Genomic DNA, 72,089 nt, shown 5'->3' with positions numbered 1-72,089 from the left:
TATTTACAATTTATTAAAACTATTTTTTGAATACAATATCAATCAAGTGCCCGGCCACCTTTATTAGCAATCACAAACTGCGATCATTTTTCTGCGTCTGTCATCACCTTGTCTAACATTTCGGGTTTTATAGCATCGATTTCGGCACGAATGTTTGCCTTAAGCTGCCAGTCTGCGCCTGGTGTAAACCTTACTTTTCAGACAACCCCACAAAAAGAAATCCGGGGGGTTAAGGCAGGTGATCTGGGGGGCCAGTCGATGTCGCCTCTTTTTGACACTAGACTTCCAGGGAGTTTTCGTTGCAGAAATTCAATTGTTGCATTTGCAGTGTGGCTTGGCGCACCGTCTTGTTGAAACCAGTAACCGACTAAACCTTTCTCACGCATTTGCGGGCAGACATAAAGAGCCAACATCCATCGATATCGGTTTGTATCGACCATTTCGTTTTCTCGGTAAAAATATGGCGCAATGATGGGTTTGTCGCAAATGCCGGCCCAAACGGTTACTTTCCGGTCATGAAATGGCGTTTCATGGATGTCGTATGGATTTTCAGTTCCCCGTATGCGGCAATTTTGTTTATTCACGCTGCCAGAGAGCTCAAATGTGCCTCGTCATTGAAAGACTTACGCTTCAACAACGTTAACAAATCGTACAAATGCATTACGAAAATCGACGCTCTGTGAAAAGTGGTGTTCAACGATGACGCCCATTTTTGGCTTAATGGCTACTTTAATAAGAAAAATTGCCGTATTTGGGCTAAGGAGTAACCCGAAGCCATTCAAGAATGCCCGTTATATCCATTGAAAACATTCGTTCCAACAAGACGGCGCTACTTGCCATGCAGGCCGTGGAGCAATGGATTTACTGCGTCCTCGTTTCGGTGACCAATTTACTTCTCGTCTCGGACTAGTGGATTGGCCATCAAGATCATGTGATATCATACCTTCGGACTATTATTTGTGAGGGCATGTAAAGTTATAATTCTTTGTGGATAAACCAGCTTCAATTGCGGCGTTGGAAGCCGACGTTACAAAAGTTATTCACGAGATGCCGACCAAAACCTCCTGAGTTATTCAAAATATCTTTAAAAAATAAATGTGATGAATGGTTCTACACAAAAATAGTAAAGCTACTGTATGTACTCTAAGCAAATAATTAAGAATTTTGAGATGGGGTTTTGAGGGTTTCAAATTTGGGGACTTTGTGTTTGAGGACTATAATTTTGGGGATTATTTTTTAGATGGGGATTCTGTGTTTGGAATTTTATTTTCCAGGAATTTCGATGCTCTCCCATTTCATAGAGAATTTTATATATATTTAAATAATTGATTTATTCAATTCCTTGTAAGGTGAAACTATAACAAATTTTTTTAAATATGTTTTTTTTTTCTTATGCAACATATGTACCTATATATTGGGGATTTCGTTTAATTCACCCCCTTTTTCCTGTTATGGCTGACTTTTTAACTACGCCTCTGGCAAGAAGGTGTTAATATATTCAGGTTTAGCGTCTACATTTGTATACAACAACAATAATATTGACACATTAATCCCATTTAAATGTTGAGGTGTGGTAGCGGCTTATTTGGTCTTGTTGCATTTACATATGGGTATTACCTCGAAAATGCACCTACCCACATACGACAGCGTATATGAGCAACACAACAAACAAAGCCCGTTTGGAAAAATTAACATAATTGGAGGCTTCTAATGATCGAACTATTTTCGGAAAATTAGTTTAAAACTAAATAAGTAGTTTTATCTATACAAAGTCAAAATTTGATTTTAAAAGCCTAAACCTGCTGAGCTGTCGACATCTGAATTCGGGATTATCAGCGGAGGATATTTGTACCGAGTGGAATTTTCTCAACAGCACAACCCTAAATATGAAAGTTATAATGCATTGTTGTCGTTACTGGTTTAGATAAGCTATTCAGTGTTTATTTTCTCTTTGATAATAAAAAAATCTTTCAAACTCTATATCAGGAATGCACAGATTCAATTTTATTTCTAAATGACTAAATAGAAAATTCATAATATAGGGGTTTTTTCTAAGAGGTGTTATTTTGATATTCAAAGAAAAATGCTATTTTTTAATATAAATAATCGGATGTTTATTTCATTATAAAGACAATATTAGGCAAATAACCACCACGACCACGCTTACAGGACAGTATCCTTTTCATGAAATTTTCCATAACCTCGATAGCCTCACGAATTCCATCTTTGAGATCTTGAATCGACCCTGGGCTGTTGGCGTAGACCTTCTCATTCACGTGGCCCCAAACAAAAAAGTCACAAGGTGTTAAATCACAAGATCTTAGTGGCCAATTGTGATCACCTCTTCGAGAGATAACACGGTCCGGAAACTATTCCCGTAAAAGATCAATGGTAACATAGCGCCTTCTTATTGAAAATAAACGCTGTCCAGATCAATTTCATCAAATTCCGGCCATAAAAAATTGTTAATCATCTCTCCTGTTTAACACCTAGTACCTGTTATTTGGAAACCCAATACTTTTGAGATTTCATTAAAATCAGTCAGAGCCCTGTATATTAGTGCTTAACTATCATACAATAATTAGCTTGACCACAATAGACCACCCTGATCGAAAAGTTCTCGGAACAACCGCCAGGTGACGCTCTAAGTCAACTGATTTGACTTCTGTTGCTTTACATGTTAGGTTGCCACATCTGTCATTATCATTTCTGCCTACATTTTATTGCCATTGTCTGACATTTGTAAAAGCTACGCCGTCTTGAGTAAATCTACTTCCGCACATTTTTTTACAGATCTAAAAATGAATTTGAGTTTGGAATAACGAGTTTCTATAAAATGTTGCGTTAAAACTGAATTCAATAGGGCGAAAGCCATAGAAATGTCGGAAAGCTGTTTCGGTTATGATACTCTAAAAATATGCCATTTACAAGTCGCATGCGCGCTTCAGACGAGATCGTTAGTCTATAGGACATGACGAACGGCCTGCGTAGTGGCTGGGCGTCGACAACGAAAACTGATGAAAAAATCAGTAAGGTGAAGGAAAAGTTGTTCAAAAATTGCGAATTAACCATCAGAGAGCTGGCAGAGGACTTGGCCATTGCTTATGGATCCTTTCAGAGCATTGTAGTTAATGATTTGTATTTGCGCCGTGTTGCTGCAAAGTTGGTAACAAAGGACCTGAATTTCATTCCAACAAAGAACCGGAGTGCTATCGTCGGAGACATGATTTCCAAGGCTGAATCTGACTCAACATTCATCAAACGCATCATTACTGGACACAAGGTGTGGTGAGTTATAGATATTTGTTACTTACACACACATGCATATATCGGTCTATAGAAACTATTTAAAATATTAGATTATTTATATAATTTTATATTAGAAATTAGGCTACAGCCCTTTTCAAAATTGTTAAAAAGTTTAGTAAGTAAAAAAATAAATTTTTATTCAGACCCTTACGCGCTCCATTGCTTCTCTGCAACTGTCTAGTTCACAAGTGTCAAATATGATTGACATACGATGCCATTTGCCAAAATTATAAATCTTCTACCGATGGGGTGATTAATTTTGCGCCACCGGTAACAATTAACCCACATTCTGCATACTTATATACAAGTCGTAGGTGCTATACAAATATATATGACAAATGCAAAATGAAAGGTCCAAAAGCATTTGTAGGTCAAAACAGGTTTTAACATTTACTAGGGAATTTTAATGATCACACATTCATTGTCACTTGCCACTGAAAACCAATATTTGCAAATGCAATTCGTATGAGGGTTTTTCTATTCTCCCATTACTTAGAAACGTGTGCTAGTGAATAATTTACCAATAAAAAACTTATTTTTATGTTTGAGTATTTCTTTCTTATAACTAATTTGCAGTGTTCGATTCCCTACTAGTTACATTTTTCCATAGTCTCTTAGTCGTGCTGTTTGACAAGCAATCAGTGTTGCCAATTTAGCGACTTTGTCGCTAGAACTGAGTCTTTGCGACAAAAAAAAAGTTTTGACGACAAAAATGATTTAGCGACTTATCTGGCGACTTTTGGCAATATATAATTTTTTTAAGCAATAGATACTTTTCTGTCAACTTGGTTACCCGTGAATGTCCTTTACCTTCCATACTCTAGAGTAACAATTTACTGACTATAGATAAAATAAAGCACTACCTATTGGTGTGTTATCGTTGATAAATTATCGATCTATAATTGATATTTTAAATTTATTTTTACCTTAAAACTTTTTATGAAATTAGCAAAAATCATACGTTGTATTAAGAAATAATAAAATATATTCCAATTGAATTACACCTTGTTTCACACAATTGTAATGAGTAACCAAATTATTTTTACCACTGATCACATAAGAGCAATGCGGTCGGGGAATTATTATGTTCTGTACGTGAAACAATTGAATTGATATCGGCTCAGTTGATTGTTTACTATCCTCTAGCTTACTTACTTTTTAAATCATTTTAAGTAAATATAAAATATTTAAATCTATCTCGAGGTTGCTTAAATAATGGATTTACCTCTGAAAAAAAGCAGTATTTTAGGAGATTGAAACTAACTTCCGTTGATCTCAAAATTTCAGTAGAGTTGGTATTACTGGTTTAATTATAATTCATCTAAAAATTGTAAGTCCGCAGCTGGCCTCTTGTGCATCTCTTAGAATGAAATTTAGGATCCGCCCCTGAGTGAGTTAGCGACTTTCTAGCGACTTTTGATATTGGCTCTAGCGACTCAGATTTATTGGCGTTGGCAACACTGCAAGCAATCGCTGCGCATTGATCTCTGAAGCAAAAAACCAAAAACAAAAAGCAACAAAAACAGTTTGCTTCAGTTTTCAATTATAGCCGTGATTGACAATTGTTGTGATAATTCAATAATAATAAGCCATTCGGTGCAAATGATATCATTGAGCTACTACTTCTGGCTGGAAGTTTTTGTTGTTCTTCAAGGCTTAAATCCAATAAAATATTTATTTTCATCCATTAAATGCTAAATTGTTATCTGATGAAACTTTGAGCATTTATTTAATGAAAGTATTATATTCTTATCGGAGAAGAATACCAAGAGTCTAAACATTACAGAAACAAATAGAAAAGTACTCCCCTTCATTTTCATTTGCCTAGGAGTTTAATCTCTTCGCTATTGCCTTCAATGCTGAGTAGCAGATAAACTGCTGCTGTGGTATCACAATGGATTTGCAAAGGTGTAAGTTTTTTTATTCATTTATTATTTGCCATCTATCTCAGAGACAATAAGCAAATTTGCTAAAATTAACTTTAACAAGAATAGCTTGTGAACTCAAATTAATAGATTTAAACTTTATCCCAGAATTCTAAAATATGTATGATATCTTTTCAGTCTTCTATTAGTCAAACTATTGTCTATGTAACAAATTTAAAGCTGAGTTATTAGGGTGGCCGCCGTAGCCGATTGATGGGGGACTTCCATTCGGAATTCGGAGTACGTAGCTTTGAATCTCCGTGTAACACGGAACTTTTTTCTAATAGTGGTCACCCCCCCTCGGCCAGCAATGACAAGCCTCCGAGTGTATCTCTGTCATGAAAAAGCTCCTCATAAAAATATATCTGCTGTTTGGAGTTCAATATTTCATTTTCGTAGTTAACGAGATGTGCTCAAAAAGTATCGCGAATTTTGAATTTTCGCAGGTTATCTTTATTCGAATTTAGATTTTTTTATGGCGATATGTTTGTACTCATAGCTCTCACTCATGCCAACGAGTTCGGCCATTTTGAATGTTCAGTTAATTGTTGACAGCTGCTTTGCTTGCATTTGTGACGGCTCGTCTTCGATTTTTTCCTATTCAAAAAGATGGATCGAAGACCCAGTATCAAATTTTTTGTGGAAAACGAAATTAAGTTCGCGAATGCATTCCGAATGTTGACTTTGTCATATGGAGAAGCTACTTTAGACCCAAGCAACGTTTAGCGGCGGTACAAAATGTTCTCAGAAGGCCGAGAAGATGGGAACGACGAACAGCGTGCCGGACGCCCGAGCACTTCAACAACAGACGAAAAAATTGATGAAATGAAGAAAATGGTATTGGCCAATCGTCGAATCACCGTTATAGAAGATGCTGGGGACTTAAACATATGGATTGGTTCGGGTCATTCTATTTTTTTCAATAACTTGGGCATGAGACGGGTCGTCGTGTAATTCGTACCAAAACTGCTCAATTTCGACCAAAAGCAGCAACGCATGAACATTGCTAATAAGATGTTGGACTCTGTCCGCGACGACCCAAATTTGCTCCAGAGGGTCATAACTGGTGATGAATCGTGGGTATGGTTATGACGTAGAAACCAAAGCTCAATCATCTTAATGGAAGCTACCGCACGAACCAAGACCGAAAAAAGCGCGCCAAGTTCGGTCGAATGTAAAAGTTTTGCTTACCGTTTTCTTTGATTGTAGGGTCGTTGTGCATCATGAGTTCTTGAGACAGGGTAAAACTGTTAATAAGGAATATTACTTGCAAGTTATGAGCAATTTGCGCGAAGCAATCTTCCAGAAACGCCCGGATTTCTGGAAGAACAAAAATTGGCTCTTGCGTCACGATAACGCCCCTGCTCACACATCGTTGCTTGTGCGTGACTTTTTGGTCAAAAACTACACACTAACGATGCCACAGCCACCGTATTCCCCAGATCTGGCCCACTGTGACTTTTTCTTGTTCGCGAAACTGAAGAGGCTCATGAAAGGACGACGCTACGCTACGATTGACGAGATAAATACAGCATCAAAGGAAGAGCTGAACAAGATAAAAAAATGATTTTTTGAAGTGCTTCGAAGATTGGAAAAAACGTTGGCACAAGTGCACAATATCTCATGGGGATTACTTTGAAGGCGGCAAAATAGATATTAATGAATAAATAAATAGTTTTTGAAAAAACTCAAATTTCGGTATTAGTAATGAACCAAGGCACGCATACAATAGAGTGAAGAGCTTTCGATTGATATCTTTGTAAAATTTCTACATTTCAGTGACTTGCTGTACCTCAAAGTTGAATAGCATAAGCCCAGACAGGCTTTAATATAGTCTTGTATGGGCACACTGTGTTTTCAAGACTGACTTGGGAACTTCGACCCAAATGCCAATACATTTTTTTTGTATTAATTTTAAGTGGTTTCAGTTCTTCTTTGATGTGGACTTTTCAGGTTAGTCTTCGATCAAGGTAAACTTGAAGATATTTAACAGTATCGCTTTGGGCAATTCCGGAACCATTAAGTGCAACTTTTAATATAATTTAGGGCACCAGCCCCAAAGCACTTGCTTGAGAAACTCCAGCATTAATAGTTTTTATTGAGGATGCTTCGTTTTCTTGTAGAACATAAAAGTGTCTATCACTTGAGTACGATTTAATTAATAGAAAATATGGCGCCGGAAGCCATTTCTTTATTTTGTATAAAATACCAGCGTGCCAAACGCTTGCTGTACATCAAAGACGACTGCACAACAGTACTTTTCTTGACATTCACAACTCACTGGTACTACTTACCTTTTTTTAATTTCAAACTTTTATTAAAAAAAAATGAGTACAAATTTAATCTTCAAAATAATAGCCATCACGACACATTTTTACCATATCTCAGGCAATTTGTGGATGCCACGCCAAAAAAATTGGTCGTCTTCGGCCGCAAACCAATCATCGAGCCATTTTTTGGCTTCTTCGTGAGAATTGAAGCGCTGCTTGGAAAGTGCGTGGCCCATCGATGCAAACAAATGATAATCGGAAGGCGTCAAGTCTGGAGCCGCATGCACCAGCGGTTCCCAATCGTACGTCTCCGCTAATTCCCGGGTCGTTCTTGTTCGATGTGGCGGTGCATTGTCATCAAGAAAAATTACTTTGTGATGCCGATCGGCATCTTCCGACGTATAAAATCATGCCCATATCTTCAAACGTTTGGAAATGGTATTTTAGGTCACTCCCAACTGCTCTGCCATCATTTCTTGCGTTTGACCATTCATCTTCATCCAACAATGCTTGCAATTCGACGTACTCAAACTTTTTCGGTGGCCGGCCGCGGTCCTCGTTCTCCACGCTAAAATCACCACTTCGGAATTTTTCAAACCACCTGAAGCACTGTGCTCTACGTAGAGCACGTCCTCCATAAGCTTCTATAAGCATTTGATTAGCTTGAAAAGCGTTTTTCTTCAATTGATAACAGAAAATCAACGATGACCGCAAATCGTAGTTTGAAGGCACGAAATTCGACATTTTTGAGAGCGAAAAAAATGGATTGTTGTATGAAGCGTAACAAACAATGAACTGAATATTGTTGACAGATGACAGACGAAAAAAACAAGTCATTAGGAAAGGTTTAAAAATACTTCTGGTGACATCTATGGACTAATAGCTGAAAGTCTCGTTTCATACCTGGTAGGTGTCCCATATTCCTTTCTAAACCTAAACTGAGGTTCCGGTATGCTAGCAGGTGCATCCATCACTATCCACAATTTTCTCAACAATATTTTTTTCGATTGCCTTGGAAAATGTAACCAGCCGACAAATGGGTCGATGTGAAAAAATGTTATTTTCAGGCTTATTCGCCTTCAGTATCATAATTACTTCGTCATATTTCCATTGACTTGACCTAAAGGTCTAAGTGAGTTCGTTTAGAGACCTACCTACCTACTTATGTTATAAATTTTTTCTCCATTTTCAACAACATCAACTGAGAAAATGCACTCAAATGTATTCGTGACGCGAAGAAATTGCATTTCCCCAAACAAAAGAAAATCAAACGTAAGTACTTATTTACAAATCTACACATGACTATTATGAAAAAATTATTATTTGACAATACACAGCCAAAATTAAAATTAATTTTATTGCATTTTATTTTATTTCTTTAAATTTGAACTCATATTGCAGAAATGAACGACTCCATGAAAGGTTAAAGGTAATGATGCTGTAGCAAATAATTATGATTGAACTGCTGTTAGTCAGAAAAGGTAAAAAGTTGAAATGACTTGTTTGCATAAGCCAACAGAAAATTGCATCAAGGAATTTTTTTGTAGAAAAATCATAAGTTGCGCAATCCCGTCATACCTTCTTTGGCGCAATTTTCTACAAATAAAAATTATTTTATTATAATTTGAATAACTTAAAAAATTTGTTTGTATGCCAGTAAATTAAGCAATGAAGCAATGTTCCTTTATCGTGCCGTTCCACATTCAAGTCTTTAATTAAGGCAAGCAAATTTGGCGCCAGCCGCAGCAGAATTGGTTGGTCGTGGCTACGACCCGAGTGTATTTCTGCCATGAAAAGGATTCTCATAAAAATCAACTGCCGTTCCGAAATGGCATACAACTGTAGTCCATTTATGAAGGGAAAACACCCAACAAAGGTCGTAATTTGTGCGTGACAATCATTCGGGAAGGCTTGTATTCTAAACTCACTGTGGGCACGAGACACGCGATTCTTCAAGCAATGGCGAACCGCCGAGTGTATTTTTGCTATTTTTTGGCACAAAATAGAATGAGTGTTCCTAGAATGCTGCTAATGAAATTGTAAAGGCACTTTCAAAAGTGTGGAAATAATAATTTGAATGAGTCGACAATTCAAAGGTTGGTGAAAAAATTTCAAGAAACTGATTCTGTCAAGGATGGCCGACCTAAAACTGGACATTCTGCTGGAAATATTGCTGCTGTAAGGAAACATGTTACTGAACAATCTTCAACATCGACTCTTGGACGTTCTTTACAATTAGGCATTCATGAATCGACTGTTTGGCGAATTTTGTCTGTAGACGTGCTCATGGGGGACATTTAAATTATGCCATTTTTGACATAAGATTGTTAAGAGTCTTATAAAAATAGTGAAAACCTGAAATAATCTAAATTTGTACATATTTTATTTCAAAATAACATCTAACGCATGCTTGAAAGACCCCTCAAGCAAAACTCGAAAAATATTTGAAATCGGTCACTTCTTAAGGTAGCTTCCTTGGACATTTAGTACAAGTATCAAATATTAAATACATTATTTTAATTTAAGCAAAAAAAAGAAAGGTAAAAAATTATACTGACGACATTGGTTATTATTCCTATCAAAGTTTCAATAATTAGAAAAGAGAAATTGCCCAAACTCGGCATTTGGGTTGACTTCGGAACTATAGCGAAGGTATGAAGAGGTTTGACATAGCTCAGAGGTATAATTTCATAGATATTCAAATTTTGTATTCACAGTTAAGTTTAAGGCACGAAATAAAAATTTCATACAAAATTCAATTCCTATTAGTAAAGATTTCTAAATGTTTTCATTCAACACTGAATAGATAAAAGGAATCCAAAATTTTGAAATATTTTATTCATCATTTTTTTTAAGTATTTACATCAGCCGGCGGCCGCCCTAGCCGAATGGGTTGGTAAAAAAGCCTACGTATGGCCACTCGAAGCAATTTCCCATCGCAAGTAATGGTTTGGGCCGCAGTGACCGCTGATGGACGTTCTCCAATCGTTTTTATCGAGTCTGGTGTCAAAGTGAATGCGACGTATAATAGGGAAAATGTTTTAGAAGCTGCTTTAGAGCCGTGGACACGTAAACATTTCGGTCGTAGACCATGGACGCTCCAACAGGACTCGGCACCGTCTCATAAGGCTCGTGTGAACCAAGAATGGTTAAAAAATCATGCTCCACACTTCATTTCGTCCACACAATGGCTTTCGAATTCGCCAGACGCAAATCCGATGGACTATTCCATCTGGTCCATTTTGGAGAGCAAGGTGAGGACTAAAATATTATATATGCCAGTATGAATGCGCTGAAAACAGCGATTATACGAGAGTGAGCCAAAATACCTCAAGATCACATTCGTGCAGCATGCAACTCATTTTTAGACCATTTGAAGGCAAAAGGTGATCATATCGAGCTAAAGTGAACATATGTTAAAATTGTAATCATTTTTGAACAATTTTGTCTTTAAAAACAATCAAAACTAATTTCACACAAAAAAGTTATGGTGTTTTGAATAGGTAACACTTCATATCGTTCACACTGTATATGTATATATATACAAGTAAGAACATCGAGACAGAGTCTGTATTTCTTCTTTAGTATTATATAATACCTCTTCTCCTCTTTGGTAAGTTTCCCACCTTTTCTCAACACCATTATTTGAGACTTTGAGCGGTTTACTTCAACAGGTTTCAGTAGCTTTCAAGGTTATTAATCATTTCTTGTAGTTTGTCTGGGTGATTCGCTAACAAAATGCTATCCGCCGCATACATAAGAAGTCTAATATCTTTCCCTGCTCTGTTTAATCCTCCTTCTAAGCTTTTAAGTCGTTTATAAGCATCCCGTTTGACACCTGAGTTTGTTTTGAATGTAAATATCTGAAATTTCTGAGCCATTCCATACAACTGTCTTTGTATCGCTGTATATATTCTCTATGAACTTCACCAGTTGCGTTGTAAGACCAATATGGTACAAATTTGTAAAACAGAAACAAAGGTTTTCGGTAAACTTCAACAAGGCTGCCTTAAGAATTTGAATGGAAACAATTTCTTTACTCACAATAGGTCGGACTTGCCAGCTATAGTCACCATCAAAGCTATTAAAAATGTATGTATGTACCATCATCTTGGTTGTCAACCAAGCCCACTGCGACTTCAAGAGTTCATGTTGCGCACCGAGTGCTATTACGTCATAAATACATACTTATATTCACATGTGTACAAATAACTATACTCGGCATTGAGTCATGTAAGTAGCATTAAAGTGCATTAGGGCAGGTTGATTTTTTTCACTGTTCAACTGCATGGGATAAAATAACACAGTTCTGCAGCGAGTAGTCATCAGAGCTCGAATGCCCAAGAAATCAGAACAAAAAACTTAATTCGTATTTGTAAAAAGAAAATATTCCGGCGTGTATGTAATATGTACCTTTGTATATACGCAGCCAATAAAATTAGCGAAAATCTGCTCCAGGATTTTATGCATGCCTCATGTCGAATTTGGTGTTTTACTTATAATTTTATTAGTATTCTTCCCTTAGAGTGAAAATTTCTAAGAATTGTACTATATGCTTGTTATTCAATATTTTCCAACTTTCGTCATCCTTTCACCTGTTCAAAACAGTCCCGCCCTAAATTAAATGTTTAGAGCCGCTCGAACAAAGTCTAGTCAATTTTAATTTTCAAACGTAAATCAAAGCTGCAATTTTCTTTTGATTGAATTTTCTTCTTTCCAGAGCTACATGTGCTTGTAAGCACTTATCTACCCATAGGTATGTTATTGGCTCTGTAAGTTATTCAAAAAAAAAATAAAAAATAAAAAAACTGTACGAATTTGCAATTTATTGGATTTTGTGAGATGCTGATATATTTCATTACTGTGTAGACATGCAAATTACTTTACTTTACTACTTTAATCCATTTATTGTAGCTGCTTAGGCACATATATATACATAAATACAATACATTTACATACAATACATACACAGTTGCGTGCACCTAATTAGGGACGCGATATTTTTTATCAATTTTGACTACTTCTTTGTTGTGTATTAAATATCATTATTTTTGTATAAAACTATAGTTCTTTCAAATTGTGTTTAAACTTAGACCCTATTCCAGAAAGTTGGAAACTAGTCAAGGTCGTCTTCATTCCAAAAATAGGTAGGAGGGGACATGAATCAGCGAAGGACTTCAGGTCAATCAGTTTTTCGTCTTTCCTGTTAAAAACTTTGAAAGACTTTTGGATATACACCTAGAAGCTCTTTGGAGGGCTCTGGTACATCAACTGCACAAAACGCATACCTTAAAGGCAAATCTACAGAGACAGCGATTTACGAGGTAATTCGAGCAAACATTATATCCTGGCGGCATTTTTGGATATAGAAGGCGCCTTTAACAATGTTAGTACAGATGACATCGAACGGGCGTTAATAGACTTAGAGGCGGACAGCTGCATTAGTAACTGGGTAATCTTTATGCTAGAAACCAGGATCATCAAAGCTAATATGGGTAATATCAACATAACCAAGAAGGTCCACAGAGGTCTCCACAGGGGGAGTACTATCTTTACTTCTTTGGCTATTTAAGATCAGCAAGGTAATAGGGGTGGGGTAAAAGTGGTGGCGTACGCTGATGATGCGGTGCTAATGGCGTAAAGATTTTGTTCTAAAACGATTCAGTGGGATCATCCAAAGGGCGTTAGGCGAGCTTAACTCTTGAGATGCAGGCAGTGGCCTAAGTTTAAACCCGCGTAAAACAGTACTTGTGCTTTTCACCACCAGATATAAGGTGCCAATTTTTACTCTACCAAATATTATCGGACAAACCCTCTCAATTTCAACCAGTACAAAGTACTTAGGGGTAATTCTGGACTCCAAACATAGCTGGAAATTAAACGTCGAAGAACGGGTAAGGAAAGCAGAAATTGCTTTATATGCCTGTAAATGTATGCTTGGAAGAAGATGTGGTCTTCAACCTAAGCATACATTATGGATGTATAAGACGGTTATACGACCTATGGTTCGGTAGTTTGGTGGAAGGCTCTAGGGAGAGAGTACAATACCAAACTACTCGGCAGAATACAAAGATCAGCATGTGCAATAACGGTCGGTGCAATCAGATCATGTCTTAGAGAGGCTCTCAATGCACTGACACACGTTATTCCAATATACCTAATATACATATAAAGAAGACGGCAACCATGAGTGCATTTAGGTTAAATGAAGCGGGTCCTGCCATTCTATCATTGCGACAAACTCAGTTAATCTCGGAGAGGACTGATTACATCGTCCCAACGATAACTTTCTCTTCCCAGCTAATGAAGAATGGAATAAGGGATTCTCTCTAAACAACTTCGGCACTACAGTCTATACAGATGGTAGTAAAATGGATTGTGGTGTTGGAGCTGGTATATATTCTCATAGACTTGGAAATGAAAAATCTGTGCGTCTCCCTAATACCAGCAGTGTCTTTCAGGGGCAATTGGGGAAGCTTTGTATGCTGCTAATCACAGATTTCTCTTTTAAGAGCAATATCACTATTCTTTCGGATAGACAAACTGCAATCCTTGCACTGGATTCGGCTACGACACCCTCTAAAGTGGTGGAGCAAAGTAGGAATAGCCTTACCACCTTGAGTGAAAACCATAAAGTAACCTTAATCTGGGTCCTGGGACACCGGAATATTGAAGGTAACGAAAAAGCATATGAACTAGCAAGAAGGGGATCTGCCATGAATAACGAGCAGGCAGAATCGGTATTCACACCACTTGGTAGCAATCAAGAATGCAATCTGCTCAAAATATCCACGGATCGCGGATTGTAGATGGAGATATCAGACAACTTGGAACGTCAGTAGAACGTGTTGGTCTACCTACAGCCACAAACAGACATCCACTTGACAATATATGATACATATACTGCCATAGTTGTAATCAACCAGAGCAAAAGGAAACTATCTTCCATTTTCCCTGGGAATACTCTGCCCTATGGACGGCACGGCTGTTAACTCTAGCAAACCGCTTTTTGAAAACCACGAAGAACTGGCCGGCATAAACGCAAACAACCTGATAGACTGGATATAATCTTAAAGAAATAATCGTATAACTTGTAGTACTAAGTACAAGTAGCAAGTATGTGGCAACAAAATGCTGCGGAGGCCCTAGTTGATTTCTTGGTGAATCAACACTTAAACCAACAAAACAACCAATCGGCCGGACATACATTACTCGTACCTACCCGTAAAAACCCGTCAAAGGTGATTAAAAATATTTTCTCGCGGTAAATAAATATTTTAGTTTTCCAGAAAGGGGGAACATTGTTACATTAACAAAAAGATGTTTGGCGATTCGGCGTCTAGCACTTATTGTCTGAAAAAACAGGTTTTTATATGTATTTAAAAAATTCAAAAATCAGATTGTTCAATTCATATGTTTTAGGTGTTTCACTTACCAATTGCAACAAGAAATCCAAATTTTGCTCTTTCTGTGATTCCTCGAAATGTTGCGGCTTCGGACCAGGCGGCCTTGAATCAGTATTTTTAGGCACATGAAAAACGTAGAGTTTTGTTGTTGTTTTGGTATCTCGTTCTTAACAGTAACCATAAACCGCGCCAACCAGCTTAAAACGGCCTTGAATTCAGCTTTTAGTGCTTTAGTGCTTTTACGTCTTTATCATTTGAGCTGTCGTTGTGGGACCACTCTGACCAGCGTGAAAAAAGGAAAAAATATATCGTGACTCTGGTTTAAGTTTTGTCGACGAGACTTTTTCTTCTGCACGACTTTCTGTGCATTCGACGAAGGGCGAACGCTATTGTTACTTTTTTTAATTTTCCAATAATTCAACTGACGGTCTGGGATTCAAAAATTTGTATGGAATAGTCAATAAAATTTGGCCTTTTTATTAAACGAGAAATTCAATCAAACACAACTAACTGAAATTATTCTTCGGAATTGCAAAATTTTATTATTTTGTGTGGAAATGAATTTCAATGTGGCATAACAAACGCTGCTCTAATATAAATTCTTAATGTACTAAAAATATTTATTTATTGTGCTACACATTTTCATTAATTTATTTAAACGCGTACTGCATTCGGTCTGCCTTTTTGCATTTGTTTGCAAATTTGCGGCACGCGCCAATAACACATGAATTTATGGTATGTAGATATTCACAGAGATGCTGACAGAAATAATTAATTGGGTTATGTACACAGACGCATGTAGAAACCTATGCATGCACCCTCTATTCCAAGAAAAAAAATCAGGAATTTTCGCAAATATATGTACATATAAAAGCAATTGGTGTGTACATATTCGCTTTTCGCCTTTCCAATTTAGAATGCTTTTCCAAGCTATCAAAGGAATAATCTACCTATCTTCTTTCTAGGAATGTTGCTAAGGATGGTAGTCCAGACCAGCTTGAATGGTTTCACTCAATTAATGATAGTTCCTGTATCAAAAAATAGACGCACGATGTTAAATCAGGCGAATGGTGCAACGAAATAATTTTTGGCCATTTATCGCTGAGAATGCCCATTTCCATTTCACGGAGTTTCCCAGACGATTTCTTATAATTTTTTGTTTACTGAAATTACTCATCTTTTCAATGTTCTCTGGGAATAGTCTACTTTGTGGAGAACCTGTTTTTTGAACGCCACTCAGCGATTGAAGTAATGGGCTAGAAAGAAAGAAAAAAATTATGTAATATAGGGTGGTTTAATTTCAAGGGCCGATGTTGAATGTGAACCACACCTAAACGTCAACGACACCGTTGGACTTCTTTCTTTGGGGTTATTTGAAAGAAAAGGTTTACGTCAATAAGCCAGCAACAATTCAAGAGTTAAATAATGAGATAATTCGGCAAATTAATAGCATAGAACTTCAATTATGCCTCAGCGTCATCGAAAATTTGGACCATCGGATGGAGGTGTGCCACCGAGGCCGTGGCGGCCACTAGGCCGATATTTTGTTTCATGCGTAATTGAGCCATAGCAATATTATCACTATAAAGAGAAATGACAATAATTTCTTAAAAAAATTGTACCTTATTCAAAATAAACACCGGCCCTTGAAACTTAACCACCTTTTATATAAGGTATTTATTAGGTAGATAAAGGGTCGACGAGCTTAGATGTGGTTTTAAAATAAAACATGCAAAAGCTCAGATTCTTTTAGGTTTCCCTCTTTTTATTCAAAATAAAAAATCTTAAAAATTATACGTGAAAAATTACATCATTTAAAGGACCACCACGAGACCGTCTGCAGCTAAAATCCGCCAAACAGCCGGTTCATGATTGGCTAATTGTGCAGAACGTTGAGGCATCGATGTTGAAGGTTGTTTAGCAACACTTTGTGATACAGCAGCAATGTTCTTCAGAGAATGTTCCATTTTTGATATGCCAGTACTTTTTTTACTTGACAGAACAAGTTTGTACAAATTTGTTCATCAAAATTTTAATTGTGGACTCATTCGGACGATTAAATCACGAATTTTCATTATGTTCGTAAAGATCGATTATTTTTATAATAAATTTCAATAATTTGACATATGACAAAGATGACATATCATAAAAAGGTACCATCTAGGAATCATTCACTATTGACATCTAGGTGTCACTTTTGAGCGCCTATTTATATATTGAAATGTACTTCAGATCTGAATTAGACCCTTAGGGTCCATTGAGTTGCCAGTGCTATGTATCTCGCGTGGAGGATATCGTTTTATATAATTCATAAAACACGTCTTGGTGAGTATTCGAAAGCCATTCAGCCTTTTGTCAGCAATGTTCTTCAAGGATAAAAAATATGTTGATCCTAGGCACTTTTGTCGACTCCTACAAAGAGCAGGTTGGTGGCAAAATAGGTGTTCCAAAGTATGAGGGGTGCCTTTTATATGTCGGGATTTGGCAACCCTGGTGTTGCAATCTGGCAACTGACAGCTGTATCGCAAAGTTTGACATTTTTTGGCTTTTACGTACTCAGAACGTTTTGAAATACCAGCGCTATTTGTGTTGTTTACAGTAACTTAAAAGATTCATCTCGGTCCAAAAATGGAATTAAATCGTGAACATTTTCGTGCGATTATTTTTTACAACTTTCGATGAACTTAATTAATTTTTTGGCGATGAAGCTCCATCAAGGACCAGTGTTTATCGATGGTATGGTGAATTCAATCGTGGACGTGGTCGTAGTTCACTCCAAGACGAATTTCGTGAAGGTCGTCCAAAATCAGTTGTTGTTCCGAAAACTATTGATGCTGTGCGCGAACTGATATTGCAAGATCGTCATGTGACCTATCGTGAGATTGAGACAATTAGTCAATCGCTCAAAAAAAAGCTCGTGTCGATTGGTCGAAGGAAAAGCTCAAAAAATACGATCGCGGGGCTTCGAAACACGTCTATGACATCGTGACAGGTGATGAATCAGGGATTTACGCGTATGAGCCCGAAAGTAAACAGCAGTCGACTGTATGGGTGTTTCAAGATTAGCCCAATCCAACAAAAGTTGTTCGCGCACGAAGCTCTTCCAAGCAAATGGTCGCCTGTTTTTTCGGAAAACCTGGACATGTCGCAACCGTACCACTAGAACAACGCAGAACAGTAAATTCTGAGTGGTACACAACCATTTGTTTGCCAGTTGTCTTCCAAGAAATTAGGAAAACCAATCGCCAAAGACGGATCACTCTTCACCAGGACAATGCGAGCTCTCACACATCGGCTCAAACAACTGCATTTTTGAGCACCCAAAACATCGAATTAATAGGTCATCCGCCATATAGTCGTGACTTGGCACCGAGTGACTTCTTTTTATTCCCGTACGTAAAAAACAAACTGAGAGGTCAACGTTTTTCGACACCTGAAGAAGCGGTTGCGGCATTCAGAATGCATGTTTTGGAGGTACCTCATTCAGAGTGGCAAAAGTGCTTCGACAATTGGTTCAAACGCATGCAAAAGTGTATAGATCTTCATGAAGAATATTTTGAAAAACAATAAATGGATTTTCGATGATTAAAATTGGTTTTTGTTCTCTAATCCCGACATATGAAAGGCACCCCTCGTACACCTAGCATTCGCTTCGTTGCATTGTTACATGCGGAGTTCTGGACTAATCCCATTTTGGCTGCGTGATGTGGGGTGACACAGTGTCCCGTCAGTACTTCAACCAATATTTTGCAGTCTTTTCTAGACAGTGATGAAATAAAGTTTGTAGTTTTCGTATTTCAAGTCTTTAGCATCATTTTGGCAGTTTTGTTCGAGGTTGAGTATGAAACCACCATTGACTGCGTTTTCAGAGCTAACTACATAGTTCCTCATTTAGTGCCGTTTTCAAAAAGGAAAGTGACGGAGGAGGAGGGGAGAGAGCAAATATTTCTGACATGCTCAATCGTGGCAAGCGATTACTGCCTCATCGCCAGCTCATCGGCTCTCTCATTGCCTTATATTCCTTTGTGTTGTGGTATCCACTAAATAGTGACCTGCCCATTTCCGCAGCGTTCAACCATTTTAGATTTGCATTGTTGAACACATTCCGAGTTAGTCCAAGGAGCCATAATTGCTTTAATAGCCACTTGTCTATCAGTGATAATTTTTCGTTATCATTAAAAACTAAAAAAAATTTTAAGCTGTCGGTTGTAAACACGAAAGGGAACCCTAAATGAGAATTTGCTAGGTGGAAACCAAAAAAGGTTCCCTGTATGAACGCAGTTTTTTGTACTCAATACGATCGAATGCAACAACAAAGTAGAGCAAGTAAACTAACTCTATTGGCTCAATGCGAGGTTAAAAATAAAAAATGCAATACCAATTTAAAATTAAATCTAAATTAAAATTTAATTTAAATCTATTAAAAACTAAAGCAAAAAATTGAATGAAAGGATAAATATTAGGCTGGGTCGATTTGTGGGGAGGCAAAAAAATCGCCCATTGCTCTGTGAAAATCATATTCTAGGGATCAAAATAAGAAGCTTTGCCGAAGAACTATACCTCTAAAACGAATTCTGATGTGCCCCAATTTGGCTTGAACTTTTTAGTATCTTTTCTCATGTAAAGGTCAAAAATGGTGATATTTTGAAATGATTGTATGGGGAACCCTCCAGGGGAGGTTCCAGGTGGTGTGCCACTGGCATGGGTGGATCGGCCTTCCAAAGTTAGTGGGGGTCGGTCATACATTTGGACTCGATTGGAGCACTCTAAATGGGTCAAAGTGGGATTTTTCGTTCCACCCAAATTGCTGGACATCAGAATTCGTTTTAGAGGTATGGTTCCTTCGGCAAAGTTTCTTATTTTGATCCCTAGAATACGATTTTCACAGAGCAATGAGCGATTTTTATATCGACTCGCCCTACTAAACATAATACCTTATTCTATTGTGAGATCCATTCCGACTTAACTGATAATTAGTCCAGATTTGCAGAATATAAGTTCAGATTCCGTGATGTTGGTGGAATACAACGGAGTTTTGCTCATCCTTGTTGAGAATTTTTCCATGTTTAGAGCCGTCCTCACCAAAGAAAGTTGAACTATGACGAAAAGTTGTTTTTTTTAACTTTAATTCATAGCCTTTAAATTTAATGCATTTTACCTACTCCAACTTTAGTTCCCAATCGAATTGTTTTGCGCCAGTACGATTGATATTTTTTAATAGTGGATAAAAGCCATTGATAGCAACGCAAACTAGTAAAAAATTCGATACAACCATTGTATCATTGATAGTTCGTCCGCCCTAAAGTCGTGATTCCAACGATGCCAATTGTCAAAAATGTCGATAGAATCATGCAAATCGTCGAGTCAGGCCGGTATGTGAGTAACTACTTCATCTCCCTGGAATTGAAGATTAGTCAGAAAATTGTTTGGAAACATTTACATTGGCATGAGGATAATAGAACATAGATAAGGATAGGCGCATAGTTATATTGTTGAACATCTTGAACACCTTCTACAATATGTTTATGCCCTGCATTAGCTAGAACCCGAATGAAATGTTAAGGAGCTCTACAATATGAGAGGTTAGAATGTCGCTCGTGGTTAGAGCTTCAGAGCTTACTTAGATTCGCAAAAGACGAAGGCTTATTACAAGAAGCCTATTGCAAGGAAACGTAAGGCTTCTTGGTACCACTAAGGACCAATAGATCGATGTGATGACTTTCAGCCAGCTAGGTCAACCTAACCTACAGGTATATCATCGAAATAAGGTTAACAACCCTTAAGAACTTTTTCTTCACCCAAACATATGACACCAAAATGAGGCTAGGGAGGATTTCGGAATTTTGTTTTAGGGATGACCGTTTTTGTGCCACATTTTAAAAGGTTAAAAACATTTTAAAGCAAGATGTGAACTTTTCGAAAATTCCATAGTGATACAATCGCATGAAAAATCATCGTCAATGCTTTTCCAAACATAACTTCTTTTCATTTATAAAAAATGTATTTTTTTTGGAATAGAGGGTTTCTATGCGCTTACAACAATTGCAACAAGAAGTCACAGCACAATCATGATATTAGCGCTAGCCGCCACAACCGCAAATGAATATGCGTACATACCTACATACTTGCATGGGTAACTATTGAATTGATAATCTGGCGCGACCACAGAGAATTAAACGGCGTAAATAATAACAATTAAAAAATTACAGAAGTTTAATAGAACTCAACATAGTTGCATAGTAAGGAGAAAAAACAATAAAAATAAAAATGCAAAAATAGTAAATTAGACAAATGGCAGTAAATTCTAATCTATTCTAGTTCCACTTACGAATACAGAGGGAGCAATAATTATTTATTAGCGCTACGAACGAATGCGGAGCCTTTGAAATAGATACAGTTTGATGCTTTATAGAACTATGAAATATAATATTTTTTTTTAATTTTTAATAGCCAGTAGCAGTTAAGTAGTCGTCCATTCACCTGTCGTGCATTTTATGGAATACCACCTGCATTCTTTTACTACAGAGTGGCAAATGAGATATTGAAATTGATTAAAATTTACTCTTGTAAGTAAGTGTGTTTAGCCAGACCCCTATCTATTCACAACTTTTTTCACTTTTAAGCATTTAACCTAAAAACGTGTCACTAAAATTAGGGGCCGCAATGTCAATCCATTTGGGTGATATGGCAAGTTGCTCGTGAGCAAGTTCGGGTAATGGTGGCGCACAAACTTCACCAAACATGCAGTGTTTTGAGCTACAGGGTCTGACACTCGAAGTGTAACCAACTTCACACCGCTCGCGCACCTGATGCATGGACATCAGCTGTCTGTAAGTTGGTTAAATGACAGTCCAGATTAGCGCGCGGAAGCATTTTGCCGAGAGTAAACGCGACGTAAAGGCGGCCGCCGTAGCCGAATGGATTGGTGCGTGACTATCATTCGGAATTCAGAGAGAGAACGTCGGTTCGAATCTCGGTGAAAACACCAAATTAAAAAATACATTTTTCTAATAGCGGTCGCCCCTTGGCTGGCAATGGCAAATCTCCAAGTGTATTTCTGCCATGAAAATGCTCCTCATAAAGCTATCACAAAAATATCATAAAAATATCGTTCGGAGTCGGATGAAACTGTAGGTCCCTCCATTTGTGGAACAACATCAAGATGCACGCCACAAATAGGAGGAGGAGCTCGGCCAAACACCAAAAAAGGGCTTACGCGCCAATTATATATATATATATATAATATGTATATATAAACGCGAAAAAAGAAAATCAATGACGGATTTCAAATGTAAGAGCGATTGTTCGTGATCTCGAGCACCATAAAGTACATAAATAAAGTTTTTGTTTATCGGGTTACAATGTTACTGGTAGCATCGCGAAACATCATGGAGGTTCAAAAGTGAAGTGGTTCAAAAAGTGAAGAAGCGAGTTGAGCGAAATCCCCAACGAAGTGCCCATCAAGTGGCGAAAGAACTGAAAATATCTGACCGTAGCATCCGCCACATACTAAAAAATGATCTCAAAGTCAAGCCGTACAAGATCCAAAAGGTGCTTGATCTCACATCAAAGCAGCAACAAGTCAGGCTTGAGAGAGCGAAGGAGTTGCTTCGCTTGAAATTTCCGAAATTTCTTTTTGATGAAAAAATTTTTTAAATTGAGTAATTTGTAAACTCACAAAACGATAGGGTTTATTTGACCGACCGTTCATACGAGAATTTGAGTCATCGATTTGTCCACCAGGAGGCAGCAGCCGCCATAGGTAATTGTTTGGGTCGCTGTAACCACATACGGACCCTTGTGGTCTACAAGGTGAAGTCCAAAATAAACAACACTGAGCTAAAATAGAAACAATATGAGCTTAGTTCTGATAACTTCGAGTTTATTTATGCAAAATAGCCCCCTCTGGCCTCGATACACTGTTTTGCGCGATCTAAAAGCTTTTCGAAAGAGTGTTTCAGGTCATTGGCCGGAATGTCCTTCAGGATGTCAGTACAAGCCTTTGGATGGCCTCTACGTACGCAAAACGTTTTCCTTTCATGGCCAAATGCAATTTTCCGAATAGGTAGAAATCATAGGGAGCCATATCAGGCGAATATGGTGAGTGATTGATGGTTAAAATGCGATTTCTAGTCAAAAAATCAGTCACAAGAGTGGATCGATGAGTTGGTTCATTATCATACAATACGCGCTAGCTTCCTCTTTCGCGGTATTCAGTGGGAATTCGACGAATGCGATGCAACAACCGCTTCGAAACGCCAAGATAGAAAATTACATTGACGGTTTGGATCGTTGGCATGAACTCCTTGTGGACAATTCCTTTGGAATCGTAAAACCCAATGACCATCGTCTTGATTTTCGACTTCTCCAAACGCGATTTTTTAGGTGGTGGCTCGTTTAGGGCCTTCCATTCGGCACTTTGACGCTTAGTTTCAGGATAGAGCAGTTTTAGTAATAATTTTGCTTTAATCTCGGGAAGACGAGCTAGGACTCCTTTTGCAGGGTTTTCTCTCGATGGTCGTTTTGAGCCGGTTTTTCATCAATGGTAGTATTTTTTTTCATTAAATTTCGGTCACTTCCTATACAGGATTTCCTGCAGTTTAAAGGCTCCAAATTATATACAATAAAAGGTGCTTGGGTTTTCCAATAAGCGGTGTTATTTTGATATTCAAAGAAAAATGCTATTTTTTAATATGAAGGATCGGATGTTTATTTCATTATAAAGAGGAAGGTATGCCGTTAATAGTGGAAAATAACATCAGGCAAATGAACACCACGACCACGCGAACAGGACAATATCCTATTCATGAAAATTTCCATAACCGAATTGCAAAGTGGCTGCCCTATGTCCTCGATAGCCTCACGAATTCCATTTTTGAGGTCATGAATCGACCCTTGGCTGTTGGCGTAGACTTTCTCTTTCACGTGGCGCCAAAGAAAAAATTCACAAGGTGTTAAATCATAAGATCTCGGTGGCCAATTGTGATCACCTCTTCGAGATATAACACGGTCCGGAAACTTTTCCCGTAAAAGATCAATGGTTTCGCTGCTTGTGTGATACGTAGCGCAGTCTTGTTGAAAATAAACGTTGTCCAGATCAATACCATCCAATTCCGGCCATAAAAAATCGTTAGTCATCTCTCCTGTTTAACACCTAACACCTGTTATTGAAAAACCACATATATCTTGCATGAGAAGCTGGGTTATATGCTTCTTCTGAAACAGTCAAAAATTATCAAGAAGAGTACCAACGAATATAAATTTAAAAAGTGATATAAGTTACAATGAATATGAGTATGAGTATAAGCATGAGTATTAGTATGAGTATGAGTATGAGTATGAGAATGAGTATGAGTATGAGTATGAGTATGAGCACGAATGTAAGCTGTTTTCATCTTTCCTACAAACAGTATTATGCGAGACCCACGAATTTGTCAAATTCTTAGTAACTCTGCTGTTGGTTATTTACTTTTACGAGTGTGTATGTATGTATAATAATGCATGCTGCCCATTCTATATGCATGCAAATGAAAAAAGATTAACTCGCACTTGACGCCTTATTAAACGTGAGTCTGTTTAAAAATCCAAAATGAAAGGCCATCACTATCCGAGCCTGCAAACTCACCCATATTCCACAAATCGAAAATATACATACCTACATATAAATATATTATTGAAAGGTATTAAATCATTAAACCAATGACGAGTGTGAATGAATGAGCTTATCCAAGTGCATACATACGAGTACATACATACATATGCATTTGCTCAGACCTCTCATGTCTCATCTGCATGACGTAAAAATTATTTATATGCGAGTACTTACATATATATTTGTATAAGTTTTTGTAACAGCAATGACGAAAACGAAAAAAATAGTTGTACCCAGTTTTTCCAGAGCCCTTTACGCTTGAAAGTAAACGATAAGTAAGCGACGCTAAACGATTGTGCTTATTCACGAAAGTATGTGTGTATATGCAAGTAAGGGTTTCAGACACAGTTTCATGTGTTTGGTATTTCGCGGGGGTTTCCTCAACCGAATCCAAACTCAAAGCGATAAGAAGCCAACTGATTATGTATAAAAAACAAGAAACAAAAATAAAGCTCATTGCATTGTAATAAAACAACTAAAATGAGAGCGGGAGAGCTTCATACATAGCACAATACAAAATTAAAAGCACGATGGAGAGAATCTTGAATCAAAAGCCTCAGACGAGTGGGAGATTAGCTAGCCGAGCATGGCAAAGCGTCAAGCCAACCAGTTAACGATCGGATTGGCGGCGTCCAGTATTGACGCGCAAGTTGAGTGATGCGCACATTGCCTTTGGAACGAAATTCAAATGTGGTCATGAAAATTATTCGCAAGGTTTTCTAACGTGCGGCATTTTTTAGTCTCTTATGTTTTGTTTTAATACTACCTGTATATAATTAATTTTATAGCTGAACGTCAACGCGTGTGTGTGTATGTGAAGAAGTGATCATTAAAAATATAATAATAATTAACATATAAGCATTTGCCATTGATAACAGCAACAAGGCTGGGGATTACTGAAGAAATCTTGTTCTTTGCTTCTGAAATTTGCATAATTTTGCGTATATACAAACATAAGTTGAAATGTTGAAAGAGTGATTATACCAAAGTGCTAAAAACTACTTAATTTAGAAGCAGAATTTTCGGCCAGTAAAAAGTAACCGAACCACCTATTGAGCACCATTTATTCTGACACAAAACGAAAAAAGAAGAAAAGAAAAGAAATATGAATTTTACAAGCTTTTTCTTAGCCGCCTTATTGGCCGTGCTGCTGAGCGATTGCGCTTGGTGCCAACAATTGCCGCCACAAAGTTTTCAAACGCATCCAACACGCACAAATGTGACCAGGTGGAATCATCGGGTGTGTGTGAAAATATATAAAAAAAACAATATTCCAGTTTATGTTTATTAATTTATTTAAAATATTGCAACATGAAATGCGAAAAAGTAATAAATAAAATAAAAATACGCTTCCTGCTAAATAAACCAATTGACTAAAAATAATTTCTATATTCAGCTTTGCTATTAATCAAAAATAGTAGTAATAAAAAGTTCTGCGACAAATTTTCTGCGCACTTGAAAATATTCAAATAGTTTTTACGAAGAGTTTTCTAAAATATTTCAAGACCAAATTTCACAACATACAATGACGTCAGCTGTTTGCCATTTCTGATAGGCTGACAATTTTAAAGTTTGCTGCATATCCAAAAATATAGACCAAACACGGAAAAAGATTGGTGCTTTACAACGAAATGCATCAGGAACAAGGAAAAGAGGGATTCTTTATGGATAAAAAATGGTTTGCGGTCTTTCTGGTTGTCTGGACAGACCTTATGACCGGAAAGTACCGGGAATATTTAAATAAAACAAAACAGAGTTAAGTTTCAGCCAAATTTATTTTATCTCCTTCAAAAAATGACCCGTCTGAAGCAACACACATGTGCCAACGTTTAACCCAGTCCTCCATGCACGCCTGGTAGACCGACTAAGGGATGGCCTTCAGCTTCTTCGTCGCATTCTCTTTGATCTCCTCTATTGACTGAAAGCTGCTTCCGCAAAGTGGTAATTTGAATTTGGGGAACGGAAAGAAGTCGCACGGCGCCATATCAGGTGAATACCGTGCTTGCACAATGGTATTTACTTGGTGGTTGGTCAAATAATCCAGCACAATTTGGGCTCGGTACGATGGCGCGTTATCTTCATGCAAAATCCAAGAGTTGTTTGCCCACATTTCCGGCCGTTTGCGACGTGCAGCATCTCTCAAACCCTCCAAAACGGATAAATAGTGACAGATGTGTGTTTTACAATCCTACTAACATAAGAAAAAATGTGGGCCGGTTCCCAAGTGCGCGGTTCGTTTAAATTAAACATTCCCGGTACTTTTTGGTAATAGTGTACGCGAACGAATAACATTTCTAGTGCTGTAGACTGGAACTGAGCATTGAATAGCATTCTGCATTCACTGAGACATATTAAAATAAGAAAGGTTCAGGTCTAATGAATGCGACGAGTGCGAGTAGACTTACCTACCATAGAGAGTTTATTTAATAGTTTTTAGTCAGTTTAGAAATATACTATAAAGCCGAGCCTATTCTTATGCGCCTACTCTCTGCAATCTAACCAATTATTGCCCACGTGGTTCTCTCAGGTCTTAGACGCTAGAATTATATAAATAACTCACTTATTTTCCCATCAACACAACACTACATTGGTCTTGTTCACGAGAAATTGGAAATTGCATGGACTGAGTCTTCCAGCACTGAAAGGTGTGGCACTCTTGGATAAGAAACTGACCTGGGAAACACATGTTTCGCTAAAAGTGTTTCGCGCATTAAGGATCTTTCAACAATGCCGTAGAGCTTGTGGTAAATCCTGGGTCCTGAAACCTGCTGTTGCTTTATGGATGTGAATTATGAGAGTAATCATCACTCATGCCTTGTGTTTTGGTGGTGATGGATTATGGTTAAGTTCACACTTCTGGCACAATACAAAGAAGTGTGTGGTATGCTTTACGGATGCTATGAGTACAACCTCCGACAATGCCCTAAAAGCTATGCTTAATCTGCTCCCCTTGGATCGTAAGATACAGCAGGATGCAATAAAAGAAATGTGTAGACTCCATAAATATGGTTTCTGGCACGAAGACAGAACTTCGAGACACAGAAAAGTCCACTGTTTTTGGCACCTAAAGACGAACTTGTACCCATAGTTTCATTTGGAAGCAAATTCAATGACACGCAATGGAGGAATCCAGAGTCCATTCAAAGAAATTGTATGGATATTTTCCTTACCGATGGGTCCAAGAATGACATAGATTTTAGAACCGGAAGTTACATAAACGATAGTAATAAGTAGCATTACGCTATGGGAGGAATGACAACTGTTTTCCAAATGGAAACTTTTGCCATTCTGAAAGTAGCGAAATTGGTAATTGAGAGGAGATGGAGAGGGAACAGATTGAAGTCTTTAGTAACAGTCAGGTTGCACTGAAGGCCCTGGAGAACGCAAATCAAACCTCAATGATTGTTCAAGAATGTAAGAAGAAGCTTAATTATGTTGCAAGACGGATTAAGCTTGCACTTATATTATATGAGTCTCAGGATACTGCGGTGTTCAAGGGAATGAAATTGCCGACAAATTGGCCAACTGTGGATATTGGATATTTTCAGATTTACCAAAGAAGAAATAAACTCGCAAGTTTGCTATTTCGACCACTATGAGAAAATACATTTTTTTTATAATTTGGTGTTTCATGGCGAGGTTTCGAACCAACACGGTGCACTCTCTTTCTCTTTCTCTCTCTTAGCTTCACAGTCAGTGGTGGAACATAGCTTCATCAACGATCCTCCTCCAATTCAGTCTCTCTTATGCCTCATTTCTCCAATTACGAACGTTCATCGCTTTTAAGTCTGCTTCTACGTCATCAAGCCATCTCTTTCTTGGACGGCCTCTTTTTCTTGGTCGGCCCCTCTTTCTTGGTCGGCCTCTCTTCCTTTAATTGGACGCATGGTAAACACCCTTTTTTGAATTCTTTCGTTAGGTATTCTTATGATGTGGTCAATCCACCTAATCCCTAACGCTTTAATAAAACGTATTACATTTTCACCACCAATAAATAAGGCTTTCAATTTCGTTGTAACGGATGCGATACGTGCCGCTTTCAAGCCGAATAGTGAGGATTTTTCTCACTATGATTCTTTCAAATTGTAATTGCTGGTTTATATCATTAACTTTTATTGTCCAGACTTCAGCACCAACCCGTGCACTACCGAATGGTATTGGTGGAGCAACCCAGTCGGCTATGACGACCGCGGTATGAAGTATGACCTGAGATTCCAGCTTTATATATATATATATATATATATATAATTGGAGCGTACACCCTTTTTGGGTGTTTGGCCGAGCTCCTCCTCCTATTTGTGGTGTGCGTCTTGATGTTGTTCCACAAATGGAAGGACCTAAAGTTTCAAGCCGACTCCGAACGGTATTTTTATGATATTTTTGTGATAGCTTTATGAGGAGCTTCTTCATGGCAGAAATACACTTGGAGGTTTGCCATTGCCTGCCGAGGGGCGACTGCTATTAGAAAAAACGTTTTCTTAATTTTTGATCTTTCGCCGAGATTCGAACCGACGTTCTCTCTCTGAATTCCGAATGGTAGTCAAGCACCAACCCATTCGGCCACGGCTGCCGCCATATCATATTTTACCTCGAACTAAATAGCAGTCTGTAAATTACAAAAAAAAAACTGGAATTCATTGCTTACTCGGCAAAAAGGTTAATACACTTTCTCCGTATTACAACAAAAAAAAAAACAATATTACAATGGATTACAAATTAAAATTTACCAAAAGAGAATTGTGTTTTATTCACTAATTACCACTTCAGGCTCATCACAAAAATACAATGTAACTTAAAAATTAATGAGAGTACCTTTCAAAAAAAGCATTAAGAAAAACTGTTAAAAACCCCTCTAAGTGAGAGCGTGAAATTATAATTCTCACAGCAGCAGAGAATATTTCGCTCATTTAACGCAAAAATATTTGTATGTAAATAAAGCAAGTTAATAAATCCCACGCGAAGATGCACTTTACGCTGTTAGAGTTCATTGCACCTGCTCAATCAGACTTCTACAGCAAAATAAATTAAGAAAAAAGTTTACGAAAGATGTACACGAAAAATGTTGTACAACAACAACAACAAAATGCGAAAGCTCTGTCATGTGTATGGTAGACCGAGTGATGCTTTCTACGAGTGTTGTTGTTTGTGTAGTGTGACAAACACAAAGCCACGTAACAGCTTTAAAAATATCTGTGAAATTCTTAAGTAAGACAGTATTCACGGTTGTATTTAATGATCTTGCACATTTTCGTGTTTTATTTCTTTTTTTATAAGATGGCCAAAGAGTATCGTATTATATTATGCTGAGTTTCAGGCCACACAGAACTGTACAGGGAACTGTAGGGCTGACCAACTTGCTAGAGAAGGTACCTGTATGCCAAACATAAGTAATTTTATGGGGGTACCTCGCGGAACTTGTCAGCTTCTTTTTAAGAACGCACTAATCAGTTCTGTAAATCAAAGATGGATCCAAAAGCCGTGAAATTGCTACGCAAATATGGCCAAGGCTAAATCTATGAATCTAGAATATTATACAATTGAATAGACTTCAAATTACGATCTTAGTTGGGGTCTTCATAGGACATTGTCTCATAGGTAACCGCGTAAGGAGATTAGACGCTTACATGCATGATTTCTGTCGTAGCTGCTGGAATAAGGAGGAGTTGGAAACAATTCAACACCTTTTTTGCACATGTCTGGCTCTAGCTAGAAGGCGGTACTGATATTTAAGAGCCTACTTCTTAATGAATATAAATAATCTCTATATTTTAGGTATCAACAACCTTTTACGCTTTGTCAAAAGCTCAGGTTGGTTCAATATGGAAAGGGAAATGTAGCCCAGCACCTGCGGCTCACAATGCACCCATTTCGTGGTCTAAGTGGCATCACTGTCTCTACGTGCGATGCGGCTGCCAAACCAAACCTACGGAAAATAGATTTTTTTTTTCATTTTTCTCCATTTTTTCCAATGTTGGCTATATTTTCACCCGCGCACCAAAATTTGTAAATCCAACGTCCTGAACGGATCCATAAGCAATGTTCAAGTCCTCCCCCTGCTCTCTGATGGCTAATTTGCAGTTATTGATCAACTTTTTTTCACTTTATTGATGCCTTCATAAGTTTTCTGAAGTTTTCTGACAGTCAGTTTGCACTGAAGGCCCTGAATAACGCAAAGCAAACCTCAAAGATTGTTCAGGAATGTAAGAAGAAGCTTAATTATGTTGCAAGACGGATTATGAGTCTCGGGAGACTGCGGTATTCAAGGGAATGAAATTGCCGACAAATTGGCCAACTATGGATATTGGATATTTTCATATTTACCCAAGAAGAAATATTTTCAGATTTACCAAGTAGAAATTGTTGCCTTCATAAGTTTTCTGAAACGTTCATGTCACTCGTAAACGGCTGTCGGCTGTTTTCTTGAGAATATCATTACCGAAACGATTTCCCAACATTTTCAAGGTTTTCGCAACAATAAATTTTTTAATGCAAATTTTTATATAAACTCGTGTTGCAAATTCAATTCCATTTTGAAAACTGTAAAATATCAAAAACATGTGCAGAGCTAGATTTACTCAAGACGGCATAAGATTTACAAATGTCAACTAATGGCGATACAATTTTTGGTAGAAATGTTAATCGCAGAACTAAACAAAATAAAGCAAAAACAAAACAAAAATCAATTGACTTGGAGCGTCAACTGGCGGTTGTTCAGGGAATTTTTTGATGAAGGTGGCACCCCAGGAACTGGTAATATTGCGTATTATAAATATATATATATAATTGGCGCGTACACCGTTTTTGGGTGTTTGGCCGAGCTCCTCATCCTATTTGTGGTGTGCGTCTTGATGTTGTTCCAAATGGAGGGGCATACAGTTGCAAGCCGACTCCGAACGGCAGATTTGTTTATGAGGAGCTTTTTCATAGCAGAAATACACTCGGAGGTTAGCCATTGCCTGCCGAGGGGCGACCGCTATTAGAAAAAGGTTTTTCTTAATTTTGGTGTTTCACCGAGATTCGATTGCGTATAATATCTGGAAAAAGCGGACTGTTACTTAGATTCAATTGTAGTTTGAGTCAGTATACTAAAGTGAAGTTTGCAACAACAAAAACAAAAAAGTATATTGTAGCCCGTTGAAGCTGCGAAAGTTGAGAATGTAGCAATAGAAGAATCTCATGGCTGCGCTGTTGGGATATCGGCGCGCTGACGAGAATAAGTTTTAGATATTTATAAGACAAAAAAAATGCTTTACATCATCATTTGTGTGCATAATGCTTCACTAGGTATCAAATTAGCAGGATTACTTCTAAGTCTACAATTAAAAAAAAAAAACGACTTTACTTTATTATATATTATTATTATAAGCTCAGCTGCTTTTAGAAGAACAGGTTTTTTATAATTATATATGTAATTGTATACATTTTTTATATGAAGCTGCTATGCCCTCCCCCGCATTTCTAGACGAGTTATTGTTGTGTTGAAAAGTTTATTTTGATAAATTGTTTCATAGGAAGTTTTGAAAAATGATGTGTACTTTCCAACCATTTTTAAATGTAAGATCATTCAGTTTTTCTCCGATATTCGTGGTTTAAAAAACTTATGTACGAGGGGTGCCTTTTATATGTCGGGATTTGGCAACCCTGGTGTTGCAATCTGGCAACTGACAGCTGACATTTTTTGGCTTTTACGTACTCAGAACGTTTTGCAATACCAGCGCTATTTGTGTTGTTTACAGTAACTTAAAAGATTCATTTCGGTCCAAAAATGGAATTAAATCGTGAACATTTTCGTGCGATTATTTTTTACAACTTTCGACGTGGATTAACTCAGCAACATTGCCTGGATGAACTTAATTCATTTTTTGGCGATGAAGTTCCATCAAGGACCAGTGTTTATCGATTGTATGGTGAATTCAATCGTGATCGTAGTTCACTTCAAGACGAATTTCGTGAAGGTCGTCGAAAATCAGTTGTTGTTCCGAAAACCATTGATGCTGTGCGCGAACTGATATTGCAAGATCGTCATGTGACCTATCGTGAGATTGAGACAATCTTAGGCATTAGTGGGACCAGGATACATTCAAAATTGCATAAACATTTGACTGTCAAAAAAATTTGTTCGCGTTGGATCCCACACAATTTGTCAATCGCTCAAAAAAAGGCTCGTGTCGATTGGTCAAAGTAAATGCTCAAGAAATACGATCGCGGGGCTTCGAAACACGTCTATGACATCGTGACAGGTGATGAATCATGGATTTACGCGTATGAGCCCGAAAGTAAACAGCAGTCGACTGTATGGGTGTTTCAAGATGAGCCCAATCCAACAAAAGTTGTTCGCGCACGAAGCACTTCCAAGCAAATGGTCGCTTGTTTTTTCGGAAAAACTGGACATGTCGCAACCGTTCCACTAGAACAATGCAGAACAGTAAATTGTGAGTGGTACACAACCATTTGTTTGCCAGTTGTCTTCCAAGCAATTAGGAAAACCAATCGCCAAGACGGATCACTCTTCACCAGGACAATGCGAGCTCCCACACATCGGCTCAAACAACTGCATTTTTGTGCACCCAAAACATCGAATTAATGGGTCGTCCGCCGTATAGTCCTGACTTGGCACCGAATGACTTCTTTTTATTCCCGTACGTAAAAGCAAACTGAGAGGTCAACGTTTTTCGACACCTGAAGAAGCGGTTGCGGCATTCAGAATGCATGTTTTGGAGGTACCTCATTCAGAGTGGCAAAAGTGCTTCGACAATTGTTTCAAACGCATGCAAAAGTGTATAGATCTTCATGGAGAATATTTTGAAAAACAATAAAGTGTTTTTCGATGATTAAAATTTGTTTTTGTTCTCTGATCACGACACCCCTCGTACATATGTTGTAAAAAATTATAAATTTCTTTAATTTTTTGCCTGTCACTCGAGTTACTTACACTGTAAGTAGGGCACCGTCCACGTATTTTCAAATATTAACTTTTCGCCATCAATTTGGATGTACAACGTTTCCGCAAACATATGTATGTACATATATTTGTATAAATAGCCACATAAGTCCAAATGTGAACACACGCCTGCTTACGTAAAGCCCGCACAAAGCCAACATCTGAGTTCACTTAAGTCGAATTCTTGTCGAACAACTTTTATTCCGCTCAATTGATGATCTGCCATTGGCATTGGCGATTGTCAGGGCAATCGATTTGGTTTTTTCTCAGTCTGATCACCTATTCATTGCGAGTATTTGCGTAAAAATCCCGTTTCTTCACATCGTTGGGAGATATTAACATACATACACACGCGTTAAAATGTTTTGTTTTTTGATGGAGATGCTTGAAGAAATTATGTAGGCTGTCAAGTTTGGCATACATTTAACTTTTCCCTCGTATTTTCGTTATTACTTGTAATTGCGTACGTGGATAATGTCAATTACGCAAAGCAGAGGGGTTATGGAGGTCAAAACCCAAATAAATACATTATTGTCTACCTTGTCGATATGTAATATACAGGGTGCCTGTCTGTGTGTATGATAAATTATCCAAAAAATAATTAAATCTTCAAAACAGTATTATTTTATTTAATGTATATGGGTGACCAAATAGGAATGATAGTTTTTTCCAATTATTACATTTTCCATTATGTTATATTACATTTCTCTGATCTGTGTTTCAGGACATACGAACGTAGACGGAAATGAAATTGCTGATGAGCTTGCCAGGAAGGGGACTGAATTGGTCTCAAATACCTCCTACCTAGTCATAGACATCCCCCTGACTGTTGTTAAAGAGCAATTGCACAACTTTTTCTCAGGAAAGCGCAAAAAAGATGGAGCTCCATTTCGTTATGTGCTACCTCGTAGGCTAATCCTGTGGCTCCAGTGTAATATAATATATGTAGGACAGAGAAAGTCCTGCTGACTCCGCGCCATTCAATTTCCAAACTCGATCATCGGACGATCGGCACACATGCAGAAAAACTAGGTTTACCATTTAACGCCATTGCAGAAGCAATGGGGAGCTTTCAGAGAAGGAGACTGTTGAGCACTTGCTCTGTAAATGTCCGAGTTTGGCAGCTAGACGATTAAGGTCACTGATTGTTCTTTTTTTCGAGAGCCTTCGGCAATGCGCCAACCTAAATCCCATCAACTTTCTCCGTAATATCAACAGCTTTGGCTGACTGTAGATATCTACCTACCATTATGAATCAAACCGCCGCTTTAGTGCTACAAGAGGAGTGTCAAACTGGTACTTCAACGATTTCACCTACATTCCAATGAACTCCGGCTGTCAAATTATTCAGTATATATATACATATAATTGGCGCTTAGACCCTTTTTGGGTGTTTGGTCGAGCACCTCCTTCTAGTTGTGGGGTGCATCTTGATGTTTTAAGTCGACTCCGAAAGGTAGATATTTTTTTATGAGGAACTTTTTGGCAGAAACACACTCGGAGGTTTGCCTTGACCTATCGAGGGGCGACCACTATTAGAAAATTCGTTTTCTTCATTTTCGTGTTTCACAGAAATTTCAACCAACATTCCTCGAATTCCGAATGGTAGTTACGCACCAACCCACTCGGCTACGGCAAAATATTCAGTAGCGTTTGATATTTCATCATGCATCGTTTCACGCTTGCCGAATATGTGGAACTTATTAAAAAAAAATAAAAATTTCCCAAAATATCGTCTCTTTTCGGATGAGGCCCATTTTTGACTCAGCCGCTATATCACCAAGCTAAATTTCCGACAATGGAGTGCACAAAATCCAAAAATATGCAATCTAGCACAAATGCGTTCACAAATATTGTCTGCTTGTTTATGACATAGCGGCATTATCGGACCTTCGAATATTCGAAATGAGAAAAGAGACACAGTTACTGTAAATATTCCTCGATATAGCGCGATGTTCACCAACTTTCTGTGACTTTCTATTGCTGAGAAATATCCATATAGCTCAGCTCTGGTTCCTAAATGCCATAAAATGGCACTACATGTCATATAAGTGACGCAACGCTTGAAGTTGGGAAGAAGAAATTTGATGTTTGGATCTTTCCATGGTGCACATTCACTTCTCAGATATTTTCTCTAGGGCTCGATCAAGGTCGTAGTTGCACTGAGAAATCAAGCTCGTGGCTTACATTCGAGATGGTATTGCTGGAATAACGCTGCACATGTGGGATCCAGTCATGAAAAACTGCCAATGAAATTCAGGCAAGCGATCTGCTTTAAAATAAAGGTGAAACCAATTTGATATCTCGAACCATTGCTGCTTTATTTAACTTTATTATGATTCGATCGATGGCTGATCGGTTTTATAAAGCGGTAAGTTAATACATCGATTCATGGATCGTCTCTAAAGATGAGGAGTTCGTGAGCTACTCGTACTCAGGGATTCGTGTGCTACTCGTACTCAGATAGACTAAAATACCTGCAAATTAGGGGCAGTACTTTGAATCGTTTAAATACTTTAAATCCTAAACAGCGGCATCAAAGTTTTACTCTTAATTTTTTTAATAAACTTTATACTCGTTAGTGCTGGGTTAGGTTATATTGGCTGGCCGAAGCCACGGAGATACCATTTTGGTACATAGCGATACTAGATCAGAGTTCTTTTTGTAGCGAATATATGAATCACATTCACTTTTATTGAATATAGGCGGCCTCGGTAGTCTAACGTAGTGCACTAGCCTAGAATCTCACGTAAAGCACGGTCCTGGCACCTTTCCAAATTTACCAACTTTCCCTGTGTCTAAAAAAACAAATCTCTTTCCTCAAACCCGCAAAAACCGAGTCCATTCCATCCATACTCCCGCACAATAGTCAGCGCTTTATTTGCATTGTGGCTGCTACAACAAGCAAAAACAATCCGTTACACATTGCATCAGCGCAGCCACACCAAATTTAGCGAAGTTCTCAACCATCTGTGCGATCTTTCTGCAGAAAAATGTGAAACACAGATGGCGATCCATGCAGTAAAGAAGGCGTTGTTCCTAAGAAAAGACTGTTGGGCATTTCTACCACTTAGGACTGGTAGCGGCAGGCTAATCACCTACCCTGTCAGAAATCAAATAGATTAACGAAACTAACGCAAGTTAAGCCTTGTCGAGGCCCTATGCTCCCGAGAGGAGTGAACAAGGAAACAGAAAAAAAACTTCCTTACATTTTAGGAGTCGCTCAAGCTCCAGTTCAGGGATGTCTTCCAGTCTTTCAAAACTAAGAGCACCCAGTTAACATAGTCTAGTTTTCCAGTAGCATAGAAGATGCTTCAAGGTATAGCTCCGTCTATCTAGAAATATAACCGATTTAGTATACCAGTCATCATGTGCGCGTTTATCCATGGCCCTGGCAACTTTGCGATTGTTTAAAACTAAGCCATCTGTCTCTTGGCTTCTTAAGATGTGCTTCTGTTGTTAATTTTAAATTGTGCGCAGGAGTTTAAGTACCTGACTTATTTGATCCACTGTAAGTCTCGTGCTTTCGTTAGCTATTTCATCCACTGTCTCATTTCCCACTACGCATTTATACCCCGGAACCCAATATAAACAAAGCTCGGTTACGAGCGAGCTTGTTAATTGCTTCCTCGCATTCATGGACATTTTTGGATGATAGACGTTATGATTTGATCGTTTTTATAGCCGCTTGGCTATTTACGTAGTAATTTATTGCGCATTTAATTGTTGCATCTGTACATATCAGCTCTGCTGCTTTCTTGACAGCAAAGATCACAGCTTAAAACACAGCGCAATAGTTAGGAAGTTTACTCGTAAATGATTTTTTCCGGGGTTGGCGCAAAATCAAAAAATCAATTTGTAAATCAATTAGAATTATTTTGCCATATGCAGATATATATACAATTTTAAATAAATCGGGGAAAAAATATTATGAAAAATAATTAATTTTAACTTTTTTATTTACTTTTTATGCAATGCCAATGCAGCACTTTCGTACATCAGTGGCAGCGCCGAGCTCCGATGGCACATCTAAAAATTGCGAGAATCTTTTAACGAATTTGCATGATCGCGTGAGCGTTTTGGCATCACTGGATGAGGATTTACGTAGACGCTTGGAGAATATAGAAAAAAAGTAAGTGAATTTTTTAAGTAATGAATTAATCAATTTATTTATAGAGGCATACTTGCACTAAGTTTTAATATGTATGTATGTAGACAACTTTTTAGTAGTAGGTTGCTTTCTGCAAAGTTTCTTCTTTCAAAGGAGCCAGCAGAAGAATTTCAGAAAATTATTAAAACACATACAGGAATAAATTAAAGACTTTGATTAAATCTGTTATTGGGTATTAACTTTGTGTGGGTGCTTGAATGTACAGTCGCGTGCAGAACCGGAAAATGTTTCGCATATTCGTGCATTTTTGATGGCTGCTATCAAATCAGCTTCAAAATAATTAATTCAAAATAATATCTAATTTTCAGGTAATGCTTCAATTATTAACTCAAGTTTTCTAAATATTTAAAAACAAAAAAGATTACCCAAAAATAAGAAAAAATTATTGTATGTTTAGTGAATTTGGCTCGCCGATAACTTTTATTACATAAAATTTAATATTAATATTTTGTCCACAGACTTTCAGCCTTAATGACGCTATTTATACGCTTTGGGATGCTCTCGACCAGTTTTCCAATAGCTGAGTGTGGAAGATTTTGCCATTACTTCTGAATTCTTGACCATCGTTCGTCGATGTTCTTTGGGGCCATTTCGTAAGATGCTAGCCGTTTCTTTAGAATAGCCCAAAGATTTTTAAAAGGGTTTAAATCAGTAATCTGCTGTGGCCATTCTAAAAGCTGGCAGTTCTGATTTTTTATCCACTCTTGAACAATTCTCGTGGCATGTTTCGGGTCTCCGTCTTGCTGAAACATAACCTCTATTGTTGGATATGCGTTTAGGTTAATAAAATCCGGCAAATTGGGATGTAAAATATTCAAAGAGTCTATTTTTTTAATTCTTCTGAATGTTCGTACCAATGGACCAATGTTCCCAACGTGAAGCAGCCCCAGACCATAAAGCTACCAACGCCATGCTTCATCGTTTGCTTTACTTGATGTTTTTGCAGCCTTTCATGCGGGTGGTGCCATTAATACTACTTCACATCCGACTGGAAACGGTGAATATGGGCCTCATCAGACCATATCCTTCTTTTCCTGTCATCCGCACTCCAGTGTTCGTACTTTCTGCAGAATCGCAGTCTCGCTTTCACGTTTTTATCACAAATTGCTGGCTTTTATGGCTTGATGGCGGCCTCCAACTTGATTATTCAGCGGTTTGCATGCTGTCCGCTCACTGATGGGTTTTTTACTATTTTTTGCGGCTTCTTTTGGTGTTTTAGCTACTTGATGAGTCAATAATCGGTCCATTGCTCGCGCATCTCTTTCTTCCAGTCGCCTTTTTGTAATTCAAAGAGATTTTGAGAGACCAACATATAATATTATAACTCCGAACTACGCAGAGCTCTGGATGGACTATTATAGAAAACTTTCTCAAGAAGCTACGGACAGTCAACAGCACCACGGATCCAATCGAAAATGGAGAACAAAGATAGGTTTATACTTGCGTTCTGCAATGATTTTCCTCTTCACAATTGGTGCGATAACCGCTTACACGATTTTAGCCGAGTTTAACAAAGCGCACTAGTCGTTTCTTTCTCGTGCTAACCGGCGACAAACCAAGTGAAGCCAAGTCCTTCTCTCCCGATCTTTCCAATGCAAAGGAGGGCTTCCTCTTCTTCTGCTACCACCAGCTGGTACCGCATCGAATACTTTCAGAGCCGGAGTGTTTGTATCCATTCGGACGACATGACCCAGCCAGCGTACCCGCTGGATCTTTATTTGATGCGCCATGTCTATGTCGTCGTAAAGCTCATACAGCTCATCGTTCCATCGCCTACGATATTCGCCGTTGCCAACATGCAAAGGTCCAAAAATCTTACGCGGAATCTTTCTCTCAAACATTTCAAGCGTCGCTTCATCGGATGTTGTCATCGTCCACGCTTCTGCACCTCACGTTAGGACAGGCATGATGAGAGTCTTGTAGAATGTTAGTTTTGTCCGTCGAAAGAGGACTTTACTGCTCAATTGCCTACTTAGTCCAAAGTAGCACTTGTTGGCAAGAGAGATTCTACGTTGGATTTCAAGGCTGACATTGTTATCGGTGTTAATGCTGGTTCCTAAGCATACGAAGTCTTTTACAACCACGAAATCATAACTGTCAACAGTGACGTGGGCGCCGATACGCGAGTGCGCCGACTGTTTGTTTGATGACAAGAGGTACTTCGTTTTGTCCTCGTTCACCACCAGACCCATTCGCTTTGCCTCTTTATTCAGTTTGGAGAAGGCGGTTGTTTTGGAGAAGGCGGTTGTTAAGGCCGGCAGCCGCTTAGAAAAGATACTATGGCCAATTTTACATCATCATGCTTAACTTCTTTTGGCCTGATCTCGCCTTATGCCACTAGACTTAAGCTGCTTTTAAATGGTAAGAGAAAAGTTATATCGTCCAGAACTGCGGCCAATCGAGTGGTATTGGGCTGTTGGTTAGTTGGTTGCAGTGGTAATTCACCAAGATTCCATTTAGTGTTTCCACACCATTTTGTTGCCACATCCGCACTACCAACAAGTTGTACGTTTACTCCTTCACAACCATTTCCAGTCTGTGAGATTAAGAAACCTCATAAGATTGTTTCCGTTTATACCAGTCAGTTCTTCCTGGTTTTCAAAAAGCGGTTGCCAAGGGTTAACATCCTCGCCTTCCATAGGGCAGAGCATTCACAGAGCAAGTGGAATATATTTTTTTTTTCTCCGGTTGATTACAACTATGGCAGTATATTATTGGGCTCTAGTAAAAAGAAAATTAAAGTGGACAAAATATATATCTAGGCATGTAAAAGATCTTCAACAAAAGTGGCATGCTGTGAGTCAGAAGATTGAAGATGTTACCGTTAAGGCACTAATGGGAGGTACTCTAAAAAAAGGCAAAACTTTTACACTTCAAAACTAGTTTTTGTAATAAAAATCATTATTTGCATAAAATTTTCTTTCGTAAATAATAAATTTTTTGTACATAAAAGGGGCTGTGAGATTGTTATTTAGATGCATTAAATTTCTAATGACCAATTCCTTACACACATCTACATACATTCATATACTCGTATGTGTATAGAAATATAAACTACGGTAAATATTAAAATAATGATTTTTCTCCTTTTTATTTATTAAAAATGGTTTGACCAGCTAATATAATACAAAGGTCACCAGTGGAATTTAACAAGGTTTGGTATGCTTTAGTTTAACTACAAAAAAAAAAAACTACAAAAACAAGATAAAATGAAATTACCATTGAACACCTTTTAGAGATTAGCTGAATATAATTATGAGTGGCTGCAGATTTGAAGTGTTAATTAAACAACGTAAAAAATAAAACATGGTCTTATTTAGCACTATTTATTTTCGAAGAGTTTGTTGGTGTTGGTTTTAGTATTATTACCTGCATTCGTAAAGTCAAACTACTACATAGGAGATGATATTTGAGAGATGTGGGCTTACCAGTTCAAGAGTAACTAGAATTGTACCAGTTGCGAAATGACCGATAAGAGGTGTATGAAAAGCAAATATTATTTTTTACTTCTAAACAATGCGTCAATAAAAGGAGTCAGTTATCTGACTGTCTCCATGAAAAATCTGGAACTGCTACTCTATTACTAATTTCTATGCAAAAAAATAGTCAAATATCAACGCGGTTTTTGAGTGGCTTCAAACTCACACTTCAATATGCTTTAATATACTTATACTAAAATTGAGTGGGCTATGAAGCTGTGTACCCAGCAGTTTCTATTCTGATAAAAAAGTTGAAAATTTGGATAAACATTTTTTTAATTCAATTAATTTTTGTGAATTCAGGACAAAGTTTGGAACATTGATTTATAAAGCTTTTGCTATACAGTAAATGATATATTAAAACTAGGCATATAGAAATACTGCGAATATATACATATAAAGTGACCTAATATTTATGTATGTATCAAAATGCTCAGAATGATGAGAGGGGTCGATTTATAATACGTTTCCATCAAAGACAAACCCAGGTTTGGCAGATTTTGGCTTTGAGAGAGTTGTCAACCGTTTCCACTGCGTGTTTGATGCGTGGCACAAAATTAATAATGTTGTTCTTGAATGAACTTTTTAATAAATAAAACAAAAACAAAAATTATTCTGAATTATGGAAAATGTTTTTTGGGCTTCTGCAATTTTTTTGTTAAGTGGAAATGATGATATCCGTCAAGTGGTTGCCGCTATTGTTAATACATTTTTGTGCCATTTTATTGTATTTTCCATGACTTTCCGCAAGATTCCTGATGATAACGAACTCCTGTCAAACATTCTTCTTATCTCACTATCTGAGGCTTGTTGCCATAAGCCCGCGAATACGAGTCGGCCCAAAGAAAGAAGTTTTGGATGGTTAAATCAGGCGATCTTGGTGGCCATGCCAAATCGTCAAAACGGGAGATTGCGTGAGCAGAAAATGCTTTCTTTCCAATATTCATTGTGCGAAATGCTTTGTGCGTGGTTGCATCGCATCGTCTTGTTGAAACCTCATGTGCATCGAGCGCCGCTCATCTAACGCCGGCAGCAAGAAGTCGTTTATCATGGCCCTGTAGCATTCGCCAGTAACAGTGCCCGTATTGCCGATGACGATCTTAAAAACAAACAAAAAAAATACCTTCCAATGAGTCCTCCCTCCAAAAAATACTGCACCATACAATGACTTTAAGTGGATATATTGGATCTTTGCACATCACATTACGATTAGAAAATCGACGTCGATATCCACGCTGCGTCAACACCACCGACCGATTGTTGGTAAAAGAAATGTCAGCAATTATATTACAGGAGCTACCATTGACAGAGGATACTTTTTTAGCTTTCCCTTTTCTGAGAACATAATTAAATTATTCGCACAAAAAAAAATGAAAATATTTGGCCATAATTAACTGAGATGGAGTGTATTCCAGAATAACATATCTCAAAAGTGTTGAATGGAGCTGCACATCTTGTAACTATTGGGACTAAAAAAAATTTCTGAAAACAGTCGGCGAGTCAAAATCAAATTATAGTTTTTTTCCATGCGTCTAAATGTCTTTATTTCTTCCATAGTGAATTAGGTTTAATTGTTTTTCAGAAAAAAAAAAAATGTTGGTTTGTCCTATTGTATAAATACATATACTGCGGCGTCACCTCCGATAACAAAGAGTTACCTAAAAACTGGCTCAATAACTTCTTTGACACCAGACCAGGCGATATTTGGCGCAACGGCATCAACAAATTGGTCGAGAGGTGAGAAGAGATTGTAAACAGCAAGGGCGAATTTATAATTGATTAACTTATTGATATAATTATTTTTTTTTTTTGTGCAAATAAAAGTCTTCAGTAAAACGCTACGAACTTATTCCCCAACCTAATTCAATTGGCGCTTTCACCGTTTCGCTTATTTGACCGAACTTCTCCTCCTATTTGTGTTGTGCACCTCTACAAATGAAGGAACCTGCAGTTTTATGCCGCCTAATAACGAAGTATGGCTCACAGTATAGCGCAAATTTTCGAGATTTTTGTTTCAACGCAACACCACAAAATAAAAGCTTGAATAAAAAATGCGTAGGCAATGCCATCCACTGCAGCGCATAGTGTGGACTCCAAAAAAATCGGCAATTTGAATATTTAATTTAAATTTTCTAAATCGCGCACGCTTGAATGCACGCAAATTTGTTTATTCACAGGCGAAACTGACAATTTCCACAATGGGGGGAAAATTTTCAAAAAATAAAAAAATATGCATAAAATTTAACAAATCCAAAATGATTGCCATTAAAAACCTACATCATCCTTGAATCACCCTATATTCGTATTTAATTTCTGCTGAAAAACAAATTTCAGCAACAACGCCCTTCATTTTGAACACAAAAACCAATCTTTTTTTTTTTTTTTTTTCTATATTCCAATGGTATGTCGAATGAAGATTCACTGATAACTTGGCCGAGTGCAATTACTCATTCCATGTATTTGTATGCGAAGAAATGCTAACGCAGATCAATTCTAAATTTATTATTAAATTGATCGTTATTATTGTTTCGAATTTATAATTGAAAAAGCCAAGCGATGCGATTAATGGCCTTCAACTTGCAAACAAATGGGCTTGAAATAACATACACATAAACGCATATACATGTCTATGTATGTATGTATGTACTAATATACACAAAAATAAATTCATTTTTTTTTCATCACCATCGTTACCATCATCAACAAGCATAAATACCTAGAGTTCCAGTGTGCAACATTGAATTCATTCGGTAGCTGGCATGCATCTTGCATAATTAAGTACTTGAACAAGAAAATTTGAACTCACGTATGTATGTGTGTGTGTGTGTATTCATACTCTTGACGCCAGCCAACAATTACTAAGTGTAAGAGCGCCAATTCTGCATTACAGCTGTGTACCCACGAAATTAAAATCATCCCATTCAGTGCACATAAATACGTATAGTAGATACATATGGACATTACATAAGGGTAGGTCGTTTTTGGTGCAAGAAAATTACAATATTTAGAGGTTTTCTATAAGTGAAGGGTTAATTTTCTTGATCGAATTCCTACTAATTCGTGCCTCAACGATTTTTTTTTATACCCACATTTCAAACTCATTGTAGAATTCTTTACAAATATACGCTTTCAATAACTTTTTTACTAAATAAATAAAAAATATTTAGAATGTTGGAAATCTTTATTTTGGCCTTTGGTAATTCTTTTTTTATTTATAAATATTGCATCTTACATTTCAATAATTTATAAAATAATTCATTTAAATATAAATTAACACCGGCTACGTGCTTATTCACAAAAACTTGCAGATTCCTTTTGTAGCTGAGACTTGTCATTTGTGAAGTAATATGAAACTGCACCTGCTTATGTGCTGCTACAATAACAAGATGTGCTCCGTCAATATCAAGGCCAGCTACCCACACATTATTTTCCCACAAGAAAAGCTGACGATAAGTCTGCTATTTAAGAATGCCATGCAAAACATTAAAATAAACAAAACGACATGTTGAATTGCATTAAGGGATTACATGGGTTTCGTGGGTTTCGTGGCTTCAAAAAATCGATTTTTTGGCTTATTAATTGCTACAACATCTCAAGAATATTATCCTAAATTTTCAAGTCGATCCGAATAATAGTTTTACTCAACACTTTAAACGAGTTTTTCTCGGAACCGTGTTTTCAAAGTCGGTTGTCAAATTTTCTCGAAAACTACTCAACCGATCTTGATGAAATTTTACACAGCTGTTCGAGATACAATTTACTCGTGCTTGAACGAAGGATTTTGTGTTTTTTTTCAATTACAACTATTTAAAAAAAAAAAAAAATGTCAAGCAAACTTGACCGAGATTTTCATTTTTTTTGGTGAAATGTCTGTCAAAATTCCAATTTTTACTTTTTTTTCCCTTCGTTCAAACACGAATTTATGGTCTTAACTAAACACTTATTTTTGTTTTTCATTTACGATAATCCTGTCAGGAGTTATGCTGACAACGCGGACGCACCTTTTTTTCGAGGGGTCACCGGAAATGACGTCACAATGGAGGAGTTTTAGCTTTTTTTTTTTTTTAATTTCAGAAATTATTCTTTAAATATGTTTTTAGACAGAAAAAAGTTTGAATGAAATAAACAATTTTTTACTTAGAAAAAAAAATATTGAAAATAGGCCTTTTTTTACCCGACGAAACCAATGTAACCCCTTCAAGAACTGAGGCGGATGCGCTGGCAGAGGCAATGACGGCAGCGCAGCAACAGACCAGAGATTCTAATTGTTTAATTAACAATTGTAAAATCACTCCGTGGCTGACTCGCGTCTGTAACCGTTCGTAATATCGGCTACTCCTAGTATTAGGAGAAGTAAATAAATGTTAATAAAACCGAAAAAATTATTTCTTTTTAAAATCGGTTAATTTATATAAATACATAAAGAAAGAAATAATAAATTTGTGGCAAAAACAATATTGTCTGTCACAGCTCAAAACTTAATCTAAAATTAATCTCTGCAATAAGAAAATCTTTATAGCGTAAGGCTGAGTATTAGGGCTGGTCGATTTAAAAATCGCTCATTGATCTGTGAAAATCGTATTCTAGGGATCAAAATAAGAAACTTTGCTGAAGGAACCATACCTCTAAAACGAATTCTGATGTCCCCCAATTTGGGTCGAACGAAAAATCCCACTTTGACCCATTTACAGTGCTCCAATCGAGTCCAAATGTATGACCGACCCCCACTAACTTTGGACGGCCGATCCACCCATGCCAGCGGCACACGCCCTGGAACTCCCCTGGGGGTTCCCCATACAATCATTTCAAAATATCACCATTTTTGGCCTTTACATGAGAAAAGAAACTAAAAAGTTCGACCCAAATTGGGGGACATCAGAATTCGTTTTAGAGGTATGGTTCCTTCGGCAAAATTTCTTATTTTTATCCCTAGAATATGATTCTCACAGAGCTATGGGCGATTTTTTTGCCTCCCCACAAATCGACCCGGCCTACTGAGTATACAGGGTGAACGAAATGAAGTGTTACCTATTCAAAACACCATTTTTGTGTGAAATTAGTTTTTATTGATTTCAAAGTCAAAATTGTTAAAAAATGACTATAATTTTACCATATATTCACTTTAGCTCGATATGACCACCTTTTGCCTTGACTATAGCCTTCAAACGATCAAAAAATGAGTTGCATGCTGCACGAATGGGATCTTGAGGTATTTTGGCCCATTCTCGTATAATCGCTTTTTTCAGCGCACCCATACTGGCATATATAATATTTTAGTCCTCACTTTGCTCTCCAAAATGGACCAGATGGAATAGTTCATCGGATTTGCGTCTCGCGAATTCGAAAGCCATTGTGTGGACGAAATGAAGTCTGGAGCATGATTTTTTAACCATTCTTGGTTCACACGAGCTTTATGAGACGGTGCCGAGTCCTGTTGGAACGTCCATGGTCTACGACCGAAATGTTTACGTGTTCACGGCTCTAAAGCAGCTTCTAAAACATTTATGCGATAATAAGTCGCATTCACTTTGACACCAGGCTCGATAAAAAACTATTGGAGAGCGTCCATCAGCGGTCACTGCGGCCCAAACCATTACTTGCGATGGGAAATTGCTTCGAGTGGCCATACGTAGGCACAAATTTTCGTATGAGCGTTCGGTCAAGTAAACACGATCGTTTTGTGTGTTTATGAACTGCTCAATTGGCTACTTTTTTTCATCAGAAAACACAATGTTAGGAAATTCACCACGTTCGTGCAAGCGCAACAACTCCTTTGCTCTTTCGCACCGAACTTCTTTTTTTCGGGGGTGAAAGATCGTGTGCTTTTTGGAACTTGTAAGCCTTGACCTTGAGCTAATTTTTTAATATGCGTCGAATGCGTCTTGCGATGTTTTCAGTTCTTTGGCCATTTTTCTTCCACTTGGACGTGGATTTCGTTCAAGTCGAGCCTTCACTTTCCGAATCATTTCTGGCGTTTTTGCGGTTTATTTTGGTCCACCTCCATAGCGTTTTGCAATGCTACCAGTATCATTGTGACGTTTTATAGTGCGAAACACAAACATTTTATTCACTTTGAGGTGACTGAGCTCACGAACAATGGCTGGGTGTGATTTTCCAGCCAAATATAACGCAATCACACTATTACGTTTGAATTCCATCACAGAAAAAAAAATTCAACAAAACTGAGACGCAAATGCTTTTGATGGCTTTTAAACAATATATTGAACTCTCATTAGAACACTTTTGACTTTGATGTCATGAGCTGTTTTACAGATACAAGCAGTGTGAACACTTCATATCGTTCACCCTATATAAAGCAAGTTAGTCTTTTCCAACTGTGGCCATTAAGTATATCTATTACTTCTGCTTCATTTAGCTTCGCTTCGTTTAGGAATCTTGTTCCGATCTTCAGTACCAGACACCTTACGAAGCAGTGCTGCATATCTTCTTCCTCGTTTAAATTGCAGAGGGTGCAAATTTTCTGGTTATTTCCATACGTGGTTGCATTTAGCTTCAGTAAACCACATCATGCTCTGAAAATTGTTGTAATTTCAGCTAGCCGCATATCTTCTTTAGTATATGAATCCCTTTTTGAGTAGCCTAAATGTTTATAAATTCGCGTCGCGCTTAACTGTGCTTTTTGCCTTGCCATGTTGAGATCTTTTATTTTCATTTTGGTAAGAAGTTGTACACAGCGATCTTGCCAATCTGTAGCGGTGATGTTTTCTTCAAACTTCAGACCGAACTCCATTCCCATGTCGTTCAGATGCTTAAACCAAAACACATTTTTACTTACTTAAGATGCCTTGTGTTAGTTTGTGTGGGATTCTGTTGCAATTGTATTTGTATATGGTTTTCCAGATCCTCTAAATTAGTTTCTAGTGTTATTGCATAATTCGGAGTGAACTTGGGTATTTTGAGGATTCTTTCAATGAAATAACGTTGAAGTTTATTTACTTCATCGAAACTTGCGCTGCGTAAGTTTGTATCGCTCTGCATACCGTTTGGAACAGCTTCCATTTCGATTTTAATAAAATGAATGGCTTCGCTAAAAAATCGTTCCATGTGCAATTTATACTAGCTTTTGCTGAGGTATTTCTGGCTTCTAAGTGCTTGTTGAAGGCCAATTTGGGGGTGAGAATGACACCAAGATATTTATATTTTGCCACCAATTTAATTTTTTTATCTTGGTACCACCATTTTTCTGCCCGGGAAAGTCGTCCACCTCTTCTAAAGACTGCCATCTCCGATTAATTTGGGTTTACTTCCATATTCCATTCAGCGCAGTATTTCTCCTGGATATTAATCATGGATTGCATGACTTTACGGTTATCCGCCAGGGGAACAATATCATCGGCATAAGGGAGAAATTGTATATTCGTGCCCTCAACCAATAGTCCACATTCCAAATAGTCGTGCAAATCATTTAGGTATAAAGTGAACAATAATGGCGACAACAGACATCCTTGTTTCACACCAGTGCAGGTTTCAAAATAGTCTGATACTTTTTTTCCCGTCCAAACCGCAGATCTGGTAGATATTTCCTATTAGGTTCGTTATTTTGCTAGATAAACTTTTTGGTTTTCATGAAACTTTATATGTACAATAGACGCAAGATTATAAATGTTATCTACAGTTGAATAGTTTCTTCTAAAGCCGGCTTGGAATTCTGTAAGCACGTTTTTTTTCTTCCCAATTTGCAAGTCTTGCGTTAATCAATCCCATTAACACCTTTGCGACAGAATCAATAAAAGATATTCCCCGATAGTTACTGGCTGTTTACATCTTCCTTTTTAAAAGGAATCTTATCGATTCTTCCGGTCTCAAAAATTATGTTGTATGCCTTTGTTAGGTTAGGTTAGGTTTGTCTGGTTGGCGATAAGCCACGCATAGACCTTTTGGTCCCTAGCAATACCAGATGGAGACCGACCTCTATGAATACTGAAAGTAGACATCATGTAGGATGTCAGCGCTTTTGGCGAATCTAAGCAGTGCTGGGAGATCCGCTTTTGAGACCTCCTCCAGACCTTCAAACAATGGGGCTTCCATGCATTTTAAGCGCGATTTTAATAATGCCGGACAGACGCACAGAAGGTGTTCTAAAGTTCCTTTATTAACTCCAAAAGAAATTCTGGCGAAACAAACTTTAGCAGTTCATAAGATATTCTATCTTCTCCTGGTGCTTTATTTATTTTAGCATTTTCAATGGTTTTTTCGACTGCCATAAAATTTGTATCTTTATCGAGATATTCATCTTTACATAGCGCAGCTGCTTAATAAATGTCTTTTGTTAATTGCGGTTGGTTTAGTAGGCTTTGAAAATGTTGTTTAAAATCATTCGCAGTAATATTTGTAACAACTTGAAATTTTGACCTTTATAGTGCATATAAACGCATGGACTACTTTCGCCACTACTTTTCTTGGCTGCAAATGTCGTCATAAAGTCAGCAGCTAGCTCTACTTGGAATATGTGAAATAATTGAAGAGGATGCAGAAAAAAGGAGTCATATCATGATTCAATGATAAAAATTTGCTCAGTAAACAGCTTTTTCGTTCTCTCTTGACAAATCGGCTCCCTTAGCAAGACACTGGGTTGGTAGCTCTACAAATTTTGAGTAAAAGTGGAGGAAAAGTAAAAAAATCAAACAAAACCACAAACATTCAAATCTGTTGTATAGTGCGAAAAAATATAAAAATCTTTTGATTTTCATCAAACCGTCTGTCAAACAAAAATTTGGTTGTACAATAAAGCCATTAACGCGTCAATAATCTGCTGTACAACGAGCCCAAGTTGCACGACAGATTAGTCCGTTAATGGACTGCATAAGGCCGTGTGTATTTAATTATTAACCAAATACTACCTGTCGTCTGTCGTCGTCAAAGTGTTTGTACCATTCCGCGCTTCACTGCTTGTCTTTTTGTATACTGCCAGACAGTTCAAAAGTGTCAAATATGATTGACATACGATGTCATTCACATAGGGTGATTAATTTTGCGACACCTTGTACTTATTTGAAAGGTGGTGTAATTTATATTAAGAAAAGAAACTGTTTTGTTATTGTTTATTTTCTACTAGTAACGTGACTACTTAAAAAACTCAACTCAGAAAGTGATCACTATTAATTCGTATAGCTGCTATAAATCTAAATTTGGACAGTGTGGACCGAATTAATCACTTACTTACTTGTTTTATTTAGATATGTAATTAATTGACTTCTGATTTCTCAACCCAATCTATGTCATACGACAGACTAGTGACAAAATTGGCTCATCCTAATGCTTATATTCTTATTAACGCTGCAATTGCGGACTGGAAAATAGTGCAAAAATAAAACTAATTTACACACAATAAATAAATATGTATTTATACTTCGAGTGGTAGTTGGTTGACTCGTATGCCGTCCAACTCATTAGTCGCTCAAGTTGATTGATTGACAAATTGAGCGAACTTCACTATTTTTGTACTTACTTATCTACTTATAAATAAAATGTACAGGGTGGTCCAGAAGCCGACGAGTTACTTGACAGTTATAATATGAGCAGTCAAGATTTAAGTCTAACATGTTAGAGTAGGTACTCTTAGGTAGGTAGGTTTTAAAAGTACGAGTATACACCCACTCCTCTCTCTACCTCTCGAGAAGTTGCGTGGGGGCGTTACTGTTGAGTAATAAAAATTAAATTAAATGGACAAATATTAATTTATTTTGGTATATTTTGACTTCTTCTTTGATATTCTTCTTCTTTATCCTTTATTATAGGCTTTGCCTGTTTTTCTTCACACAACAATTAGGATACATATATTACATATTTGTACATTAAAGTTTCGTTCAATAATGTGTGTGACTAATTAATTAAAACACATTTTTTTGCCAAAATTCGTTTTTATTCATCAACATAGTCCCCTTTTAGGGAGATACAATCATTCCAATCTTTCGATACCGCCTTTGTAAGACGATTTTTCTTTGCCTTCAAAATATGCCTCAGTTTCGGCGATTACTTCATCATTTGAGCCAAATCTCTTACCAAGGAGCATCTTTTTGGGGTCCGCGAAGAGCCAGTAGTCGCTGGGGGCCAAATCTGGAGAATACGGTGGATGGGGAAACAATTCGAAGCCCAATTCGTTCAATTTTGCCATCGTTTTCATTGATTTGTGACACGATGCATTGTCCTGGTGGAACAACACTTTTTTCTTCGCCATATGAGGCCGTTTCGTCTTTCAAACGCTCCAATAACGCTATATAATAGTCGCTGTTGATAGTCTACCTCTTCTGGAGATAGTCGATGAATATTATTCCATGCGCATCCCAAAATACAGACGCCATAATCTTGCCAGCCGACTGCTGCGTCTTTGGTCGCTTTGGGCGGCTTTCACCGGCTGCATGCCACTCAGCAGACTGCCGATTTGACTCTGGAGTGAAATGGTGGATCCATGTTTCATCCATTGTGATGTACCGACGCAAAAACTCCGACTTATTGCGCGTAAACATGTCCAAACAGCTCTTTGAATCATCGATTCGTTGTTGTTTTTGCTCCGGTGTGAGCAAACGCGGCAGCCATTTGGAAAACACCTTTTTCATACCCAAATGTTCGTGTATTATGGTGTGCACACTGCCTGCTGATATCTTTAGAATGTCGGCAATCTCCCTCACTTTCACTTTACGGTCGGACATAATGATTTTCAGTGGTTTTTCAACGTTTTCCGGAATAACAGCGTCATTTGGCCTTCCAGTAGATGAAATGTCATCGGTGTCTGTACGACTACGTTTGAATTCGGCATACCAATAACAAATGCTTCTTTTTGATGGAGCTGAGTCCGAATAATGTTTTTCAAGCCATTCCTGGCATTGAACAGTATTTTTTTTTTTCATTAAAAAACAATGATAAATCAGCACACGGAATTGCTTTGAATTCATTATTTTTAAAAACTCAAAAGTAGCGTCACTTAAAGCACTGTAACTTGTAAACAAATGGTGGGATTAACATATGATTTTGACAGTAAGCCTAAAAAGGTTGCCAACTTTCGAAAAAAAAAATTGATTTAGTACTAGTGCCGCCATCTATGTGTCAGTCACACACATTATTGAACGTCCTGGTATATATACATTGAAACATAGATTCATATTAATATTTAGGGATATTACACATAAATTGTTGTACATTCCCGCATCATATAATGTATTTGTTACAGTGAAACACCGAAATCTGGAGAATGTCGACTTTCAAATTCAATTGATTCAAATCTTATTTATTGCAACAACTTAAACTATTATGACGCTTTGACTTGGACAAGAGTCCCTTGCTTTTACAACTGCATTTATTTGTAGAACACTTTCTTTTGCAATGAAAGCGTCTACAGCCTTGCCCCCCTGCTTCTCTCAGCGACATTTCTTGAAAAGAAATCTTATCTATGGAAAGTAACTTTTCTTTATAAATTACGAACTGCTTACGTGTGTAAAGCTGCTTGAGGGTACTAGTTTTATTTGCCAGTTTAAAGAAGTTGGAGTCTTCTATTCGAAAAACAACCGCTAACACATTTCGGTTATCTGTACGACTACGGTCGACATCGGGGACTCGTATTCGTACATTATCACCAATTAGAGCAGGCGGATTTGGTTTTTGTGAGGCTCGTAAGATTTTTGGTGCTTGCAGTAGAAGATTTTCTTTCGCGGCCGCTCTTTTTGTAGAAATCAACTCATGTTTTTCAGTCAGAATTTGATGTGAAGACGTTGTAGGTTGTAGGTCCTCTTCAATATTTTTCTTTGGAATATGGTTTTCGGTATGACCACCGCTCAATTTTTTTTTATAAGCATTAACAGTTTCTTCAAGCTGTCGGTTTTAGAAGTATTGGCAAATTCTTCAAGTTGTTCTTCGGTTACAATATTTGCGATTTCTTCGCCAGGCAAAAAAGACGATGCTATGCCTCTTTTTGCTTTAACGGCAAACATGGCTTTATAAGGACTCTGGCGTATTCCTTCGACGAACTTCTGCTCCATAAGTCAGTAGCAGCCTTACAATTGCTTTGAAAATTCGCGTTTTATTTTCCATGTTCACATACTTATTTTTTCCCACGGAGTTGCGAATCTTAGTGAAAACCTTTTGAACTGAGCTTAGGAAGGTTATACTGCGATAAATCTGTGGATCGATTCTTTTATGTCTCTTATTTTTTTATTTGTTAAATTTCTTTGTTCAGTGTAACGTTCTTTGCTTCCAGTTATCCGTTTTACTACGCTTTGATCTTATCCATAAGGCCGAGAAGCGACCGAAGGCGGCCGTTGTAGCCGATTGGGTTGGTGCGTGACTACCATTTGGAATTCACAGTGACAACGTCCGTTCGAATCTCGGTGAAACACCAAAAATTAAAAAAATCATTTTTCTAATAGCGGTCGCCCCTCGGCAGGCAATGGCGAACCTCCGAGTGTGTTTCTGCCATGAAAAACCTCCTCATAAAAATATCTGCCGTTCGGAGTCGGCTGAAACTGTACGTCCCTCCATTTGTGGAACAACATCAAGACGCACACCACAAATAGGACGAGGAGCTCGGCCAAACACAAAAAAAGGGTGTACGCGTCAATTATAGATATATATATATCCGTTTTACTACTTCGGTGAATCGGGCGGTTTTGTTCCCTTTAGCCTTAGCAATGCTTACTAGCCGTTTCCCTGGAGCTTCTTCTGATGCTTCCAAAATGTTGGATTTAATTTCTTTCCATGCTGCATTCGGACTACAAATATTAGGTGCGCAACTAAGTGTTTGTCAATAGATGCCGCCAGCAGTGTGTGCTAGTCGATTCTAACATAACCTAAACATCATAAACCAAGCTTAGACATATGGTAAACAAACTGCTTCGACACATTAATGATTTTGTGTTGGCATCACATATTTTTGGTTTTGTAAAAATGTCTGGTTTTGTCCCGAACAATCGTCATTTGCGGGAAGTGTTGATTTTCATCTTTCATTCGAAAAAATCGGCGGCTGAAGCGCATCAAGAGCTACAAAAAGTTTATGGAGATGCTGCTTTAAGTCAAACAACGTGCCGAGATTGGTTACGTCCCTTCAAATACGGTGATTTTAATGTTGACGACCGTCCGTGTGAAGGAAGGCCAAAAACCTTCGAAGACGCTGAATTGGAGGCTGGAGGCATTGCTCAATGAGGATCCGTGTCAAACGCAAGAAGAGCTTGCTTCAGTATTAGGAGTTACCCGCCAATCCATTTCCAAGCGATTTGCATGCTTTGGAAATGATTCAGAAACAGGGACTTGGGTTCCTTATGAGTTAACACCAAGGGATGTTGAACGTCGTTTTCTCGCCTGTGAACAACTGCTCCAGCGGCAAAGAAGGAAGGGTTTTCTTCATCACATCGTGACGGGTGATGAAAAATGGATTCATTACAGCAATCCAAAGAAAATAAAGTCGACGGGACTGCCCGCTCATGCTTCTACGTCGTCGCCTCGGCCGAATATTCACGCTGCGAAGGTTATGCTATATTTGGCGGGACTAAGTTGGTGTTATTTATTATGAACTACTAAAACCAAGCGAAAACATCACTGGGGATCGGTATCGACTTATGTTGATGCGGTTAAGCCGAGCACTGCGCGAGAAGCGGCCGCAATACGCGGAGAGGCATGAAAAAGTGATTCTACAGCATGACAACGCTCGGTCTCACGTTGCCAAATCTGAAACTTGTAAACACTGAAATGGGTAATCCTACCCACCCGCCATATTCTCCAGATATTGCACCGTCCGATTATCACCTGTTCCGATCGATGGCACATGGTCTAGCTGACCAGCAGTTCCATTCATATGAAGACATCAAAAAATGGCTTAATCCGTGGATAGTCTCAAAAGATGAACAGTTTTACCGCGACGGTATACGAGATCTGCCAGAAAGATGGGAAATAGTATTAGCCAGCGATGGGTAATACTTTCAATGATTCACTTGTTACCATTTTTTCAGAATAAAGTTGGATTTTCTTCAAAAAAAACCTAATAAAAATATAATTTTTGGACCGTAGTATACGTTTTCATTTATATGACTCTGTAGACTGGTAAATCAACAGCTCAGCCTCTGAACACATGTTTCATAACCATCAAAATATGATTGAAAAATATATACATGTTTTTGGACCATCCTGTATATGTAATGTATCTATGTTGTGCAAGGTTTTTGTTTGTAAACAAAGATGAATAGAAAACGAAAATCATCAGATTATAATTTGTACAGGGTTTTGCAAGTATAAATTTATCGACTACACTCAAATGTATGGAGGTTTATTTTAGTGCAAGGTTAATTAACTTTTTTTTTCAACTAAGTGTGTATGCTCTAAAAATTTTTTAAGTCATTGTGTCTGTACATTGAACAAATTATGGAAAAAACATGGATGATGTGGGGAATATTAAAGAATATACAAAGACCGTTTTGAAAAACTTTTTATGTTTTTATGTTTGTCTCTGTGGACGCGTTAATATTGAGAAGGGATAAATAGAATTTAGCGGAGTTTTTACCAATAGATAAATGAAATATGGTCAATATCAGACCGTTAGACGGCTCTCAGCGAATGTGAAAGAATCAGTTAAAGGGCTGACGTAGCGTGGTAATGAATCGGTTTGTTTACGAAAAAACTAAAAATTTGTTAGTTGCCTTCTGAATACCGACTGTTGTGAATATATGTGAAATGATTGCGTAATTGTGTTAGTGATATACGGAAAAAATCAACAAAATCTCCACTCATATTGCTTCGTTGCTATTCAGAATTCAGAAGGTGTGGCCAATATCAGACCGTTAACCGGCTCTCAGTACATTTGAAAGAATCAGTTGATCGGCTGACGTCATGATAGCGGTTTGTTTGAGATTGTGTTGTTAATGTACGAAAAAAATCAACACAGTCGGAGCTCATTTCCGAATATGGCTAAGAAAAAAGGCCTCAGATTTCATTCCCATCACACAGTGGATAGCAGGATCATCAAATATAAACCCTCTCTAACTCCTCTTTGATAGATATTGATATCTAAGTATATCACTGAAAAATCAAAAATATCGCAATAAAGTGCTCAAGAAAATTATTGTTTGTGAATGGAGATGGATTTCACTGATTCATATTTGAACAACAAATCAGCACAAAAAAACTGAAAACTCGGAAGAGTTGCAGTTCAATGGAACCATCTAATTATACATACTTATTTACTTAGATGGCACTTCAACCATTATGCCGATTAAGGCTGAATCTAAAACATTGCGCCATCTACGTCGATTCGCCGCTTGTTGGCGCCAGTTGGTGACACCGAGTGCTGTCAGTTATGCTTCACTTGGTGCCCCCAACGTAGATTAGATCTTCCTCTTCCTCGTCGACCAGCAGTCGGTTCCTTTCCAAAGGACTGCCGTACCGGAGCACTTTCGTTCATTATCTCGGTATAGCTCATACAACTTGCTGCTCCAATGTATACGGAACTCAATTTCGCCCACGCGAGGAGGACTAAAGATTTTTCGGAAAATTTTTCTCTCGAACGTTCTGAGTGCTCTCCCATCAGTTTTCGTCATTGTCCAAGATCTACCCAGTATACAAGGACGGGGATGATTAAGCTCTTGCATAGCGTTGTTTTCGTTTTTCGAAAGAAGGCTCTACTTCTCAATTGCCTACTAAACCCAAAGTAACAACTGTTGGCAAGAGTTATCCTTTGTTTAATCTCTAGGCTGACATTGTTCTAGCTGTTAACACTGGTACCTAGATAAATAAAGTCTTTCACAACTTCAAATTCGCTGTTGCAAACAGTGACTTGTTGTCCAAGACGTGAAGACTCTTTGTACGTTGATAGTAGGTACTTTGTTTTAGTCTCGTTCGCCGCAAGATGCGCTTTTCTGCTTCAGTTTCCAGAGTGGAGATGGACCATATCAATCTCGTCACCATACGGCAATAATATGACACTTCGGTAGTAGATACTCGTAGTACCAAAGTGGTTCAACTCAGTAGCACGAATAATTTTGTACAGTAGAAGATTAAAGAAGTCACACACGAAAGGGAACTGCCTTGTCTGCAGCCACGCTTGTTATGGAACGGCTCGGATAGGTCCTTTCTGATCTTGACAGAGCTTAACGTAGTGCTCAACGTCAATTTGCATAGCCGTATTAGTTATACGGGGATACCAAAATCAGAAGATGCGGCGTAGAGGCAGTTCTTGTTGGTGATATCGAAAGCAGCTTGAAAATCGACAAAAAGGTGATGCGTATCGATTTGTCGTTCTTGGATTTTCTTCTGGATTAGGCGCATCGTGAAGATCTGGTCAATAGTAGACTTACCAGGCCTGAGGCCGCACTGATAAGGTCCACACAGTTCTTGGACGATGTGCTTCAGTCTCTCACATAATACGCTCGATAAGACGTTATGTAGACTAATCCCACGGTAATTTGCGCAGTTTGTTGGATCACCCTTCTTGAGGATAGGGCAGAACACGCTTAGGTTCCAGTCGTTCGACATGATTTCATCCAACCATATTTTGGAGAGTAGCTGGACCTGTTTAAAACAAAAAAGTATATTTCCTATTCTAACTTTTATTGAGATGACTTTTTAAGCTACAACTAGAAGTATTTAAAAATTAAAGCAATATTTTAGAATCCAGCAATTTATATAATTTAACAAAAAGTGCTCTTTCATTTATTATCTGGCCACCATCTTAATTTAGCATGGCTCCATTAGATTATTATTTTTCGTATAAAAATTAGCATGTTATAAAACTTAAATTTTCTCAATTACGTCTTTAGCACTAAATTCAAATCGATTACAATCTAATTATTATTTGCTTACAGGATGGGCCAATTTGAATCGAATAACATGGGTCGTTTGGACTCATTGGCTGTGCAGCAAGCAGACTTTCTCAAACGTCTCGACACTCTCGACTACATGGAGCGCCAGACAAAGCGCAATATTGACGAATTGAAAGGTGACTTGATTCATGAGAGACAAAAAGAAGGTCAGAATGGGCATTTTCAAAAAATTTGTTTAATTATTGCTTATGGTGCTTTGCGAAAAATATGCCAAATATGCTTCATGCTCAATTGCATTCATGTATTTTGATTGTGTAATAAAAAAATTAAAATACTGTGTTGTTGGTTTTTGCTAAATTTTATAGAAATCGTCTTGCGTACAGCGCGCGATGCCGTCGATCGATTGCCGCAGATGCCCACAGACAAAGACAGACTTGATTCATTGGCCACTTTATTGCTATCGACACGTTCAGCAGTCAATGAGTTGAATAATCATCTTGAAGCGAATATTAGTAAATTGTCAAAGTGAGTAGATGCGTATATGTAATGTATGTATGTAATTGGAATATGTCTTATGAGTAGGATACCCAGCAGGAAAAAACATAGGCACCAAACTGGCGCACTTACAGCGATTTAGGAACTATGACTAGTTCGCGTTCCTAAAATTTTCTGGGAATTTAAGACCGCAACGGCATAGAAAGTGCCAATTACTCATTCGCCTTTAAATAGCCTCACCTATGTGTACCTCAATGTATAGGGTTTTCCAATAACAGGTGTTATTGGTGAATGGATTGCGCTATCGAGAAATGATTAACGATTTTTTATGGCCAGAATTGGATGGTAGTGATCTGGATAACGTTTATTTTAAACAAGCCGACGATACGTGCCACACACGCAACGAATCCATTGATCTTTTACGGGAAAAGTTTCCGGACCGTGTTATATCTCGAAGAGGTGATCACAATTTTCCACCGAGATATTGTAATTTAACACGTTGTGACTTCTTTCTTTGGGGCCAGGTGAAAAAGAAAGTCTACGCGAACAACCCAAGGTCGATTCAAGACCTCAAAGATGGAATTCGTAAGACTATCGAGGTCACAGGGAAGCCATTTTGCAATTCGGTTATGGAAAATTTCATGAAAAGGATACTGTCCTGTAAGCGTGGTCGTGGTGGTCATTTGCCTGATGTTAATTTCCACTATTAACGGCATACCTTCCTCCTTATAATGAAATAAACATCCGATCATTTATTTTAAAAAATAGCATTTTTCTTTGAATATCAAAATAACACCTCTTATTGGAAAACCTTTTAGATTTCAAAAAAAAAAAAAAAAAATTATTAATTGTAAAAGTTATCGCTGTTTGTGTGGAGCCCGTTTCTCCAGACGTTCCTTGCGGTGATCATCACAAGTCCTTGGAGTTTCATTTAAAATCAATCGGATAAGAGAAATTAGTTTTATTAATAGATAATCTTCTGGCTGATCGAAGCTTTTTTTTTTCAAAATCAGCAACATGGCAGTCTAAGGAAATATTTGTCAGATTTTCGAGAAAAAACCGGTAATAAATTGTTTAAAAAAATCGAAATTTTTGAAAACCAAAAAAGAAAAAATCTTTGGTCAGCACGAGTTTTTTATGTTTTTCAGAAGCAGTATAAATTCTATTGAAATCTACCAAGCGGTTTTTAAGTTACAGTGATCATCAGTTCAAGAAACATAGTTTTGAGAAAAATGCATTTACCGTTTTGCGATCGCTCCGGAGCGATAATGAGAATGCAAAAAAAAGAATCCAATTTTTTGAAAATTTTGACTACCTCTAACTCCTTAAAGGGATACCCATAGTGTAATCAAAAGTTCCAGTGGCACCACAATGGATCTACAACAGGTCTAAGTGTGTCATTACGACAGCCATTCTGCCTGCCTACATACTTTGTAGGGTTTATTGAAATGAATGCCCAAGATGTTTGAAATTGAAATTTGAAAAGGTCGAGCCAAGGGGCACCAGGAGATTTGGTGGCTCCTAAAAAACTCAAGCCCATTGTATTTAAAGCTCTGAAAAGGGGGTAGATAGTCAAGGTGGGAAGGAGAAAAGTATCAGAGAAAGAGATAGGAAAGAATAGAGACAGATATAGAGATAGTTAGTCCTGTGAGAATTTTCCAGATTCTTTGGCAAATCTGTAAATATCTGTAAATAGAGAACGAATATTACTCATTCTCACGACATCAGAACCAAAAACTCGTAGCCGTGCGCTAGCAAAGGCAGGACACGCACAGAGAAAGTGCTCAGTGCCATCCGCCTTCTCCAAGCACGACAGGCACATTGGGTCCACATTGATTCCAATGGTGGTCATATGCTGACCCCCAACGTCTTTTCTTCTATGTTTTAGTAGAAAGTTTGACAGTTTTGAGTGCTGCCCAAGATGTTTCATTTTCTTCTTTTTTATTAAAGTCTGGTTTGAAAGAAGTTAATGCTTTCACAATTGTTTTCATAGCCTTTTCAGCTGCCTCTTATTAAAGTCTGGTTTGAAAAGAATTATTGAACTCACAATTGCTTCTTATTTCGATTAAAATAATCCCTTGACTTTCCATTCATTGTACCAGCAAATCAGGAGAAAGTGTAAACAATAGCAAAGTCAAAACTTCAATATTGATACAAATATTGATCGAACCTTACTGCCTCACATTTTACAGTTTTTTTCAATAATTAGGGTTTAACTTGCCAAATCTTTCTTGGGACTAAAACATTTACAAAATAACTCTTCCTAAATGAATGAACTATGAAGATAATTTTTCAGTTATATGCACAATAGATTATGATTTTTTTCTATATAATGTTTCTGTTTCTAATATTTATATAGTAAAAAAGTCATTCAAAAACAAATTTGTGTGATTAAATTTGCCACTCTTCACCGAAAGATGTGGCTATTCACGTCATGCGTACTGAAGTGCTTCGTAGTTTTCAAAATATTACTAAGTAGTTCGGAACCAATTATTTGCGTCACAAGTTTCGGTTTTCCCTGCATGGATATATTCCATAATTTAATCGCGAAATGCACTCGCTGCGTTCGAGACGCACTTCGTGGCTGATGCCCAAGTGCCAATCAGTTTTTGTAGCTGCTGCATGTATGTATACACATACATACAGACATACTGGTATAAGTGGTATGAATTACAATGATGTGTCAACCAGCAACTAAGTTTGTATGTCGATGGGTTACACTTTGCTGTGGCGCAATGATCAAAGAGTTTTGTGGCACTCAGCATTGTTAAGTTTATTTAATGCAAATCAATTTAAATGAAGTGTGCGGTAATCGTGATGCGCATAGTAAATTGTCACCTTCAATTATAATTGCTTTAAAGCTTTAAAGAAGGTATTGAGAGACATAAGAAGGTGCTGACGTTGCGCTTAATCTCTCTAAAAATCTTAATTTTTTAAGTAAAAGTTCGTTTGATATTTTTACATAATTTTTTCTGAAAATTAAAATGGCAAAATAAAATTATTGTTAGGTGTCCTGTTCAACCTAACCTAACTTAACCTACAAAAGTCAATCGTTCCCACGGCAGTCGGTTCTGCGTTACCGGAACGACCCGGATTGTAACTCCAGCAGCATGCCCCATACATACACATACATGCCCCATATTTACACTGCTACAACAGCAAAAGTCAACAAAAACACAATCATAACATCTAGAGGGTCCCGCACTCGAAGTGTAACCAACTTCAGGCCGCTCACGCAGCTGGTGCACGGGCTTCAGCTGTCTATTAGTTGGCTAAAAGAGAGTCCAGAGTGTTGTTCACAAGCGAGCGGAAGCATTTTGCCGAGAGTAAACGCGAAAAAAGAAAATCAGTAATGGATTTCAAACGTCATAGTGGGACTGCATTATATTTGGCTGAAAAATCACAACCAGCGATTGTTCGTGAGCTCGAGCACCTTAAAGTAAATAAAGTTTTATTTATCGCACCACTACTTATTACAATGACACTGGTAGCACCGCGAAACGTCATGTATGTGGTCAACAAAAGACTGCAACGTCACCGACGAAGTGCCAATCAAATGGCGAAAGAACTGAAAATATCTGACAGTAGCATCCGCTGCATACTGCAAAAAGATCTCAAAGTCAAGCCTCACATGATCCAAAAGGCGCCTGATCTTACACCAAAGCAGCAACAAGCTAGACTTGAAAGAGCGAAGGAGTTGCTTCGCTTGGCCGAAAGCAGTCCGAACATTTTTCTTTTTCTGAAGTGAACATTTTTCAAATTGAGCAATTCGTAAACTCCCAAAACCATAGGATTTATTTGACCGACCATTCATACAAGAATTCGAGTCATCTATTGGGCACCAGGAGACAGCACCCGTCACAGGTAAGGGTTTGGGCCGCTGTACCCGTAGATGGGCGCTCTCCAATCGTTTTCAGCGAGCCTGGCGTCAAGGTAAATGCGAAATATTATCAAGAAATTAGTCTGGACTATGCTTTTAAAGCCGGGGGCAGACAAACATTTCGGTGGCAGACCATGGACGTTCCAACAAGACTTGGAACCGTCTCACAAAGCTCGAGTGAACCACGTTCCAAACTGCATAACTACCACACGATGGTTCTCAAATTCACCAGACGCGAATCCGATGGATTATTCCTTTTGGGCCATTTTGGAGAGCAAGGTCCGAGCTCGAGGCGCTGAAAAAATCCACTGTGCGCGAGTGAGCCAAAATACCTGGAAGTCACATTCGGGCCGCTTTCAATTCGTTTCTGGACCGTCTCAAGGTCATAGTTAAAGCAAAAGGTGGTCATATCGAGCAAAAGTAAATTCATTTTTAATTTTGTAATATTTTCACACATTTCTTACTTTGAATTGAATAAAAGTAATTAGCTATACTTCGAGAGCCAGATCCTGTATGTAATTTTTATTGCTGTTGGACTTTGCTCGCTCTTCGACCTATGCGTGGGTTTTTTTTTTTTGGTATGCGGACCTTGGAGGTGGAATCTTCTAAAGATACGTATGAACCGACTCATACGTATGCCCGATTCACATGCAATATTCCCCGGCTCTTTTGAACTGAGTTTCGTAGTGCCTACGGACTAAACTACCCCATCGCTTCGCTGTTCTGCTTTTTCCCCTCGGTATTACCAGTTAAGATATTCCTTCGACGGGGCAGGATGTGTTTATTCACTCATTTGTCTGCGTTCGTTGTCATCATGTCTCAGCCTTCTCATAATTGTTGAGGCTACGTTACAACCATAGTTACACGTTTCTTCAGTTTCTTCAGATTCTAGCATATATTGTACTAGGCTAGTAGCTATCATGCTCTCGCCGATATTTGAGCTCCACGTGCTTCGTTCCCCATCAAATCTAGAGCACTCCAACAGGGCATGCTCCGGCGTTTCATTTTTTTCTTGGCAGTATAGGCAAAATGGGGAGTCTGTGTGCTTGTATTTGCACAAATACTGCCTGAAACAGCCATGCCCAGCTAAAAACTGTGTCAGCATGAAGGTAACGTTTTCATATGTTCTCCGGATCCATTTCTGTATGTCGAGGATCATAGTGAAAGTGGTTCTTCCCTTCCCACTATCGTTCCATTTGGTCTGCCAGTTTTGCAGAGCGGTATCATCGATCCTCTGTAGAGGAGCCAGCAGCTCTCTCCGCTTTTGCATTTCATAATTTTGATCATTCGTTTTTTCATCATCGCCAATTAGGCAGCTAATTCGAACTCGCCTGCAGTATTTTTTTTTAGTAAATTTCCAAATTTGTCAAACGAATTCGGGATCTTTATTTTTTGTAATATTAGCCTTCGAAAAGGCCCGGTGGTTACACAAATAATCTTGTTCCCTTTTTTTTATTACATATATTATACACTGAGAAGCAAAAATGCAAGGTGTCGCAAAATTAATCGGCCCAATAACTTTTTCACCAATTAAAAGAAATAGTATTGTGTGTTGGAATTCTTTATTTTGACCTTTAAATGCTCCATTGCTTGTATTTTTGTATACTCCAGCTGTCTAGTTCACAAGTGTCAAATATGATTGAGGTGCGAGGAAATTTGCAAAACTTATAAATCTTCCGATAGGGTGACCTTGTTTAAGGTCAGTAAGTGTTTATATTTCACCAGTCTAATAAGAGAAAAAGTGTTTTCTAATAGCGGTCGACCCTTGACAAGCAGTGGCAAACCTCCGAGTGTATTTTTGCTATGAAAAAGCTCCTCCGCCGTTCGGAGTCGGCTTAAAACGGCAGGCACCTCCAGTTGTAGAGCAACTCCAAGACGCACACCACAAATAAGAGAAGGAGCTCGGCCACACACCTAACAGAAGTGTACGCACCACTTAATATATTCATATTTTTTAATTTTTTGACGTGATAACGTCTTATAATTCGATTTAACAGGCTGCACGCACGAAAAAATGTGTCGTTACCTTGCTCATTAGTGTTACCTTGCTCATATGTCATTACCTTGCTCATTTGTCGTTACCTTGCTCATTGCATTGAATGAACTGCAAGTGAAAGCGCGGAACGATCGACAAAGCAAACAAAGCAAACGAACGGCCACGTTCGACTTCTTGTTCTCTCCTACTTAAGTGAGCGTATATAGGTATGTATATGCGCATATGTACATATATAAATTCACGTATTTGTATTTGCATATGCTTTCTTATTGATTATTATTAATTTGGTTCACTTGAAGAATTTAAAATAAAACCAAGTTTGTTAATAATACCTGTTGTTTTAATGTTATTATTATTATTATATATGAAGGAAAAAATGTATGGTAATATTTACCATATACCTTATAAGATATGTTGTATACTAATATATGTATATAAACATGCATATACATATACAATTTCGCGCAATTTTCAAAAAGAACAAATCTATATGTAAAGATGCATACAAGTCATATGGACATATCAAATATACGAATCTATGTATTCCGTACGCAAGCAAATGTAAGCTAATGTGCTTGAACTGCAAGCGAGAGCGCGGAACGAACGACAAAGAGCACAATCGGCCCCCGCGTTCGGCAACGTTCGACATCTGGCTCTGTCCTACTTGAGTGAGCATGTATATGTATGTATATGCGCATATGTAGGTATATAAATTCACATACTTGTATTTGCATATGCCTTCTTCCTGTGTGCATGGTAATGAACCATTTCTCTGTTGAGAATAGGACGATGATAGGAAAAATAGGAAATGAAAGGGAGTGTTCAAGTGTAACGTGCCTTGAGAAAGTCAAATCGATGATGATGCCTCTTAGTGTTGTTGACTTATTAACGTCTGATGCACAATCGAAATTGAAGATATCTTTCATGAATTTGATAAATGTTTCGTCATTTTTCACGTTTGTGTAAATGTAACTTGACCTATTCCATTGCAATTCCATTTACCTCCTCCTCTATATCCATACAAAATATCTATCAAACAAATAAAATTAAAATTTTGTTTTGAAAATTGCAAACATTCCATCAATATTTTCTTATGACGTTGTCACGTTAAACTATCGTCAGTAAACCGACTTTACAGACAACCTCTTTTTTTTTTTAAATAAGAGATTAGGTTTTAAGCCAAGCCAATTTCTTACAGTAAATGGATAGAGTGATTAACTTAGTAGCGTACGAGTGGGTACATACATAAATGTATTTTTAACAACCCAACTGACTCACCTGTTATGATGGCAGTAATAAAAATATTTCAGATTGGTGTATATTATTTTTAATTTTCTTAATTACTCGCAATTAAAATATTTGTATGTGTGTATTTATCTCAATTCCATTCCAATACCTGCAGCATGGTGTCTCGCCGTCTCAGCAGCATTCGGCGCCAAAACAATCGCCAATCGTCAACTAACTTCTACGCCACCAATCATCCAACGGAGCCGCTCGCCACCAGCTGTGCCCAAGACGCCCCAACTGCGAATGGCATCTTGCGCCTCCAACTCACACCCGAATCAGAGCCGTTCTATGTGCGTTGCGACGAGGAGACGCTTGGCGGCGGCTGGACTATTATTCAGAATCGTTTCAATGGCAAATTGAACTTCTATCGCGGCTGGCTGGAATATCAGGCTGGCTTTGGCAATTTGGGTGGTGAATTTTTCATCGGCCTGGATAAATTGCATGCGCTCACTGCGTCGGCAGTGCATGAACTGTTGATTTTGCTGCAGGATTTCGATGGTGTAAATCGGTATGCGCGCTATAATTTATTTGCCATTGGCAGCGAGAAGGAAGACTATGCGCTTAATTTATTAGGTGAGGCAGTGAGTGAAGCTGCATATAAAATTTAGAAAAATGAAATATGTAAAATATTTTTAATTAAATTTACTTCCACTTCTACGTAGGAGAGTACGAGGGTGATGCCGGTGACTCGCTTACCTACCATGCAGGCAGCAAATTCTCAACTTTCGACAACGACAATGATGGCTGTGTGGACTGCAATTGTGCGCAGTCGCGCAACGGTGCCTGGTGGTACAACTGGTGTGACATGAGGTATATCTAAAGTATCTTTGCCATCTAATTTCCAAGTGAATGCTTATGTATTTTTCTGCTTTATTGTAGTAATTTGAATGGCAAATACTTCTCCCAAAATTACAACAATACACCTTTGTATGAAGGCGTGTACTGGAATGAGTTCCGTGGAGCCGCTTATTCGCTGAAAGCTGTGCGCATGATGATACGCCCGGTGGGCAATGATGGCGATCTGCAACGCAAATAGTTCAACAGCATACGAGTACGATTTTTTCTTTACTTGAATATGAAATAGATACGAGTGTCTGTACCTCTCCAGGTGCTTCCTTGATGGGTGCAACGTATTTGCCATTTGACGTTGAAATGGTGTTGTGTTCAATGTTTTGTATCAAAGAAAATCAAAAGTTTCTAAATGTTAACTTATTGCCACAAAATATACTCAAATCGAGCTTCTATGTTAACTATTTAACTTAGTATGTATGTATGTATGTCTGTATATATGTATATGTCAAAATGTAAAATGTATTTTATGATATTTAAATTTTAATTTTCACAACCGTACATTTGAAATAAATGTAATGCCATGTTGTACAAAATTAGTGCTGAGTTAGCATTTGCAAAATTGCAATAAAGGGTATTTCAGAAGACGCGCCTAGATAAATAAATAAAAAATAAATAAATAATTGGCGCGTACATCCTTCTTGGGTGTTTGGCAGACCTCCTCCTCCTATTTGTGGTGTGTGTCTTGATGTTGTTCCAAATGGAGGGGCCTACTGTTTCAAGCCGACTCCGAACGGCAGATAATTTTATGAGGAGCTTTTTTATGGCAGAAATACACTTGGAGGTTTGCCATTGCCTGCCGAAAGGCGACCGCTATTAGAAAAATGTTTTTCTTAATTTTGGTGTGAATTCCGAATGGTAGTCAAGCACCAACCCATTCGGCTACGGCGGCCGTTTTAAAATAAGGCATGCACAAATTTAGATTATTTCAGGTTCCATTTGTTTTACTCAAAATACGACTCTTAACAATTATTTGTGAAAAGTGGCATCTTTTAAATGTCCACCATCAGCACGTCTTCAGGCTGCCATACGAGAATTAAAATTTGCAAGGGCTCACTCACACATTATCGCGTTGAGTACAGGAGTCGATGCGAATGTTGGGTTTCAGCTCTTGATGGCTTATTCATATAGCCATTACTTTTCAAAAAACCTCACAAAAAGTAGTCTTTTGGTGTTCGGTCGCATGGTTTGGTGGTCAGTTTATGTCACCATTACGTGAAATTAATTGACTTCGAAACTTAGAGCGCAATAATGCAAGGTTTTCTCGTATTTTGTGACTTGTGGCTCCATCCTGTTGAAAATAAAGATCGTATATGTCTTTTCTTTCTCGGTAGTCTAGCGTAAGCGCACTAGCCTGCAATCCCAGAAGTTGTGGGTTCTTCGAATCCCACATAAAGCACGGTCCTCGCACTTTTCCAAATTTACCTACTTTCCCTGTTTCTAAAATAAAAAAAAACCAAAAAAAAAGTCTCATTCCTCAAACCCAAAAACGTATCCTTTCCATCACATCCACCATATAGTCCTGACCTTGCACCATCTGATTACTTTTTGTTTCGATCTTTACAAAACTCCTTGAATGGTAAAAATTTCAATAATGATGATTATGTTAAATCGTACCTGATTCAGTTTTTTGATAATAAAAACCAGAAGTTTTATGAACGTGGGATTATAATGCTACCTGAAAGATGGCAAAGGGTCAGTGATCAAAATGGGCAGTACATTGCAGAATAAAGTTATTTAGTTGCGTGAAAAAATTGTCTTTGATTTTCTAAAAAAATCCGCAATTCTATAATTCTCAATAGACTCTCTCGGACTCCAATGCATCGAACACTCTTTAAGAGACGAGCAAGCTAAATTCGCCCTCACTGAAACTATGTGGATCAAACCAACACTCCCCGTACACAGTAGAACAATCAGTGAGTGGCGCTCCCCGCTTTAAAAGCTGAAAAAATCGTATTTCTACCGTTAGGCATGGAGGAGGAAATGCAATGGTTTGGAGGTGCATAGCTGCAACTGTAGTAGGAAAAATGGTTTTTATTAATGATAAAATGGACTTCTGTATTTAATCATTTTGAAGAATAATCTGCATGATAGTGCCGTTAAACTTGGACTGAATGCTAAAGGGTTCTTGCTTAAAGAAGACAATGACCCGAAACACTCATTTTATCTCGTGTAAGAATGGCCTATTTACCACTGTAAGCAGCTTAAACAGCTTTTCAATCACCGGCTCTGAACCCAATTGAGCATGTCTGGGAGCTCTTAGAAAGGAGAATCAGAAAGCACAAAATAACATCAAAGGCGTAATTAAAGACAGTTTTACGTGTTGAGTGGGAGAAAATTGCAGCTCTTTGAAACCAAGGTATTGGCAAAAAGTATACAACGACGTTTGGAAGCAGTTATTATATCTGATATTATATATCGTCAACCGTGACGACTCTATTCTTTGCGTTCGAGCGCTGGGAGAGGTATAGTTACGTTGTATTCAAACTTTAGAGGCGTTTTTCTCAAAACTATATATTCGAATTGGCGTACACGATAACTCGAAAAGTTATTGACCAATCTCTCTGAAATGTTGCACACATCTTTTTTATGATATTACTTTCATTTTCTATTTTTCGAAAAAATTATTTTTTCAAAGCAAAAACAGTATGAAAGTTTGGGGCGACCAAAATTAATTTTTTTTTTAAGCATTTTATTCCGCGACTTTTTTGTTTTTAATTCATTTAGAAATTATGACATTAATAAACAAAGAAATGTTTGGTTTTTTTGTTCAGGTCACTGACACCGAGGCACAGTGCGGCCGATTCCCGAAAAGCTGGTCAAAACTCAAAAAATTAAGTAATTGATTCAAAATTTCTTACTCGGGGGTTGTCGGGGTCGCTGATTACGAATTTGATATTAAAATTTTGAAAATCCACCCCCTTCCACCCCTATTGGCCACCCCCTCACGTGAAATAGCGTATATTCTAGAACATAATCAAGATGCATGTAAATTTATATGTTTTCGGGGTCGCAAGGTAGCAAGTGGTAGCAGCTGAATCTTGTTTTATTCAGTAACCATTACTTTTTTGAGTAACCTTTAATGGGTTTCAAAGCAGCATATGACGGCGTTGTATTCCTATACAGTTTGAAAACTCAAATTTTATAAAAAAAATTGCAAAAAATGTATCTGCGTATTGCTGCAGCTAAAAATTTTGTGTCGAGGTATTGATATGTACTAAAGATTTCTCATATTTTACTAACCTTCCGAAGATGATTCCATTTGATTTTGTTCAATTTACTCCATTACAAAATCTTTCAAATGTGTACAACTTTCACTATTCATCGACAGTAATACGATGCTCAAACGAAGGCCACGTTGCGATTGAAAATACAGAGGATACTTAGGGTACAGGACGTTGCTATGAACGGTTTTCACTACTCAAGGCATTACTGTAGCCAACCCAAAGACAAAAAACTCTATCTAGAAACTTTTTTTTCGACTTTTGGCCAGCTTTTTGGGAATCGGCCGCACTGTGCGATGCTACAATGGCCGCCGATTGAAAAGCCCCGCTGCGACCTTCCTGGAAGAATTGAGTGTACATACGCCATTTTAAATTATTAAAATAAAAGAAAAATGTTTTGTATTATCTTAATATATAAATAAACAGTATGCCTATTTTGAAAAAAATATATTGACTTCTTCATTTTAAATAATTTTAATGAAAATCCGGTATCTGTCCCCTTAAAGCTAAAGTCGGCCCAACTGATTACTAGTGTTTTCTATTATTTTTTTTTTTATAAAATATTCTTCATACTGCTGTGTACGAATAATATTTTTGCATAAAATTGTGCCTTAATTCGTTATTGTCTTAAGGGGTTACATTCGTCCAGCAGCGAAAAAAATGCGCTAAAAGAAAAACTGTTTTTAGAAGGGATAACAATAGAAATAAATATTTATAAAAAATTGTTGTGCATTGTTTATTAGTACTTAAACTTTATAAAAAAATTTATTTTAATTTTATTTACAATATAAAAATTAGCATATAAAAAATCACATGACCCAAATTACAATGCAAAAAAAGTTGCTCACGGTCTGCATCATTTCTCCTTGAAATGCCGTTGGATCGGAAAAAAGTCAAAAAAATCTTGTAAAATACGTTGTAGTTATAAGGCGTTTTTCAATAGGTGCGCTTCAACTTTTTTCCGATAGGGAGGGCGAACGACGCAATATTTTTTATTTTTCGCTTGTCATTTGTAAACTTCATTAGTATACATTTCATCATGGAACGCTACACAATTGAGCAACGATTGCAAATCGTGCAAATTTTTTATGAAAATAATCGTTCTGTTGCTGCTACTTTAAATCCAAATAATTCCAAAAAATCGTCTTCAGTGATGAAGCTCACTTTCGGCTCAATGGCTTTGTCAACAAGCAAAATGTGCGTTACTGGGCAGAAAGCAATCCACACGTGATTCATGAGGCACCGTTGCATCCCGAAAAAATCACTGTTTGGTGCGGTTTACATGCCGGCGGCGTAATTGGCCCATATTTTTTCGTTGACGAGAACGATCGCCACGTTACTGTGAATGGAAATCGATACCGCGACATAATAAACGATTATTTTTGAGCGCAATTGAATGGTATGGACTTAGACGACATGTGGTTTCAACAGGACGGTCGAAAAAGAGTGGTCGAAAATTGGGTTCAACGATTGGACTTCGTAAAACGTGCACGCGGTGGTCATGCAAAAGAAATCGAATTTCATACTTAAATGTATATGTTCAAACTCGATAATAAAAAAAAAATTAGTTAAAAAAAGCTGGATTTTTGAATTTCAAAAAATATTATGCGTTTTGCGTCATAAATGTCACGCTTTAATTACGTTTATAAAATTTTTTAATAAAAATATCAAAAATCCGGCTCCACAAACTATAGAGAAAACACTTTCGAATACTTAAAAAACCGCATAAAAAAATATTAAAAACTGTATGAGTTATCATGCAGACCGTGCCGGAAAAAGTAGTTTCGAGAAAAACGAGTTTGAACTTTCAAGTGCATTTTCGCTGCCTCAAACGAAGGACAGCTACCTGTGCGCATCAAACTCTCGTCGGGCAGTTACATTTTCTGCCATAACTTTGTATTTATGGGGAATTTCTACAACTGATATCCACAGAAATACGCCTGAAGGTTTAAAGAATAATAATCTGTAAAAAATCGTTTTTTTTTTTTTTTGAAATTCTGAACGTATGTAACCGCTTAAGTTCTCTAATTCCAGAAATGAATTTTGCAGGTTTTGTTCCTTAAATATTGAATAAAAATGTTACACTCTACGAATATACTAAAATTTTGTTCTTTTGTATAATTCGAGCTAAGTATCAGGTGTGAGTGTACGAATAAATTGTGTGACCACTGCACCTTTGCGGCTGACCGGCTTTGACGGAGGTGGGCATAAAGCACTTTAAGAGCATAAGGCATTTTAAGGTGCAAACTGTCAATCGTTTCCCTATTAGGGATTCATTAATCAAATGCAAGCAGCTGAGAGTTTGCGGTTAAAATTTCTTAAATTTATTTCAAATTTAAAAATACCCAAAATATTTATCTCAATTAAATACAATTTTAGAGTAATTTATGAAACACTTGTATGACTGACTGCCTTATCTAGAATTGACTGTATGGTGCAAAGCGCATT

At 37.7% G+C, this 72,089-nt stretch overlaps 1 protein-coding gene across 2 annotated transcripts; it reads left to right on the top strand.

Annotated features, from left to right (window-relative positions):
• Window positions 1–25,184: 25,184 nt before the first annotated feature.
• Window positions 25,185–66,960, top strand: LOC128861320 (angiopoietin-related protein 7). Of its 2 annotated transcripts, none has more exons than XM_054099372.1 (7): window positions 25,185–25,802; window positions 37,490–37,635; window positions 57,953–58,086; window positions 58,276–58,435; window positions 65,684–66,141; window positions 66,231–66,378; window positions 66,448–66,960. In XM_054099372.1, exons 1-7 carry the CDS (start codon window positions 25,668–25,670, stop codon window positions 66,602–66,604), a joined length of 1,338 nt encoding a protein of 445 aa, XP_053955347.1. In that variant the 5' UTR covers window positions 25,185–25,667; the 3' UTR covers window positions 66,605–66,960. The 2 variants fall into 2 exon arrangements, with proteins under 2 accessions (XP_053955347.1, XP_053955346.1); XM_054099371.1 differs by having other exon boundaries at window positions 57,953–58,116; window positions 66,448–66,959.
• Window positions 66,961–72,089: the final 5,129 nt, after the last annotated feature.

The sequence above is a fragment of the Anastrepha ludens genome, chromosome 4 (assembly GCF_028408465.1).
Source record: "Anastrepha ludens isolate Willacy chromosome 4, idAnaLude1.1, whole genome shotgun sequence".
In the NCBI taxonomy this organism is placed as follows: Eukaryota; Metazoa; Arthropoda; class Insecta; order Diptera; family Tephritidae; genus Anastrepha; species Anastrepha ludens.
Note: the sequence above shows the minus strand (reverse complement) of the source record. Positions and strands in the feature narration are given on the sequence as shown.

Excerpts from the sequence above, each read along its gene's own strand:
- LOC128861320 (XM_054099371.1), top strand. The coding sequence starts at position 25,668 with ATGAATTTTACAAGCTTTTTCTTAGCCGCCTTATTGGCCGTGCTGCTG. Across the intron at positions 58,117-58,275 it reads TCATGAGAGACAAAAAGAAG|AAATCGTCTTGCGTACAGCG; the intron begins GTCAGAATGGGC and ends TAAATTTTATAG. Across the intron at positions 66,379-66,447 it reads TACAACTGGTGTGACATGAG|TAATTTGAATGGCAAATACT; the intron begins GTATATCTAAAG and ends GCTTTATTGTAG.